This window comes from Haliotis asinina, chromosome 13 (assembly GCF_037392515.1).
Source record: "Haliotis asinina isolate JCU_RB_2024 chromosome 13, JCU_Hal_asi_v2, whole genome shotgun sequence".
Taxonomy (NCBI): domain Eukaryota; kingdom Metazoa; phylum Mollusca; class Gastropoda; order Lepetellida; family Haliotidae; genus Haliotis; species Haliotis asinina.
The window spans coordinates 12,107,583-12,179,671 of NC_090292.1; the positions used below are offsets into that span (position 1 = coordinate 12,107,583).

Consider the following 72,089-nt stretch of genomic DNA (forward strand, 5'->3'; position numbering starts at 1 on the left):
TTCATTATTAGATTTGGGACATACTTTTTTCTATAAAATGACATCAAATTTAACAATTTCTTGACATTTTGATATTTTGTATCCAACCTTCTTATCACACAGATTTCTTCTGTAACAGCTTCCGTAATTGCACGGAGCGGTCGGGGTGAGTGAGTGAGCGGGTGAGTGAATTTTATGCCGCACTCAGCGATATTCCAGCTATATGGCGGCGGTCTGTAAATAATCGAGCTTGGACCAGACAATCCAGTGATCAACAACAGGAGCATCGCGTTTGGGACCCGATGACATGTGTCATCCAGGTCAGCGAGCCTGACCACCCGATCCCGTTAGTTGCTTCTGACGACAAGCATAGTCACCTTTCATAGCAACCATGGGTTGCTGAAAACCTATTCTATCCCGTACTTCCATGGGTCACGGGGTGGTGGGGTAGCCCTGTGATTACTGTGTTCACTCGTCACTCCACCTGGGTTCAATGTTCGAAGTCTATTTCGGGTGTTCCCAGGATTGATATAGCTGGAGTATTGCTAACAGCGACGTAAAACCATACTCACTCACTCTTACCAGTGGTACATGGAAACGTCGTGCATTATGTTTCTGATACAGTTATGTCCTAGTCTTCCTTTCCTCGCTCCTGAGAGGGTATGCCAGTCTGAAAACACTCAGAGTACATTAAAACGTTCCACTGTTGTTAATCGTAGCATGTGTGCATTTTAATATATAGCTAGATGTGTTTAAACTGTTAACAGCTGAAGAGGTGGTGTACATTCAGCTAGGGACCATTCAGGAAGCAAATGTACCCCAGGGCCCTAGTATGGTGATCTATCATCAGTTGTTAGCGATCTATAGCCTGTTTTGATATCGTATTGTTTTTTGTAATTACACTGTTTCAGTTTTCCGTGCTAGTTTTATGTTCATATCCGTGATATTCTAGTATTTTTACTGCCCGTCGCCGACACGTTTTACTCTTCAACATTTGTTTTCATTTCTATTATATGAATTGTTTTCCTCAAGATATGGCTTCGACATACAATAAAAACACGGGTTATACATCGCCAGCAACTGGAGGTAGTTTACCATACTAGGGACCATGTGGACTTGAATTACTTTTGCTACATGCATGGACCCTGGTTGGATTTTTATCATACCTTCAGCCGCTGTCATTGGCAGGAAGACTTAGCTGAAATTTAAAAGAACAAATATACTACGATTAATAGGTATGGTGGAACAAAACTCACTTTGAAAGTTTTTCCCTTGTCCACATTTGAAATTAAATTGTTATAGTGTACTTTGTGGATAGGTTTTGTGATTTACAAGTAGATTTGCTGAATGTACAACTTGTTTTAGTCACAGTATCGCAGAAATATTGCCGATGTGACTTTAAACTTTAAATCACTCACTCACTTACTTTCACTCGTCTCACAATATCGGTAAGATAAACATCAACTTTCATAATACTGCAGTCGCTAGTCATTGTAGGACACAGTTTATCAATGTTAATCTTTCACTATCGTAAGCCCTAACATCTAGCATGCAATATGCAGAAAAAGACGTTTACCAAAATCAGTCGCGCAAAGATATGCGAGCCGTCTAGGTCTTGTTGGTAAAGTTTACATTGACCGCAGTGTAATTTGAAAGCGCACGCATACTTAATGTATCACCTGTCGTTGTGTTTTGTGTTTACGTCGCGCTAATATAATGGGCAACCAGACAAACACAAGAAGAATTCCGCACTATTGTCATTGACAAATAATGATACAATCAACTGGATTCTCGAGGAATCGGTATTACATACCCACTGATCGATTTTACGACTGTGTTCATTCTCGGAGAATGAGTGCGTCCTTGGGTTGCGGCCAGCTTGATTTCTTGAGAAATATATTTGTACAAGCAGTTGCACTAAACCTGAACGACTTCCCGGTAATACCTTGTTCAATGAAGCAATAACAAACACTGTACAAAAACAAATTCAGTGAACACGACAATTCATTTAAAGATGTAAATCACTTTCCTTTACTTTGTTAGGTTTACTTGCAAGATTGAAGGAAATCACTGTTCATACATTGTAACATTGGCCCCAATATTGAATATCGCACATCGTAGGAACTAAACTACATGTTGCAATTATGCCTACGTTTAATCTCGCAAGACTTTTGTAAAGGGTTAACATATGATATGCACAACTAAATCCGTCAGTTTCTCATGTAAATATTATTCAAAAAGACATATTCCTAGACTACAACACGTAAAGCGGCGTAAGGTTATACACTATTAAAAAAAACAGCATAAAAAAGGAAGTCCATGAACAACAATGCTTCGTTCATTTTTAACACCATCACTCAACTGGTGTTTTGTTCAAGACGCATATTATATTTACATATATTTACTTGTAAATGACGTAACTGCCAAGAATCAGGTATTCCTGAACAGAGTCTGTGTATACTCGCTTTACAAACAATCTGTATCTATTTACATGTACATGTATCATGTTTTCTACATCTCGTTTCTTTTTTTAAAAAGTTTTATTATTCTGTCTATTTGACACGTCTAGGTGCTCTTTTATTGAAGCATTATTTCAGTAACGTATGTTATGTAGAAAACTGAACTGTTTTGTGTGCAAAGAGACTTGATCACAAATGGCATTAATTCCAACATCGCCAGTGACACTTTCTATTATTTCACGTCTGAATGAAAAAAGGGGCACACGGAAGATGAGAATGCAAAAAAAGAATACTTTTTACTTTAATTGTATGATTAATGTGTATACTTACACTTAACAGACTGCAATACTCGGGTATCGAAGGAGTGAGAGTCCATAGACACGTAGTCCTGTGTGTAACGCCGGGTAGATCATGGTGTCGGAGTAGACACACACATAGACCTGGGTGTAGAGCTGGGTAGATCATGGTGTCGGAGTAGACACACATATAGACCTGGGTGTAGTGCCAGATAGATCATGGTGTCGGAGTAGACATGGGTATTCCTGGGTGAAAGGCTTGGGAGATCATGGTGTGGGAGTACATAGACATATAGACGTGTGCGGTGTGTCTGACTACACAAAACTAGATAAAACGAAACGTGAATCAAAGGAAAATAACGTAGGATACACATGTTTGCATATACTTGTATGTATGCATATGACTGACACATCTAAGGTCAAGCAGACTGATCTTGATTGAGAAAGTTAGATATCAGTTCATGCTGCTCTTACAAACATGATGAACAAAGACATACCTATATATCTGTCATATGAGATTATGGATAGTGTGTCAACAATGGAAGGAAATGCCATCTGAAATTTACCAAAAAATGTAAGTGAAATGTTAGACTTTCTCATTGATAACGTCTTTGGTGTTTACATTATATACAATCGAGCGTTCTCCTGGTACCTGGATTTCAGTTGATGTGTACATTATACAATCGAGTGTTCTCCTGGTACCTGGATTTCAGTTGATGTGTACATTATACAATCGAGCGTTCTCCTGGTACCTGGATTTTAGTTGATGTGTACATTATACAATCGAGCGTTCTCCCTGTATCTGGATTTCAGTTGATGTGTACATTATACAGTCGAGTGTTCTTCTTGTATCTGGATTTTAGTTGATGTGTACATTATACAATCGAGCGTTCTCCTTGTATCTGGATTTCAGTTAATGTGTACTTTATACAATCGGGCGTTCTTCTTGTATCAGAATTTCAGAAGTTTTTGATCTAGGTTAATGGCCTCAGTAAAGCTTTCTAGAAAGGTTTCCTGCTCTGGGAAAAAATTGTGAATCGTTTAAACTGTTTTTTTTCATCGCGTTATTTTTCAACATTATAGGTTGAATTGTCATTTTTGATGATTTGTTTCACCAAGTCCATGGAGAAAGGTACCAGAATCTGCAAAGTTGTGTTTTACGTTGCATGTGACCTTTAGGATATAAAAATACCTAGACTTGGCATTATGACAGGTGCCACTGGTAGGGCAGGATACGCTCACCTGTTCGCGAACTCCTGGTATCACGACTACTTCCTAATGATTCATAAACACATGTTCTGTCATCGCATTGCATGGTAATAGTCACTGGATTGTCTAGTCCAGACCATATTTGTTTACAAACAACATGGCACAGCTATCTGTTCATGACACAGTCACAGCTGTACAATCAGTTCTGCCTTTCTCAGTGATTGCCCATGGACGTGAAAAGGGTTTTGTCACTTCTGTATTCCCTTTTAGTTTCTTGTACTATGCACACGACAATGATGTATACACAGGATGATAGAACATGATCTTGGAACTGACGTGAAAAATGTAGTCACAAATATCGTCACACAGAACAATCACATGCAGCGTTTTACTAGATTCACACACACTATCCACGTGGGAATAGAATTTGGGTCGTCGGTGTAATGAGCGAATGCTTTTACCACTAAGCGATCCCACCACCCCAAGTGGATGAAGAGGAATATGTGGGATTATATGGGATATGAAGACCCGGGTGTTGGGTCCATATAGGTCAAGTGGTATTTGTGTGACATGTAGGAGATTTGTGGATCATGGAGCATTTTGTACTGAGAATTGTAAGCCTGACAATAAGAAAAAATAAACAGATTTTCTGAATTTTCACATTTCTTTGTTTCTAGAGATGTTGATGCCAAATGCCGCAAATAAACGTACGTCGAACTAACTGAAAAGATAGAGTGTTGTCACTGTCTCTGTCTATCTATTTTGAGAAACAAAAGCCCAGAAAATATTACATCACGACTTACGCAGCAGATCGTGCTACAACAAAGATACATTATGCTAGCTAGTGCAATAGGACTGAAAGGCAGACGAAAGGGCACTTTTGCAAAGGAACATTTGGAGAATATATCAAACGGTTACAAAAAAATGAATGATATATCAACAAAATTCATACAAAATTCACATGAGCGAAATACTACACAAGTGTAAGGTCTTTTAGGACACATAGAACCACCTACCTATACCCAGATCATTGACATTGCACTTCCACTGCAGCAAGTATGGTACTATATCTAAAATCAAATGTACCAAAAGACATAGAACAGAACGTGGGTTAAAAGACTGGTTAGATGTTCTTCCGTGGCCTCCAGAAGGGCGGAAGGTCAGTGGTTGGATCACATGGCTGCCTCACACCAAACGTTGTCACTTTGTATGACGTTTGGTATTTACATATGATACAGGTCTACTTCGTCGTGTAATGGGTCTGAGGAGGTTAAACTGTGGCAGGCACCGCTAAAACGGCATTATCCTCACTAGTGAACAAATCAAAGCTCACACTAAAACGCATACTAAAACCCACATATGCCTACACTACTCTGCTACTCAATGCAGTCATCTTGGATTACGTGGATACGACGCTGAACCCAAAACACGTTTACAAATCATTCTGCAATTGTGATGGTTGACATTACTGTCGTGGGAGTCGACTAACTTGATCGGGTTGACAGACACACTGACTTTGTTCTTGCATGTTTATGTGTTTGCTTGCTTGTTGTGTAACGTCATACTCAGCAATTTTTCAGTTATATGGCAGCGGACAGTAAATAATGAAGTCTGAACCAGACAATCAGATGACTGACATTATGCGATTTGATCTACTAAACATCGATCTGTGCAAATGGGTTCCAATCACATATGACAATCAAGTAAGCGAGCCTGACCGCCCAATCGGGTTAGTTGGCTTTTGCGACAAGCATGGCTTGCTTAAAACCAAACCTAACACAAATATTCACTTGTTTAGGAAGACATGAAGTATCAGGTCTTAACTCGATTATTTACATACTGCAATCACCTGATGATATTGCGGAGTCCGACATTACACAAACAAATGTGTGAATGAGCGAGCGAGTTTAATTATACGCCACAGTCAGCAATACCCCAGCTACATGTCAGCAGTCAGAAATTGAGTCTGCACCAGACGATCCAGTGATCAACAGCTTGAGTATTGATGTGCTTATCTGAACCGATGATATGTGCTAAGCAAATGAGCGAGCCTGGTCACCCGATTGCGTTCGTCGCCTCTTACGACAAGCGTAGTCGCTATGTTTAAAGCATGGGTTGCTGAAGATCTATTCGACCCCGGATCTTCATGAGTCTACACATACAAAACATGCAAATATCCAACAACAGACGTTCACGAACAAAGTGAGCTGATTCTGTACCACAATGGTACCAGTCACAAACACAAGGTATAGCCAAGAATATTGTAATTCGTAAAGGTACAGGAATATCCGGTACAAGTTAACATTTGGATCGGAGAAGACACAATCTGAGTCCATCTTGATTCAGCTGGGACCTAGGATTTCTAAGATTAAACCTTTCTCTGTTCTATATTTTGTTTTTCCTTCAGACGGGGCTGCCATTACCAAAGTGAAAGTGTAATATTCTTTAGCGATTGGCAAACAGTTCGTATGAAACCCATGTTGCCTCCTTCAATCTTCTCTCTTATCTGCTTACGAATCTCTTCACGGAGCAAATCTTCTTTCCAATGCTCAAATTCCATCTGTTTTCTTTGCAATTCTTCCATTTTCCCAAACTCTCTTCTCATGTTTTCCTCTACCCCCTTTAGCTCTGCCCGTCGTTTCTTTTCTTTTTCTTGACGTTTCTTTTCCTTTTCTTCCATTTGTGTCAATTCCACCGCTATTAGACGTTCTTTCAACTCCTCTACTTCTTTCTGTTTTCTTGATGTCAGTTCTTTTTCAAATTGTTTCTCCATTTCAAAATACCGACTCTGTATCGTAGCCTCGAGGTGTTTCTGTCGCTGTCCTTCAAGGTTTTCCTTCTTCTCAGCTTCTTGCAGACCAGCTTCACATCTGCGGTACATCTTATTTGTGTAGCACTGACCGCCATTTTCACCAACCACCAATTGTACCATGTCTATCAGGTCTTTGGTAAATATCTCTTTCTCGTCACTACTCCCTCTGTTGTTGACAGCTATAAAACGAAAACATGCGTCTAATATGAACTTCTTCATTTCCTCCGGGCAACCTTGTACGTAGTTTTCAATAGTGTCATCCCCTGCTTGCAAGTCATCTTTTCCAGTAAATACAACAATGACGAATCGTTTAGCTTCTTCTCCAAAGCACTGCAGGAACAGTTCAAGAGTTTTCCTGTCTTCGTCCTTCAACCTACCTATTTTGACGACGAAAAGGATGGCGTGTATCCCAGGGGATGACATCCCCACACATTTCGCAATCTCTTGCTTGATGTCTTCCTGTGATCTGTTTGCGTCACAAAAGCCTGGGACGTCAACAAGTTGCAAGTCATAACCAAAGCGTTTAACGCAATGCTGCTCACAGCGCTGTGTAACAGATTGTGCACTCGGCTTTGCTGTGAATATCCCGGCTCCACATAATGTATTCCCTGTTTCACTTTTACCTACTCCAGTCTTTCCAACAAGTACCATTCGAATTTCTCTCTCCAGAAAACGAGTACGATTTCCTGTGAAAGAGAATAATCATGGTCTCACATACTCCTTTAAATAGTTGTATCACATTCAGTATACTGACACTTGTTTTGTATCCAACTGTCAATGCTAGCTTTTCAGTGTAATTTCAGCTTACTAATTCTTGTGCGCATGCATAGGATCACAACCTGAAGATTTACTGACACGACTGTAATGCTTTCGTTTCATGATAATCAAATCACAAAACAATCTGATCAATGAGCTGAGATAGGAATATGGACGACTGTGAATAAGCAGGAAAATACAGGAAAAACATCATCGAAAATCTACCACCAAGTGTCCATGGAGGTAACCATGGTCTGTTGTAATAAGACACCAGGTGTTTGCGAAGAAGGTAGCATTCAACAGTACGTCCATAAAATGTAAGCATTCCATTGTACAATAATGAAAGAATGGTGGACAAATATTACAGTTTGACACAGTTCCACATATACACTTAATGTAGTTTTAAAGCAGTTTTCTCATAAAACGTTAATACATTTGTGGATATTGAACAAATACCTTTTTCAGCCATTGCGAAGTGTTTTGCTCCTTGCAGTATTCACCCAGTCTGTAATGAAAAGAACAGTTTCAACATCACTGTGCATATTCCTGTCCAATATGGAAATTGTGGACATCGTTGATCTGTTGAAACCTCAACGGTTGTTTATCAGCTTTGTAAAGTTATAGTTTATAGTTACTAGTATATTTTAACGTACAGTTATTCAACACACATCATGTGTTTAGTCTGTTTGTGTCTTCCTGCTTCCATGAGCTTGTGTTTGAAGAACGAGGCATATTGAATTGATTGTGATTCCATACATTACCTTGTACATTTTGTTTTCAATAATAGACGCCGAAACAGAGACATGCTTAATGTTTTTCAGCTTGACCTGAGCTACTCTACATGTGCCTGAACGAGTAGGCCAATTGGCGCAACGACAGGTCGAGTTAACATAATTACATAGGGGAGCTGAGAATGTTGAACTGCGACCTTGTCTCGGCTGTTCGGAGATGTTCATTATCAAATGACAGTGGTGCATATCCTCACACATATATACCCAAGCAGTTGTGACACAGTCACCCAATGCAATACTATTCACTTAATCAGGTGAAGCTGAACACACAGTAGTAAACGAGGCACGGCGGTGAAAATTATCACATCACACTGTTATTAGGAAACTGATTTGTCCAGAAAGCGTCCGCGCTAGGCCAGTCTGACAAAGTATTTCACAAAACGAAACATGCGGTCTTTATAAATACACACTAAGGATACAAAATGAAAACAATATATGTTTTTGAAACATTCTTTGACAGGTTTATTTCAACACGCCTGTGTTCGCTTAGGAATTCCTCAGCAGGCTTGTCACTGGATCGTTTGTGACTCGATCATTTATAGACCGCCAACATAATACTCTGTGGTGTGTGTGCTGAACGTACATCACCCAGTTAGAGCTCATCCCCCCGAACTTGTGTTTCACTGCACTACTAACAGTCAAGAAGGGTATTAGTCTTTCAACGCTGCAGCCCAGTTAGCCATCCTGTGGTAGTCAAACCAGCCTTACTGGAGATGGAACCTGCCCCATGGGAAGGCACAGAACCCGACCAAGAATATCTTGGTCAAACCATCTCAGTTCCACACTACTTACGTGCGCAAAAGCCGCCAAATGACTTGATAATCACAAATAAACTGCGAGTAGCTTAAGCTGCATTTGGACAATGCCATCCCCGTGTATGCTTGCCCGACGGAGAAAACTATCCGAGACCAACTCTGGCCAGTTCAGCCGACAAGTGGTCCCAGTCAAAAACCATAGCGTGATCAGAATGCTGAAGTGGCAGCAGACCCAAAACTTCTAATGGACGTTCGCGTCAATCTGTTTCCTCTTCTTGATGGAAACTCGTCCTTAGTAGTTATGTGGTAGGTGTTCTATTACAGAGTACTCTATTGGTTTAATTTTTGTTTAATTCCACTCCCAGCCTCCAGTAAAAAGTGATCCCATGAACGTGTAAGACGCATACATGAAGACGTGTAAGGAAGCATACATGAACTGTGTATTTGTACGTGAGAACCGGGAGCGCAGATAGCAAGGGGATTTAGGTAATTAATTCATTGTCCTAACTTGGCTGACATCGGACAGCCTTGGGGTTGTGTTGAATAATCACAAATGGGAACTGTCAAGAACGTTTTTGGTCCAGTGGGCTTAAATGGGGAACCCGTGGTCAAGCTATTGATATTAGCTAGATGCTCGCTGAATTAAGTTACAATAAGTTGAGTTAGGTCTCATGGTAGATGTAGAGATATCACCCAAGTTATGAATGGGTAAATATGCATCGGTTTATATGTGGCTGACATATAGGACAAAACACGCATCCGAGGTTTTGATAGACAATGTAAAACCGGAGGAGGGGGGATGCCCCGACCCCGATGGCTTCACATTGTTTACCAAAACCGAGGAGAAGTTTTTTCTCTAACATATAAGCCATCAATGATGGCTAATTACAATATGGATGATCATTTAATGAAGCTACATAACAATAACTGAAAACGTAAAATCAATTTAATGAGAGTAACTATTAACAGTTTCGTCGGCCAGGTGGCCGTGCGGAAGAGTTGCTGCCTACGAATCTGAGATTTGCGGTTCCAATCTCACTGGGAAAACCAATTGAAGCTTAAGATGAAGATGAAGCTGAAATTACTTTTTTTCAATTGATTTCAAACACTCATGTTTTGTTTGAATGTTGATGGTATAAAAACTGGGAAGCGGTCATACTAACAATAAGTAAAGCCTAGGGAGAGGTCTTTCTAGTGAAAAGTAAAACCTGTCCTTCCAAAACGAAAACCTCAAATGCGTTTTTTTCTGGGAAAACAAAGGATGACCTAACAGTAAGAAGTGAGAAGCACACTTTAGGTTTCGATTTCTTGTCCAAACATGTAATAATAAATAAGTATCAGCAATACTCACCCGCTGATGTGCTCGCCCTACCTCGGTCAGGATCCAGCTGTAATGCAGCATATCGCGCCCGTCCCTGGTTTTATACTCGAACATTTCAGATACGGTAAATCACATGACCAGAGCAGTTCACCAGACACACCATCTAGGTCGGGTAAGAGCCTCGTCCATTGTATGTGCAGGCAAACAGACACACGTGGATGAACACGTGATGTTCTACTGGCGTCGGGTAGAGAAAAAAACAGACATTACGTGTATGGCTTAGTTCAAAGAAGAAATTGGCAGCCATGGTGTTTGATGGTCTCACTTATCGGAATCACGTGTCTCGAGGAGCAGACGAACACGAAGAAGTGAACGAGGTGCGGACGGAGAATCTGGTTGATGTATCGATTGGCCGTCAAATTGCCTTGGACAAGCACAAGTTCTGATCTGCGGGTGTGTACACACACACCATAACACTCTCACCACCGAATCTGTCCAGCTGTCTGGTGCCGTTAGGAGCAAAACGTTCATAACGTCGTTATAAACAAGGCTCTAAAAACACCTCAACTGAGGAGATAATGGGATTCACGGCTAAACCATAGGCGCCTCTGGTTTGCCAGGTTCCATTGCAGCACCGTATTACACCATCTCACAAGGTGTGTGTGTGTGTGCGTGGTGGGGGGTGGGGGGTGGGGTGGGTGGGGAACCTATGGACGTTTGGCACGTATTCTACTTTTAGGAGACTGTACCTGATTGTCGGATCAACATTTTTCACTTGTAGTAAAATGTGTGTTTTATTAATGGACAGTAGGATTTTACATGACATTGCTATAACAGAACAATTTCACTCTTGGAATCGAGGCGGGGGCCGATATAATATATAATATTATTTACGATGATAATGGCACTTCGACCACAACCTCGCCTTCGAGAAAGAAAGCGTTATATTCATGCAAAATCCTTTGGGCAGCAATGTGTAGTAAGCAGTCTTTATTTTATAAATTCAATAAACTTGAACTCCCATTTTCTATCCTGGAAGCTTGGTAGGGGGCGAACCATCCGATTTAGTATATACCACAGACTTCCACAACGCTCGCTTAGCACACTCAAACAACTAATTTAAGCACAAACTACGGGTCCGGTGGAAATCTGTACATAGTGACACCATCACCCGATCCCAAGGAGCAACTAACGGCAACACACCGATTCGGCATGCCTTTGGTGACGTCGAGAAATCAGCAAAATGACGAGCTTGCTACACATTTTCTATACAATTAATCACGTCACGTCCGGGTCTATGGCGACAGTGTTATGTAACTGTGTCTGTGTTTTCGTTTGCGGGCGAGAGAGAAGCAGACGGCTTTTTAGCAACTTTTGAGCGCTTGGTATTATTTAACCACAATTTTTTTTTTAAATGGTGTTCCGTTTATGACTAACCAGAAGTCTTTCATATGCAGTGATAAAAAGAGTACCAAACATTGAGTTTAGTTGTTCTTTAACGGTGACATAGAGATGCGTCTTCTTTATAGAGCTGCACAGAGAATTGTAATTAACGAATATGTAATGACGTGGAACAATCTAGTTAAATCTGACACCACACAAAATGGAAGGAATAAGTTGCGTCAATATAGACATTTCAAATCTGAATATTCTACTGAGGAAAATCTTATGTGCCCTATGCCTCGTGCCCACGGGAGTGCCCTTGCTAAGTTCCGGACTGGAGTTGCCCCACTTAAGATTGAGACCGGACACTATGAAAACATCCCACTGTGTGGAAGACGTTGTTTTAATTGCCTTGATGAGATTGAAGATGAGCTCCACACGCTACTAAACTACTCATTGTATGAGAGTGAAAGAGAGAGACTGCTAAATGTTTGCATGACTGTCTTTCCTACTTTTAACATGTTATATGACTGTGATAAATTTTATCATATACTATCAAGTCCAAGTGTGATGTTTGAAACGGCCAGAACCTGCAATAACATTCTTTTTGAAAGAAGAAGTATTTTATAAAAATAAAGTTTACCTATTCATATTGTATTGTATTGTATATATTTGCATATATCCATTTTAATATTTACTGTAGCTCTTTTTTGTTGTGTCTCCCATAAATCGTTGTACGATTGGTCGTATACAATTTTATTTTGTCAAATTTAGATGTTGCAATGAATTTTATTTGTATACGAGTGAGACGTTAAGAAACATATTTTTCTTTCTTTCTACACCTTTCTGTAGGATTTCAGTTGTTACGACACTCAGCGAACTTAATCAGCTCTTGAAAATAAACCGGGCTCAATCTTAAATACTTCGCTGCCACCATTTTGGCTACACTGATTACGTAACGACCCGAGATATACGTTCAGCGGCTTTCAGCATGACCTTTGGTAGGGTTCACAGGGTTCACAACTTTAGGAATAGATAGCTACGTACTATAGTGGTTAACTTTAAAAACCACAGAGACATGCAGAGATTTAGTCAAGAAATGCGCAAACAAGCTGAAAGGATCACGGATCTATATAAACGAACAGTACCCGCCCGAAATCAACGAACAGAGGCGACAACTTCTTCAAGTTATGAAAGCTAAGGGAGCTGAGGGAAGGCGATGTAACCTGGTGTACAACAGACTGTACGCGTACGTCGACGTACAGCTGTACAAGCCCCCTGTATAGGGACACGAAGAGGGTGGAATTAGAATCCTGGTATGGAATTGCAACTGACTGACACATTCTAAGAAAAACTCGGATAGTTTCTGTAAACTAATAGATAATCATGATAGTGTGGTCTTGGGTGAAACATGGACAAACACAGAAAGTAAAATTGAACTCAGTAATTTTAAAGCATTACCGTTTCATCGTGCCTATGTGAAGAAGAATGCTACACGGAATAGCGGTGGAATGGTTGTATATGTTAAGTCATGCTTATCTGCATGCGTGTCAATTCTTAGAAACGATCTCAACACACTAATCGTGGCATCACAATTAAAAGCTGCTTTGCAAAAGTGTTTTCATCTGTATTGAATAACAGACTTATGTTATGGGTTGACAAATATAACGTCGTTTCAGATGCTCAGTTTGGATTCAGACGTGATTACTCTACTGTGGATGCATTATTTGTACATCGGGGACTTGTCAGCATCTATCTACAAGAAAATACACGCCTTTGTTGTTGTTTTGCTGACCTTGCAAAGGCGTTTCACAGTGTCTACAGAGATGGCTTGTTGTTTAAATTACATAACTTGGGAATACGTGGTAAAATCTGGACTATTATAAAGGCTCTGTATGCCGAGGTTAAAGCATGCGTTAGATATTAAGGTAATCTCTCTGACTATTTCCATGTTACTGTTGGTATAAAACAGGGTGAGGTATTGTCTCCCACATTATTTTCCTTGTTCGTCTAAGATCTCGAAATGAAGCTCCATGAAAACGTCGATAGTGGACTTTGGCTTGAATATGTTAATCTGTTCCTTATATTGTTTGCCGATGACATGATCTTGCTGGCGGAATCACCGTGCGGACTTCAACACTCTCTGAATAGTTTGCATGAATACTGTGGTGACTAGGGCCTACAAGTTAATAGTATGAAGACAAAAGTCATGGTTTTCCGCAAAAGACGAAAATTAAAAGAGGATGAACATTGGCATTTTAATACTTGAGGTTGTAGATGAATTTAACTACTTAGGTAATATGATTACATACACAGGTAATTTTGGATTTACTCATAAAATGTTAGCGGGTAAGGGTTTAAAAGCTATGAATGTTCTGCTACATAACATCAGAGCTGGTCACTTTACAGCTAAAACATGTTGTGGTCTGTTTGATTTCTTTGTTACATCTTCTATGCACTATGGTTGTGAAGTCTGAGGTAAGCAAAATGCAACTGAAATGGAACGTGTACATTTTAAATTTTGTAAAAAAATATCCTGAAAGTTCACCCCAATGTTACATAGTTATCTATGAATTGTTGTTATCACAATGCAATAATGACGTCAAAAACTGGATTGTTTATGTTAAAAATGTGTTATTTAAACATGGGTTTGGATATATTTGGTGTGGCCCAGGATGTGTTGAGAATAGTACATTTTACAGTCGTTTCAAGACTAAAACGTTTAAACGTTTAATCGATTGTTTTATCTAAAATGACATTGCTTCAAGTAGTAAATTATGACTATATAGTGATATTAGATGTAACTTTGGATATGAATTATAGTTAGTTGCTGTACATCCAAATACTGTTAGATATTTAACTATGTTACGAATTTCGTGTCATAAATTAAAAATTGAAACTGGGCGCTTTGAAAATATTGATAGGGAGAAAATATATTGTATCTACTGCAAAGAAAATAATGAAAATCCAATAGAAGATGAATACCATTTCGTTTTAATTTGCCCAAAACATAAAGTATATCGAAAACAGCTGATTAAACTATATTTTTGGAAGAAGCCAAGTATGTTGAAATTTTTGGAATTATTAATTGACCCATCTAAAGATAATATTGCAAGATTGTGTGAATACATAAAAATATGCATGTAAGTACTCAAATGTTTTGTCCAGCCTCCATTTATACATGTAAATCAGTATGCATATTCCAACAAATAACCATATTCTATCATGTATAGTTTGATGCAAAATGATGACGAGGGGTATATGGCCCAAGTCTTTACTGAATAAAGAATCGAATCGAATCGAATCGAATCGAATCGAATCGAATCGAATAGCTTTTCGACGAGTTTCTTCTCCCCTTCTATAGGCTCCCTGATTGTAAGTAATATATTGAACTCCACCTCGCGTCCAAAAGTGAAATTGTTATGTAATAAGCAATGTCATGCAAAATCCTATTGTCCATCAATCAAATACATATTTTACTGCCAGTGGAAAGTAATTTTGATTGTGTAAGTCTATGAAAACGAACTTAAATAGCATTTATCCTCAGACGCTATTTTTGAAAATCATGAAGTCACGGACTGAAGTCCATTTGAATTAATGAGATTAGGGTTTGTTTTCATCAAGTTAGAAAATCAAAACTACTGTCTATTAGTAGTTAAATATGTATTTGAATTATGACCAAAACGATTTTGCATGACACGACTTGTAACATAACGACTTCTTCCACGGAAGCGAGGTGGGGGTCGAAGTGAAAATACACCGCGATAAATTTCTTCACTCGCTAAATTCATTTGGTTTGTAAACGTTCACTCACCAGAATGTAGACACTTGTCAATGTACGTCTTTATATTTGGTATTATAATCCTAATTATTTTATAATCATACTTGACAAAAACAACCCTACAAACTACAGGGGTATCACACTAACATCTTGCCTTGGTAAACTATTTGAAAACTTCTTGATCAAACCAATTGAAAATATACTGCTCAAATCTAATCTGGACTTTCCTGATAAGCTACAACTTGGATTTCGAAAAGGGCATGGTGCTATTACGTCTGTGTTTACTCTCATGGAGAGTATACAATACTTTAGCCACAGAGATGCCCCTGTCTTCACAACCTGACTCGACAATTCAAAATCTTTCGACAGAATTTAGCACGATGGTTTGTTCCATAAGCTTTATGAACTTGGTATTAGAGCAAATACTTGAAAACTGTTACATCACTGTCATACCAATAGCCAATCATTTGTTGCATACCATGACTAGAGATTAGAAATGTACTTGATCAAACAAGGTGTTGGACAAGGGAGGGTTATATCCCCTTGTTTCTTTTTCATATTTATTAATGACCTAATTGCATCATTAAGAGAAGCGAATTGTTGTATCCGTGTCTACGGCATGGATGTTCCATCTGTCTTGCTTGCAGACGATACTACGCTCGTGAGCGCATTCCCTAATGATCTACAGGCATCACTTGATGTTGTCTAGTCATACGCTCCTGAATGACGTCTAACATATAACCCATCAAAAAGTACATTCATCGTTTTTAGCAAAAGAAAGAACTATGATCTAAACTTCCACTGCAGCCTTGGTAACATACCAATCCCAGTACCAGAATCTACCATATATGGGGGTGTACTCTTTAAAGTAACCTCTAAAAAAAGACCAGAAGTGAAAAGTACTGTCAGAATGCAAGACAAAATCTAAACTCACTTAGGTCTATTGGACTGAACGATTCTGGCTTACACCCAATCACTTGATTTGGCTCTGGATGATCCTTAATACTAGTATCTATGGCTGTGAAGTACTGCCAAACATTACAGGCCAACAAGCTGACACCTTTGAACAAACACAGAGGTACTTTGCTCGCCTTGTGCAAGGTCTTGATAAGAGGTCATCATCAATATCTACTACTGCAGACTTCGGATTATGGTCACTAATTGGCTATATCGATAAAAGTAAACTACTATTTCTTGGGAGACTGTGTAACACTGAGTGTAACGACTTTGCAAAACACATCTGTGCTGCTATTACAATCCCAATACGATCTAACAACATCTTTGGTGATCTCCTGTAGGTATCTGAAAAGTATAACCTAAAGACATGTATTGACAAATATATTGCTCAAGGCATATTTCCACCAAAACCTGTACGGAGACGTATTGTCTAGTTATGAAGAGCAATTATGGCGATCACAAACCTTCTATCGCTCAAAAACGTCATTTTACGCAAAACAGTTCACGCAAAACAACGATTGATACACTTGAAGCTGAAAGTTAAGTAATATTTGATATGCAAGATTAACAAGATATATTATCATTTCCCCTTGGAGCAGAAAACGACAGTTTTAACTGTATAGATTCAACACTGAGAAACCATTTTGTTACGTTTTTCTTTGTATGTATATGACCTGAATCATGACCTGAATCATGACCTGAATCATGACCTGAATCATCACCCTGTGAACTGTTATACAGAATGATTCTCTTTATGTCATCAACTTCTTTACATACGTCTGTAAACATCCAATTGTTAATATTCATGCACATGTTGTAATGATATGATGTTTCTTGTTTGTAATCTTCGGTAACTACTGGAGGAAATAAAGACATAAAACTAAAGTCCCTCACCCGTCGGAACTGACAGACTGTGTGGTATCGGGCAACAATTTCCATTACCGGTTAAAACAACTGGTATGCAGATGGAATCTGCAGGTTCGTTAGACTTAGAAGTGATGGGGGCCTCTCTCCGGGGTCAGATGGTCTTAATTTCTGTTATTCAGAGCATGAAATGTCATTCTTGATTTTGATGGTTTTTAAGAAGATCAATAAATAGTTTTCGACCATTTATTTTGGTAATCGTCTTGTGTCTGTTGATCACACATTTGTTACTATTTGTTGCTGTAGCTGTTTTAAACTGGATTGCGGCCTCACGTGATGAATGTTTACCAATTGCTGCCATATTGTATGCAGGCACTTCCCAGTTTGGCAGTCATTAACAGATATCACCAAACCCAAATGATAAATGATCGACCTCATTCAGGACGTCCAAAGTTAACAACAAGACTACAGGAACCAGGAAACAGAAATGCAACAGTCAATCAAATTGCAGCGATATTTGGCTTAAATATGACGAATTTCAAAACAACAACATCCAAACCAATATGAAACTATCTAAATTAATTATTATCTTTGTACTGCCCTTAGACAAATAGTAAATCACATTTTGCTACTTGCAAAAAGATTAATATATACTTCAAGCCTGAAACAGCAGGATATATTCTGTGCTGAATTCCTGAAGTTACTGAAGGACACATGATATACGGAAAGATTTGTTGCAATGAAAAATAACAACCATAGTGTTTTTACTAGGAAATGATATCATCTAGATACGATAGTCTGATATCTTTAATTAAACACATATACAGTCTGACCTACTGAAACTAATACGCCCTCTGCAGTAATGATATTTATATCCAGTTTCCATCTGCTTATATATGTACACCACTCATGCGTATACAATTTGATGATGTAAATGTCAACACATGTCCTTCTTCTGCCTGTAATACAACCTGAAGTGGAATAGAAAAGGTACCAAACAAAGGTAGCTGCGATTCTGTATCAGTATCAAATTAGTTGTGTTAGAGTTACGGTCAGAAAATAAGGAATCGCCTCCATACAGTTCACTTGTATGCTCGACCACACCGGGTCGTGCCATCCTTGGATGATCGTCACACGGCTGTTTGCAAGGAGCTTAAACAACAATTGTCCCGCCAAGATCAATACTGCCAATGTTGACATGAGACATTATCCTCTAAAAGAACATACATACAAGTCAGTTACAGTCCATTACTATCCCCTAAGTAATACGTTCGGCTGTTTGCGAGGAACACTGGGAACATTAGGAAGTTTGTGTATCTTTTAAACCCAAATAAACGGTTCCTATAACAATTGCGATTAATCGATAAATGTTAATTATCATGCACGATGTGAGTGTTTGGTGTATAAACCAAATTTAGCCTTCAAACAAATGACGATAGGTAGATCGAATTATCGTGTGTATTGTAAATGATGATTGCTAGTTATATGCAAGAAAGCCGTACCTTCATACTGCAACTGCTGTATTTCACAAGCCACTGAGGAAGTACAAATCTTAATTCTTTCATGTGCAATAAACTCGATTATGAGGGTGACCCTGAGCAGGAGTATGTCAAATCTTTCATTACAAATACCATCGCTAAAGGGCCTCTTTCCTCCTTACTCGTTGCTTTTTCTGATTTTTTCCGAATATGCAAAGTTCCGTAACGGGAACGTAGAAAGTGTCTATACAGTAAGTGACCAGTCATATAATATTCATGACTAACGCTTATTTGGAATTTCAGTCACATCGATATCCCTTTTGTGTTGCAGTATGTTGACGTCAAATAGTTCTTTACAAATACTATCGACAACTGGACTCTTCAAAAATGGAAAAAATCAATAACAGGAATGAGGAAAGAGTTTATCAACCTTCTGTACAAGTTTGAAAACAAATGATTACGCGTCGAGGCAATAGCTTTTGGGCACAAAGGTTTTTTGTGGCTCATCTTTTGTTCGGAATATGCCAACATGGCTGCTCGGAATAGCCTGTCAAGGACATTTAGACGAGTCCACAAGAGTTAAAAACAAAATATAGAAATTTGATCATAAGAAATATCTATCACCAAATTGATCGAGGACTGGACTTACTCGCCTTTGTGTGTACACTGATCAGTTCTTCGTTAGCATTAACAATTGCTTTATATCATAAAACACAACAGCAATTGGCTTGGTGTGGTGTTAGCTGTTCGGTAATACTCGACACCCATATATCATATATGTTTTAGTTTAAATGTCTAATTTTACAATAGAAAGGCAATGGTCTTTGTCATCAACATGTATGCTATGTGTCCCAGTGACATCCGGCCAGATACATCAGATTTGAGAACCAATTCCGCGCTGGGAATGGACCACGTGTATTAAACTGGTTTTATGAGTGATTCGGTTCACATAAAGTCATTGCATACACCGGGTCATAAATGATAGGGCATGCATGAAACCATTATCGTTTAAAGACCTGCGGAAATAAAAAAAAACAAGAACAGTTGTAATCCAATGATTTCCTAGATACAACAGAATATAACCACCATTATGAAAACGGAAAGTGAATTTGATACCAGGTGGTAGGGCGACACGCATGCGCATACACCTGTTATTAAATTTCGCATTCCTTTTTCACAAGGCATGTTTGTGGTTTTGTAATATCCGTGATTTCCACTTTGTATTGTTTCTTTAGTCCGTTAGTTGATAATATTTTTTTGTAAGTAAGGCTCCATGACTGATGCAAATGCACAGCGATGACAGCACTTCTCCTCATTTCTGACTATTTCCCTTGGTCACAAAGTAACCGAACACAAAGTAACAACCCTAGATTCTTAGAATGTTGAGAGCTATAACATCACATTTATGCGTATACATGGCTAAAAAACATGTTTTCTTCTAGATATCTTGTGTAGTCGTCTGTGAACAGGCTATTTTGTGAAAGTCACCTCCCAATAGTGATGTCATAGGAACGTCAGCGTTGTTATAGATATTTGGTATTTTCACTGAGGTGACGTTTAGCGAATAAAAACGGCTCAAAACACACCAATTCAATCTATCCTACTGTTTACAGTTTCAGTCCTAACGTTTCTTTCGTATTTTTACAACTCATTTCTCATGAACGATTAAATTCGTAAAATGTTTGTGTGTTTGGATATTGCATCAAAGTGTATTCCTTAAACACAATAACCCTGGGCCCCTCAGAGAGTTATAACCCTCGGTCTCTCAGAGAGCTATCGTAATGCTTCGACTGTCGTATGCCTATGTTCCAAGACCTGGATTTTCGAAGTTCTCTTAGCGCTAAGATAGTCGTAACTACCATACATTAACATTAACTTGCGACTATCTCAGCACAAAGAGAAATTCGAAAAGCTAGGCCAAGTACTGGAGGTAAGAGTGTTCGTGATGGTGTTTCAAAGTAACAATGGGTCCTGTAAGTTTCAGATGTCTGTCTGACCCTCTGAAGATTCACAGGACCTACAGAATCAAATTAAACACACATTTCAGATTTAATATTTCTCATAATTAGCATTGAAATTATTAACATTATATAATGACAAACATTATAAACATAGATTTATAAACAGTGAACAAGTGTCACGTGCCATAAATAACAACCTCAGACAAAGGTATTGTGATATATTCAGTCAGACACTGGAGCCAGCAGGTTGAGGACTTCTGTCTGACCGTTTGCAAATCTGCCGGATTTGTCAGAGGATCAGACACTATTCATGAACACTGAGGTACGACAGTCGTACGATATCTTTGTTAAACTGAACCAAGGGATTGCTTCACGAGTCACAGTGGTCAGTGTTTGACAGTTGCAGTGTTGTTTCCGGTCAAGTCAACTTTTGCGGTAAGCGTTAATTGCTGATGATTAACGTAGAAATACCGCGTCCCCCTTCACGATAATGTATCTCTACGTGTGGCTTGAAGTGTATTACATCTGAAAAGGGCAGGGGGATAGTCTAGTGGATGAAACGTTCGCATGTCACGACGAAGACCCGGCTTCGACTATCCACATGGGCACGATGTGTGCAGCCCATTTCTGGTGTCCCCCACCCCAACAAAACAATCGCAAGTCTCGAAAAAATATATCCCATAAAAGTAATCGTTCATGTTTATGTCGTCTATCTAAAAACCGTGACAGAGTTGCGTTTATTTTCCTTTTCAGTATACTTAAATCCGCTGCTGGGCTATGGAAGTCTGTTGCACTTCACCTCAGATGTGCCCCTCGTTTGATTACTTTTAAATCTGGTTTGAAGACCCATCTGTTTTATAATCACTGACAATTGTTCATCCATTTAGAATGGCGAGGTTGAATACAATGTAAGTGTCTATATCATTCTTATCGTCACTCTTGCCTTCGTGTGTCATCCAGAAGGGCGAGGTTGGATACCATGTAAGTGCCCATATCATTCATATTGTCACTCTTGACTCCATGTGTCATTTAAAAGACCGCGGTTGAATACCACACATGAGTTCAACGTCAGAACGATCACGATCGTGTCCCTTACATTGCTTTGACCTTTATGTCAAAGAGACGATGTATCCTACAAAGATATATCTCTGTTTAAAACAAGACATGCATCAGCTGAACATATTACGTTTGATATTTACTGGTGGAACGTCAAATATCATGAATAGCTATCGATAATATGTTACAAGACCTTTAAATGTTTGTGGGTCGAGCCACATCAAAAAAATCCAAAGTTCCTTCTTCTGGACGTAAAGATGGCGGCGCCAGTTCCCAGGACTCCCCCAACAATGACCATGGCGACACTCACACCCACGACAGCACCTGGAAGAAAATAATACACAAGTTTTAAACATCAACAATGCGGATTATATTTTGTCAGTTAATCTTAAATTAGTCGCGACGGGTAGTCTCGTTGTGTTCACTCGTCACTTTGAAGACCCGTGTTCGATTCCCCACACGGGGACAGTAAGTGAAGCCCATTCCGCTGTGATGCTGCTGGAATAATGGTTAAATCGGCGTAAAACTATATTTTGTTACTCGCCCGTTGAAGATACTGCACTGTAATACTTTTACAACAATATTACACTAGTGTAATACCGCTAGACATATGACGTCATGAGGGTTCAGAGTTGTGACGTCACAATGCTAATACCGCTGATGAAGTGGTACTGGACCTCGTTTGACTTGAGGAAAACTGGGAGTCCTCACACTGTAGCCGCAGTTTCTATCAATTTGTGTTGGACGTAATAAACAGAATACTAACCTCGCTTCCGTGAAATTTATAAGATTATACGAAAATCCCTCGAGATTGCAGAGATACAGTTACTCCCTAAGTTTTAAACTCACCCGGAAGCAAAATGGGAGAATATCGGGCCTCGTATAAATGGGGTGTTCTGTTCGTGCTTTTTCAGAGTGACTATTGGTAGCTTAAATGAAAGATCAGACGTACTTTAATTCGAAATGTTTTAGTCCACAATCTGCACTTATAATAAACCCCTATCGTCCACGATTTGACCCTAGTTAAAGGCTGTTTCGTGTGTTTCGGTTTGAACCGTCCGATGACCATTCTTGATAGTGGATATAGTAAAATAGAGGTCGGTGGATGGCAGTAAGTGTCAGGTGGGTCACCATGAAACAGAGGACCAGTCCACGGCCAACAGTTACCATGGTATAGTGGCGTGTCAATGGAGATACGAAAGAAGGAAAATAATTGTGGTCTGAGACCTGATTGGGACCATCTATTTGTGAAGCAGGAAAAGGTGGTAACAGGGGAATGTGGGGCCATTGTCACAACACGGTGCACTAATCAACTTCAGCAAAAATGCATACTAGTGTGTGGTCCATTTGTGTTCAAATCAGAAAGATGAATGATGAAATATCTCGAAATAGGAATGAGTGGGCAAAACATAAATATGACACATGGTCCTGAAACCTGTTGGTGTACCCAACAGGTTCTGAGATCTGTTTTTTGATCAATCATGGTCAAAGTTATTTAAGAAACATGATTTCCGCGAATGATCTGCGAACAAGCCGTTTGTTGACTGTCTGAAATAATTGTACTCCAGGCTGATGGCCTACATGCTCCAGAATAAAGATAGCAGGGACAAACACGCGTTTCCGTCAGTCCATATCTTACCTGTCTTGTATCCTCCCTGGCTGTTCCGACACAGACTGTTAGCCAGGGATGGACCAGGAAGACCTTGCGTTGTTACATGGGGTTTTGATGAGCGGGGCACATGGGTAGTGAAACCTTCAGAGGTAGAGGGGGAGGTCTTTCTCCCTGGTGTTGTTTGTGTGATTCCGGATTCAGGGATGTTCGTCCGTTCAGACGGTTTCACTGGTGTTGTTGAGGAGGAGGTCTTTCTTCCTGGTTTTGTTTGTGTGATTCCGGATTGAGGGATGTTCCTCCGTTCTGACGGTTTCACTGGTGTTGTTGTTGATGCGGTTGATGATGCTGTTGATGATGTCACAGGTGCAGCCGATGACGTACCTGATGCTGCCGATGATGTATCTGGTGATGTTCTTTGTGTTGGTAACATTGTCGCTGATGTTGAAGTTGTTTCACCTGGCTCTGTATTGTCCCGGAAAGAGGTAGGAATAGCAGGAATCGACTACAAAAGGTAAAAAATATGTTGGACTAAAAGATTGAGGTTTTGTTTGTTTACGTTAAGGCAAGTGAAAGATGTTTATTGTGTCAAAGGCCATCGGCCAATATACCAGTTAACATAAATACTCTTGGTGAGATTATATTGAAATTTGTAGATACAGTGTAAATGTTAAAGAAGGATAGCATTCCTTTAACAAGTGGTGGTAGTCATTACGACGTTTTAGAGTATGGTAATGTTACATTGAAGAATTAGCCGTTACAAGTGATGTAAGAAACCCCCTGTGAACCAGGAGAACAGAATTAGGACAAGTCTAAACATTCAAATATTATTATTAGCAAAGAGAGCAAGTTATACAAAGTCACAAGTCAATTTCACAATAGCGATTTCAAATGCAATACAAATAAAACAAAATCTCTAGCAATGGGTCACAAAATATAATATAGCAAACACCAAAGTATTAGTGTGGGGGAGAAACAGTCATGCAGAATGTAACACAGGGAGCGGTCTGACAGTGACTAATGTTGATTCAGACATTGGCAGCGACTTATGATGATACTCCAGTAATGTGTGCCCCCCAGCCCCCTCCCGAAAGTTCTGGCACATACGACCACCGCCAAACCTCGGAAGTAACAAAAAGAAAACCAAGGGCAGATAATTTCCGGACAGCCTTCTACCAAAATCTTAAAAATGCTGACCATCTATTATACGAAATGTGACCCATCATAATTATTATTCAAAACACTGAACGTTGTGACCCAATAATAATTATTACTTACGAGTAATTAACACAATATACAGAAAATACACACTCGTAACAATAATTAAAAATCTGAAATTCCACTTAACCAGTTATGTTTAGTCCAATTCCATGTTTAACAAATAGAGATACGTTCATAGCATTCAAATGTTTCATGGGTATCATTCAAAACAGAAACTCGTCTTTGATGAGAAAAGTTCTGGTATATGTTTAGTTCGTATTTCTTCATAATCAGGATATTCAAAGTTACAGCTATTTTGTCTCATACAGACGAGTTACATATTGGACACATTCTTTGTATTCTTGCAAGTGATAAGTCCCGTCCATAATTAATTAATCAGTTTTGACAAGCCAATTCTGCATTTAATATAAGCGTTTTGGGGGGTTACTATTTGTTAAAACTGATAGCTATTTTTGTTTTCTGGCTGTAAACAGGTCTTAGTTTTAATACCAACTGTGATCGTCTAGTGGTTTTACTGTCCTTCGTCGACAGGGTCTTCATAATATACATATATATTCTTTTTGTCACGTATGTTCTCGTCACGATATGGCTGCAATATTGCCGATGTGACGTTAAATATTAACTCACTCACTCACCCATAACGTGAACAGTTGTCTTTAAAGTTAGCTTGCTATCCTTTGTAGATCATATTTATTGCTAGCTTTCGAAAATCAATTAGAAATAAATATGGACTGCCAGCAGATTGAATAAATCATACCCAACCACATCCAGCTAATGTTTCAGCAATTCTGATTAGAAGACATGTGTCAACTCAACGAGTCAGACCTTTTGTTAGTTGCCTCTTATCTTCACGGGTCACCGGGTCTTAGAAGCTAATGTCTAAGCGTTGGCATTACATTTCATAGGACAAGGATGAGGAACACATTTATGTTACGTTCGGACTAGGATGAGGAACATTTCTATTGCACGGGACAAGAATGAGGAACATTTCTATTACTCGGGACACGAATGAGGAACATACTTCTATCACTCGGGACAAGGATGAGGAACATTTCTATAACACCACACATTTCTCTTACCTGGGGCAAGGACGAGGATAACATTTCTATTACGCGTGACAAGAATGTGGAACACATTTCTATTACACGGGACAGGATGACGAACACCACTGGGCTCTGAGCCTTTACTGTACAACATACCACAGCCTGATTGCCAAAAACTGCGGGGATGAGGAAAGCACTCTCCTTCACCAGTTTTGCAAGTGTGGCCACAGCACTGTCCAGCGACGTTTCTTTGGCGTAGGTATTGACGTCACCTCTGATGGGAACAGTACCCAGCAAGGTGAAGGTCACACTCACGTTGTTCGCGACGTTCAACTAAAGAATTCAAATAAAACAGTTTCAAGTGAAGAGAATCATTGACGATCTCATGGCCGTGCCACACCAGCTCAATATTAGGATGTAAACATATTTTGGGAATACATTTGAAACAAATGAGGAAAAATAAGGTGAAAATACTTAGTCAATGATTTTAAACAGGCCATAGATAGGAATACTTGCCTGAATGTGAATGTAATTAATATGGAGATATGAAACAAGGAACAATTCTTACCTGTAGGTGAATGTCATTAATTCGGAGAGGTGAAATAGGGAACAATACTTACCTATAGATGAACGTCGTTAATATGGAGAGGTGAAATAGCCAACATCACTTTTATGTATTTGAAAGCCATTAACACGGAGAGTTTAAACCATAAGGAAAGTTAAGCTTTATGTGAAAACGTTAAGAAAAGCGTGCCCATGTAAAACCTTGCAAATGGAATAGGGAATATACGAAGAGCACTTACCTTAATGTCAATGTGTTTGACACGGAGTGGTGACACTTAAAGGGAGGACGCTATGGCGTATAATGTGCCATGTTTGAACGTCTCGTTTGGAAGCTATCTGTGATCTGTAGGAGCCTGCAGAGGGGATGTATTCCATGGTATTTATTATCACTGTAAATGTAGCATTTCAGCTATCGTGCCATGTCATTTTACAAACGCCTGTTTTTTGTGTCCAAACGAAAACAATATGACTAATGGTCAGATGGCGACTACATTTTCTGGCTGTATAACAAAGGTCTATAATTAATAGAACCGGGACCAAACAAACCAAAGATCAATAACAGGAAGAACATTCTATACATCTGGGACATCGCGACGTGTGCAGATCGGGGTGCCGATCCCGTTACTCGACCCTGATGAGAAGCATAGGCTGCTGTAGATGATAACCCAGATCGTTCCGGGAACGTCACTTCTTGAACCAGACTATGGTGGCGAAACGGGCCAGTCATGCTTATGTGTGTTTTTGTTATTGTACCTCCCAGTCCATAATATTCCAGTTATGTGATGCTTGTTTGTCAGTAATCCCCCCTCACCCCGCCCCCTCAAATAATAACGAAACAAAACCCCAAACCACAAACAAACGAACAAAACCCCCCAAACATTAAGAAAGCAAAAACCAACACCCCCGTAAAAACACCCACAATAAACAAATACCTTTTCTGATAACCTCTCGAACACAAAATGTCTATTCACTTTTGTTGAGTTTGTTTACATTCAGCAATACTCCAGCTATTTGGCGTCCGTCTGTAGATAATTGAGTATGGACCAGACAATCCAGTGATCGACAACATGATCATCGATCACCACATTTGGCATACGACGACATGCCTCAACCAAGTCAGCAAACCTGACCCAGCCGACGTCAACGACGTCACAATGGAGTGCAAACATTGAGGTGCAATTACACTATCCGTTTGATGGCGACATAGTGATAACTAGTGACGTCACAATGGACTGCAAACACTGCGATGCAATTATATTGTGCATGTGACGTCAAAAAGGTTTGCAAGTCAATTTCGCTGACGCGACGGTCCGAAATCTTTATAGCCATATGCTTCGTTGAAGTCCGCTTTGGATGACAGGCTTTATAGCTCACCAGGTACAGCAAACTGTAGCACCCTCTTCTTTTAATCTGTATAGCAGGAGCTGATGTCCCAGTCGAGGAGGTTGGGCTTGGCCTGGGTGTAGTTGTAGATGTTGAAGGTGTTGCTGAGGTTGTACTGGAAGAGTGAGTGAGTTTACTTTTACACCGCTTTCCAACAGTATAATGGCAGGGAAGACAGAAAATGGGAATCGATCCTGAATATTTGGCGTGACGAGCGAGCCCTTTAATCACTGGGCTACACACCCGTTTCGATACCACAAGAAGGAATTTCTCAGTCTGAGTAAAACAGAAGAGTTCCACAGCAAGTCTGTAAGTAGTGAACGGAGTGGTAATGGTTATGGTAAGGTTCAGTGAATTGGTTGCGAGAACGTGGCACTGGTTGGTTATTATTGACAAAATGACTATACCTAAAACAAACACGCAAGCAAGCATGAAACCAAGCGAGAAGCCCTAGTTCGCACGATTTTTCAAGTCTGAATCTCGACTACTACAAACATCCCACGGGGAAATTACTTCCATGTGTGAACTCCACATCACCGTCCTAGATGGTAGCCTCAGTCAACAGACTACTCCATCGCCCCCAAGGGAACTTTCTTTTTAAGTCACCACTTAAAGGAAGGTTAAAGTACAGGGTGGTGGTCCCCCACTGTCCGCCAGAGACAGTATTTACGGGAAGTGAAGGAAAATAACTCACTGCGGGTACATGGATCTGCATCTGCACCGGAACTGCACCACTGAAGGTCTCCTGGCTTTGTTGAACTCTGGCATATTGACTCTGAAACGTATCAATGTAGTCAGCCCCTGGAGATAGGGTACGAAGAGTCTATTTAACGGACGCGTTTAAGGAGCATTGAAGATATTTTAGTAAATGAAGGATTTGCTGGTTAGTTGATTAGGTGATTGGTTTGTTTCGCGGTTGGCTGGATTGTTGGTTGGCTGGATGGATGATGGTTTGACGAATGAATAAATGGATGGTTCGTTAATCATTTGGTTGGGTGGTCGATGGCTGCTTGGTTGACTTGAATGGATGGATGGTTTCTTGGACGAATGGATGATAGATGGAATGATAGTGAAATGAGTTGAGGGATTGGTGGATGGATGGTTGGCTGCTTATTTTGTTGTTGGAAAGTTTGTTAGGATAATGGGAGAATAGATGGATGGATGGATGGACTGATGGATGGGCGTTTGGTTGGCTGTTTGGTTGGTTTGCCAGTAGGATGCTTGTTACATGTTTGGTCGAATGGATAGATGGTTAAATGACTGGCTGACTGGTTGATTAGGAGGATAGGTGTTTGGTTCAATGGCTGGCTGGATGGTTTGTTGGTTGGTTGAATGAATGGATGGATGGATGGAAACGGTTATATGGATGGATGAATGAAGTGGTGGATGATTCATAAGTTCACTGGCTGGCTGCTTGTTTTGTTGGTTGGTTCATTAGGTCATTCATTCCTTCAATCATTCATAGATGTCACGATATGGCTGAAATATTTTGCCGATGTGACGTTAAATATTAACTCACTCAATCATTCATAGGTTAGTAATCACAAAGTATTTTGCTTTGGCCATGAGATTTGCAGTGCCACGTTGGGATGGAGATGATCCATGCTGCACTGATATCCCTGATTAGAAGTAAGGGATCGTGTGTTCCCCCCGCATAGGGGCGACAGTTATAGATAGTTAGTTGGTTAGATAGACGGTTGGTTTGTTAACTGTTTTTCTGGTTGGTTGTATTGGTGGCTGGATGGCTGGATGGATGGTGAGTTGGCTAGTAGTTTACTCACTGTGTCGAACCGCCATTCATACGTGAAATTTCCGCCTGACTTGTGCGTCATGGCCACAAACCTGTCTGTGGGAATGTCCCTCGTCACAATCTGTCAGCATCAGGAAGTCGGATGTAGATGCAATTGTATTCTGCGCAGTTCGTACATGCGTGTGTCTCCATTTCATTCCTGTACCACCACGACCTCCTCCTCCTCCTCTTCCTCCTCCTCCTCCTACTACTACTACTACTACTGCTGCTGCTGCTGCTGCTGCTGCAGCTACTACTACTGCTACTGATGCTATTACTAGTGATTCTGCAGCTCCTACTACTACTACTACTACTGCTGCTGCTGCTGCTGTTGCTACTACTACCATTACTACTACTACTACTGCTACTGCTGCTGCTGTTGCTACTACTACTATTACTACTACTACTACTACTGCTGCTGCTGCTGCCGCTGTTGCTGCTGCTGTTGCTACTACTACCACTACCACTACCACTACCACTACCACTACCACTACCACTACCACTACCACTACCACTACCACTACTACTACTGCTACTGCTACTGATGCTATTACTCGTGATTCTGCAGCTACTACTGCTACTGCAACTACTACTACTACTACCACTACCACTACCACTACCACTACCACTACCACTACCACTACTATTGCTTCTCCTACTACTGCTTCTCCTACTACTTCTGCTACTGCTACTACTACCACTGCTGCTACTACTACTGTTACTGCTACTACTACTACTGCTACTACTGCTGGTGCAGTTACTACTACTGCTTCTGCTGCTACTACTACTGCTACTACTCCTGCTTGTACTACTGCTACTACTACTGCTACTGCTACTGCTACTGCTACTGCTACTACTACTACTAGTCTCTTGATTGTTTTTGTTGCGGCTGTTTTGCTTCTTCTACTACTACTACTACTACTACTACTACTACTACTGCTGCTGCTACTACTACTGCTGCTACTACTACTACTGCTACTACTCATTCTTGTACTACTGCTACTGCTACTGCTACTACTACTAATCTCTTGATTGTTTTTGTTGCGGCTGTTTTGCTTCTACTAATACTGCTACTACTGCTGCTACAACTACTACTGCTACCACTACTGCTACTATTACTACTACTACTGCTGTTTCTATGGCTTTCTGCCTGTTGTTGCAGTTACTAAATTTGCTTCTTCTGCCATATACATAATACTAGTACGACCACTACTGCTACAGATTCTAGAGCTCTCATTACAAGCACCAGCGCTATTACTGCTGTTGTTACTACTGTTACCACATGGTCTACTGCCTCTGACTAAAGCAACATCTACAACAGAAATAGCTCCTGCTACTACTGCTGCGCCATGATTTCTTATAAAACTGGATAAAACCAAACCACGTATTATGTTATAGTAATGTTCTGTTATAGTAATGTTCTGTTATAGTAATGTTCTGTTATAGTAATGTTCTAATATGAATCCTAATCATCGAGCAACATTTTCTTTCTTGCAAAACTGTTGAAAACCGCAAACACATGCACTCTTCCTGGTGTCCTCGCCAACATGCAAGGACCCCCTCCCGTCCCCCACCGCCCCACAGACACAGACAACACACCCCCTCCCCTACACACACTCACGCACACGCACAGAAACAAACACACACGCACACGCAGAGTTTCGAAAAACAGGGCCAGTCTCTAGTTTAACCAACTTGTCCATCAAGGTTTTTGGTTTATTTGCTGTTGTTTTCACTTTTTTTGTTTTTTCTTTCTTTCTTGCCAAACAAGGACATTCTTACCTGGAAGATTTTGTTGACGTGGAGGTGTTTTTTACGTCGTATGTAATTAGACGCTTCATGTTTATTATATGACTGCGACTGTATCATGTTTCCTGTATTTTAATTCAAAAGATTCTGTTCTGTTCTGCCAAACTAAAACAAGTTCCCGTGTTATTGATACATGTTCGTGAGTGATTGAGTTGATATTTAACGTCACATCGGCAGTATTTCCGCAATATCGTAAACACATTCGTGAAATACACTTTGCACTCAGCAATACTTGAGCTATATGGCACGCGTTATGTAAATACTAGAGTCCGGACCAAACAATCCAGTGATCTACAGCATAAGCATGGATCGCAATTGGAAACCGCTGACATGTGTCAACCACGCCGGTGAACCTGACCACTCGATCAAGTTAGTTTCTTTATTGTCATGCCGAAGATATAACCTGAGGTGCACGGAGTTAATAAACAGTTTGTAGTTGACTGTTCAGCTGCGTTAACTAGATCCCTGTTGGCACAACTCGGCACTAGTAGCAACATGCATGCGCACGGACTTCACCATAAAACTACAACGAGACACATAATCTTTTTTCTCACCATACTTGATGTCATAACCCCAGTATTGCTAACACTCATTGTTATCAGTCACTCACTCACCCTTCCACTCACTCACTCACTCTGTGAGTTACTGTCTCATAGATTATCTCACTAACTCACTAACTCATCACCTCGCGCACAAGCTATCTCACTCACTCACCCTTCCACTCACTCACTCACTCACTCTGTGACTTACTGTCTCATAGATTATCTCCCTAACTCACTAACTCATTCCCTCGCTCACAAACTATCTCACTCACTCACCTTCCACTCACTCACTCACTCTGTGACTTACTGTCTCATAAATTATCTCACTAACTCACCAACTCATTCCCTCGCTCACAAACTATCTCACTCACTCACCCACTCACCCACCCACTCACCGACTCACAGATTCACTAACTCAATCACTCACCCACAAACCCACGGACTCACAGATTCACTGACTCACTGACTCACTCTGTGGATAGCAAGGAGTATTCAGAGGAGTGAATTGTCCGCCAGGAAAAGAGTTGGACGAAATCTCTTCTGCTTCATGATTCACTCACTCACTGACCGAGTGGCTCATTTACTGAGTCACAACTTCACTCTCTCACTCACTCACTCGTTATGGTGTTACAGTTCTCATACGACGACGACCTGAAGGTGATGCGACTCTACTACACACCTGACGTCACCCAGCCGTCCCCTTACGGCCATAACTAACTGATGTATGTCCGAGACTTCAACGGGTAGTCATCTAAATATTTCAAGTACTTTACACAACACGGAAACAAAACAACGTCATCATACACAGGATGGAGTTTTGTTTGGTGCTTAAATCACAATTTTCAAGCTTATGCTCGAGCTTGGGCTAGACAATATCGTTTCAATGTCAACTGTCTACAACGCATGTGGGCATTTCCATCTCTTCAGAGACAGCTACAGAATATGTCTAAGTAAACTTAGTGTCAGTATTATTCGTTGCGCTCCTCGATCTACGGAGTATGAGGTCACGTCACGTAACCATCCAATCAAACGCGAGTCGGCAGAACGGATTTAACCAGTCACACTACCGTGACTGTTTAGGGTTTGACGGGACTTACAAAATTACCCAGTAACTGACTCGGATCCTTCAAAAAACGAAAATCCGCATAAAACACAGATATTGGACCTGCAGTATATACTTAGGGCTTCTGATGACATGATTACCAAATTATTCAACAAGGTGATGTCCCTGACTATAGACAAAAACGGTATTTTCAGCGACTTTTATCCACTGTTGACAGTATGGTAGTGTGCTCTATGTGCATCACCCAGTAGCGATCGTACGAAAACTAACGTTCGGAATCGTTCGAATACAAACAGTTTCGAGGTAAACGTTCAATAAGTATGTACGCATGGCCATTTTCGTGATTTGTTCATCAGTCAAGACTGCGTGCCAGGATTTGTTAGACTCAGTGTAGGAGGGCAACGGATACTTCAAACACTAAGTATACTCAAACTGGCTACAGAGCATGAGTCATATGGCATTCAGAATCGCCAGGTAGCATAAATCAAACAACGCGGCTGTTTTTGAGCTTTCGGATCTTCTCGTTAGCATTTGTAGTGAAGCACCTCCATCACACTGAACTTTCGATCACTCACTCAAAGACTAAGGAACTAAATTAAATCAAATTTTATATTGAACAAAAAACTCGATATGCAAAAAAAACTCAATGTTCTCACACTCAAGATGTGTGATGTTTTCATTTAAACCACAAATGATAATTGTGTTTACTTTGTAAAGGGAGCTTTTTCTAGCATTTTGAAACAAATTTATCATCTGATCTTTCTGGATACAGTCCAAATGAATAAAGAATATGAATTTTAATCAGTTAAACGTCACTTCTGCGACATATGTCTGCCTCGTGACTGATGATGGCGGGGCATTGTGCAAAAGCAAATGTCAAAATGATATTTCCGAGGAGATATGGTTTCATCACAGAAAGCTTCTGTACATATAACAAAAGTAGGGGAGATGAGCTTTCAATTTGAATTGGAACTGTAAATGTTTTCTTTATCATCACCATTTAACCAAACGCATGGGATACACGTGCACAACTCAGTGATTGCATGCACGTGCATGGGGTGTCATTTGTGTATCTCAGCTGTTTTCAAGAAAGTCATTAAATTACCGTACACGATTAATTTTGACAGTTAGTGTGTTTACGTGTTTGAAAATGAAAATACAAATTTCACGTCACATACCAATCATTACTATGTAAACAACCATGGTCATTAAGGAAGTGCAAGTGTCTCAAAACATTCAATATTATCATTGATTGACACCGATATAATTATCTCCCAAGTTTTTCCACTGAAAATAAATGTAAAAGTAAAGTTAACTTTTTTTTAAAAAAAGAAGTTTATATTGAAGTCAGTGTGCCGTAGACTCAAAGACCATTGTGTAGCTTGTGTTATAATTGCGATTACACTTTATTAGTAAAGTAGAAATTCTATTACTCTCGTATGTTGAGTTCCACCAGGGATTCGAACCCACACCCTCAGAGTCAGCCGCCGACTTCCACGAAGTGACTGAGCAGGTTAGGCGGCCGACTTTCTGTGCTGGCGTCTGGCAGTTAGGTGCTTGACGGTGAGGGTGTTGATTCGAACACCGGATGGGACTCAGCTCATAAAAGCACTAGAATGTGTACTATTCTAAGAATGTGTAATCCTAAATGAAACATGTTACATTTGACCACCGTCTAAATGTCATTGCACAATCACAAAGACCACTGCCAAGCAAGTGCTTTGCTTTGTTTGTTGTTAACGAGCAATATTACAACTATACAACGGTGATAAGAAAACAGGCGGGACTGGACCGGACAACCTAGTGATTGATAACATGAGCACCTGCCTTTATTATTTTTCAGCTTGGACCTACACGGTTGACACTGTACAGGGCAATTGTACTCTAGAATCGATGACCAATCAGTACAATGAAATTTATGATCAACCGGAATCAAATCTTTTCCTGAAAAACGCTTTCACCTACATAGGCCAGGTGAGTGGCAATAACCCGTCCACCTTACTATGGACTCTGGAAAGGGACATTGTTGCATGACAAAAACACAAACAGAAAGTGTCTAAAATAACCAGAGTCCTACAGTGCGACGGTGTCACTATGCCAGTAGATAATTTGAGCATGTGCCGCATTGGTACTATGGCGACCTCGCGCTTTGAATAATATTGTTATAGTCTTTCTAAATTCGACATTGCGGCAATTTTCAACGTCATGACACGTCTCGCCGTAGTATTGTCGTCCCATTATTGCTGTATAAGAAAAAACTTAACATGCACGACAAGGCGAAAATGTCCCTTCTAGGATTCCATAGCTAACCCCTTATGAAAGAGTGTGTATGGCTTTAGGCAAAATATTGAAAATATTCAGGCAATATCCTTGTGGAGGGGCAGCGGGATAGCCTAGTGGTTATAACGTTCGCACATCACGTCAAAGACCCGGTTTGCCTTCCCCACATGTGTGAAACCCATTTCTGGTGTCCCCCGCCGTGATATCGCTGGAATGTTGTAAAAGCGGCGTAACACACATTCACTCACTCGTTGTTGAAACCAGCTTCACATATTGCACATTGGGGAATCGAAACCGGAACGTCGGCGATTCGGGCTGACATCATTACGTTGAAAGTGACCATATGCTTGACGAGCGTTGTACGCTCAACGGGTATACCCTGGCGTTATGCTATTGAGTGGAGTTCCCTCCTTTCAATTGGACAGAAACTTCAGTTCCAAAATTCGTCATTATTATTCTGCAGTGTTAGTGAGCCCCATACGTCTTAGTCGTTGTTGCACTTAAATGGTGATGTGGACACGGGACAAGCTCTCCACGGTAGATCACCTTTCCACGTGCAAGTTAAGTTGGCATGCTACCTAGTACCGATATCACTATAAGTCTGTGCTCGGATATACACAAACATTATTAAAATGAAATGAAGTAAAATGTAAAAATGAAATGAAATGAAATGAAATGAAATGAAGTGAAATAAAATAATATAAAACAAAAGTTTAACCCGAGCACTACACGCTACAATGTTTCTCTCAGTATTCCATGCAAAGCCGAAGTGAGTCCTATAGGTGTAATGTGTGAAATCTTACACACACTGAATAACGTATAAGTGTTAGTACTTTTGGGAGGGTGTGTCGGGTCACCCCGTCAGTTCCAAATGGATTCCCGTGCTTCAAATACACAGCACCACCCAGACACTGGCCAACGCATGATATCTATCGACATCTCCATTGTAAACACAAAAGTACACCAAAAGGCCCGCACTGGGGTCTGTGTCTGCACTAAACAGAGTAGGGGTGCAACTGTGAACTGTAATCACGTGACCAGTCATGTGACACAGAGGGACAGGTGTCGCTACTGTATTAGTCATGTTCAGTATATGAAAGTACTCTTTATATTTCCTTGATGCGGTGGGAATGTCCCTGTGCAGTAACTGTGGCCATATGCTTAACAAATTTCACAAATTAACTTTCAGTTGTTTGTAATGACTGGACATAGTGGTGTTAGCTTACCTAATGTGCCATCACCTTGACATTTCAGTTGTTTCCATGGTAGCATCTGGAACTGCTCATTTATGATCTCATTGCGATTTGAATGACGTCACCACTGCTGATGACGTAACAATGATGTGCTATGGTTGTATGTGTCAATACGCAGCAAACAGTCTTACAGTTTCCGGGAATCGAATGCCATTCGATCGTGCTTTTCATTTTAGTTAACAACTTCGGATGATAAACGTATTTTCTCAGGTCTATGAAACAGACTAGCTCAGTGTTTCTGATTATTGAATATGTTGCCTTCACATATCTTGAAGTGTCCTGTTCTTCAGAATGTGTCACGTGGTATCAGGTGCAACGTGCGAGGTCGTGCTGCCTAATCTCGTCCGCCCCCACACCGTAACAGAGCTCTATGTGACTGCGGTAAGACGAAACCTAGTCTCTAGTTCTAATGCCAATGTCACATACCAAAGTAACCACAACAGAAGAATAGTTTGTTTTGCAAAACTTTATTCCTCCCCTTAAGATATAAGTAACCCCAATACCTATACTAAACTAATTCTACAGGTGCAAATACAACTAACTAATCTAATTACCTAACCTAGCTACATATACAGTTCTGTCTACCACTTAAATTGCTAAAGTTCTAATAATACTACTACTACTACTAACTACACTAAAATCCTAATACCCTCACTAATATAGATAATGATTACATATAATCCCAATCAGAAACTAAACAATTGAACTAAATAACAATAAAGGAATTTGCCACTCAGAGAGAACACTTTCTCTTTACAATGTAATCAGAATGTCAGTGCACTTTGGTTCCACTTGGTGACGTCATGGTATTTGTGTGGTATCCCTCACACCCAGGCGATGGTTTCCCTCACGGAGTTTAAGGGGCCTGTGTAATGGTTGATGGCTGTGCCATCCACATCTCACATTACTAGGAGATACATGCTCCTTGTACAACAGGGAAGACTCTTGTCTGTCTCCTTACAGGCGGAGATAATACCCCTCTCCTTACTTTAAGGATAACCGGCCAGTTCCGGGACACTACAATACAATATAAGTAACTACAGTTACTCAGTAAGACATGTGTCAATGTCTTATACTTTATGCATGTACTTTACTCCGATTTACATATTTGAAAGTGGAACAGGTTTTGTGGAACGATAACATTCAAATTTTGAATGGCTTTGTGGCTATATAGTGTTACAATATGCACATATATCTAGAAATACTACATCAGTAAAACAATTTCTTGCTACATCTACTCAATCAATAAATACAAAAGTAATAATGATAATAAAAACTTACGCCAGCCAGCGTGAGATGCAATCCCATACAAAAGTTGAACCCATACAGGTGAACACAGTGGTGATTCTGGCTGACTGTGCAGATTACTACCCTTCCTCACTATTTATATTGACCTCCCATACCCAAGCTACTCAACACCTCTCTATTGTTTACAAATTAACACCCCAGCTCTCTGGCCATACCTGGTCACGCTTCCCTGAACATAACCCTGTTCCCATAGTATTACCGAACATAATCTAACAACAACTCCCAACAATATATAACACACTCTAACAATACCATACTACATCTATTTACAGTACCATAAACTAATTATATAAACGAAATCATCTGTGATCTTGACATCACTCCCCTCTTCAAGTAATTGTACACAAGTACAATTATATATTACACTCAAGATCACATTTAAGTTTGTTTTAATGCATAAATATCATAAAACACAATTGTCTAAATGTACAATAGCACAGTAATACATAAGAAATAACTGCTGACAAATAATCTGGATATGCAGAGAGTACATTATTTACACACTGCCATACACATAGTATGACTAGGGTGAACACCGGCTCAAGAGATCAGCCCCAACATTCTCACTTCCTTTGATTGCACGAATTAGAAATCTGTAGGGTTGCAAAGTCAGGGCCCACCTCATCACTCGTCCATTGGTCATTTTTGCCTTGGTCATCCATATTAAGGGCTGATGGTCAGTCTCCAAAATAAATTCTCTCCCATACAGATATCTTTCTAACTTCTGTATTGCCCACACAATAGCCAAACACTCTTTTTCTATTGTAGAATACGCTCTCTCACGATCTACTAACTTCCGACTCACAAACAATATTGGAAATCGCTCACCTTCCTGTTCTTGTAGCAGTACAGCTCCGATTCCAACGTCAGAAGCGTCTGTTCTTACCAAGAATGGTTTCTTCAAGTCGGGTAGTTTCAAGATAGGAAAACTTGACATATGGGTTCTTAACGTAGTGAAAGCTAATTCCTGGCTTTCTGTCCATATTACCTTGTTTGGCTTTCCTTTCTTTGTGAGATCAGTTAGCGGAACTGCTATGGCTGCATAGTTTGGGATAAATTTCCGGTAGTACCCGGTCAGTCCCAACAACGCTCTCACTTGTTTCTTGGTTTGAGGTCGCTCCACATTTAGGATCTTTTCTACATTCTTACCTTCTGGTCGAATTAGACCACTACCCACCTTGTGCCCTAAAAAGTCCAGATGTTTATATCCCACTTTTACCTTTGAAGGTCGAGCTGTAAGATGGAATTGTCTTAACCTCGTAAATATTGCTCTCAGACTTACCATGTGGTGTGACCAGTTCTCAGTTCCTTCTATGATGTCGTCTATGAAGTTGTCTGTATTTGGTATGTTGTGCAATACTTGTCTCATCAGTCGGGAAAATACTGCAGGTGCATTAACTACTCCAAATGGCATCACCTTCCATTGGTATAATCCATCAGGAGTTATAAATGCTGTCAGTTCTTTGCTACTCTCTTCCATTGGAATCTGCCAATATGCTTTGCTTACATCAATTTTGGTAAGATATTTACAGTTCCGTAACCGTGCAAAGATGGAATCAGCTAATGGAATTGGTTCGGCATCAAATACGGTCACCTGATTCAGTTTGCGAAAATCGGTACAAAATCTGTAAGTCGAGTCAGGCTTCTTCACAAGTACAATGGGGGATGCATATGGTGACTGAGAAGGTTCTATCACCCCCATGTCTAACATTAGCTGTATCTCCTTAGCTACAACATCTCTCATATGATGAGGAAGTGGATAGGGCTTGGATCGTATAGGCTCATTACATGTCAGCTTGATCTTATATTCCATACAATCTACCTTCCCTGGTAAATCACTCAGTACATCTTTGAATTCACTTATGAGCTCCTTCACCTCATTTTGTTGCTCCTCTGTCAAATCTTCAGAAATGTCTACATCCTGATACGTTTCCTTAGAAACTAAAGAAGGTGAAGCTATGTCTAACATACTCACCTCTTCAGCCTTGACATCCACCAGACCAGCACTGACATGCACAAGTTGAGCTATGCTGACGTCACATACAGCTGTGTCCTTGACCTCCTCTCTCTCAATGTACCTTTTCAGTAGATTGGCATGATAGGTTTTAATCTTGTTACCAACCTGTATTCTGTAATTGCCAATGCCAAAGGTATCCAGTATTTCATATGGCCCTTTCCACTGCAGCAACAGTTTGTTTGAATCAGTGGGCAACAGAATTAATACTTTATCACCAACCTTCATTTTTCTTGGCTTGGACTTCACATCAAAGAACTTTTTGTATTTACATGCTTTCTTTTGAAGTTCTTGCTGTGCTACGTGAATAGTCTCCTCAAGACGGTTTTGAAGATCTAGCACATACTCATATGTGGTTCTTACCTCTGGATTTGGTATATCTCTTGTCCAGATTTCCCTCAGAATCTGTACTGGTCCTCTCACAGTGCGTCCATATAAGAGTTCAAATGGGGCAAAACCCAAACTCTCTTGAGGTACCTCTCGGTAAGCAAATAACAAAGCAGGTACATACCTGTCCCAGTCATTTGGTCGTTCTGCACACATCCGTTTCAGCATCGTCTTCAAGGTTCCATTGAACTTCTCCACTAGGCCATTGCACATTGGATGATAAGGGGAAGTAGTAAGCTGATGTATGGACAATAGTCTACTTACCTCCTTCATCACGCCTGACGTGAACTGGGCTCCCATGTCTGTTAATATCTCCTTGGGGATACCAACCCTACTGAATATCTCGAACAGAGCTTCGGCAACATATTCCGTCTCTACTCTGGGTAAAGCTACTGCTTCTGGGTATCGTGTTGCATAATCAACCACCGTCAGTATATACCTATTACCCTTGTCTGTGACAGGATACAATGGACCAATCAAATCAACAGCTACCCTCTCAAATGGCACTTCAATTAATGGCATTTGTCCCAGTGGTATTTTCCTTACCTTTCCCTTCGGCATGGTACGTTGACAAATATCACATGACTGAACATGTCTTCTGACATCACCAATTACTCCTGGCCAATAAAACTGTGAGATTACCCTATCTAGAGTCTTCTTGATTCCAAGATGTCCACCCATCAGTGCTTCATGACATACCTTCATTACCTGTGTGCGCAATCCAACCGGTACTACTGCCTGTACAACTTGTTTACCATTGTCCATTTTATTGGAAGTATGCTTCCTATACAGCATATCATTCTCCACAAAGTAAGAGGAAGTACTATGTCGGGTCTCCCTAATCTTACCTTCTTCCACTAATTTTCTTATTTTGTTCAGACTTGAATCCTGATGTTGTAGGGATACGAACTCACCTCGACTCAGTCTCAACCCAACAGGTTCCAATGTCTTCAAGGGTTCCATGCCTACTTGGCGTACTCTTCTCTGGCTCCTTGTCTCTACAGCACCTACTGTTTTAATGTCCTGCTTATCCCACATCAAGTCTGGATCTCCTGGCTCTCTAACTCCGGGAATATTGCCTAATATTAAGTCACAGATTGGTGTGTCCATACATGCTGCTCTCACCATACCCGTGTAAAAGGGCGTATTTACAGTAATCCATGCTACCGGAAGTGTCAAGATCCTGCTATCTGCTAATTTACAAGATTGTGTTTCTGAAGTCAAACATGCATCTTTTACCATTGACCTCCTCACTATTACACCGTTACATCCCGTGTCTCTAAGCACATCTACTGGAGTGTCGTTTACCTTTCCCTGATAAAATGGCATGCGGTGATCTTTGGTAAGCACACTCCCTGAGGCTACATCTGCTTTAGTAACCTCCTCTGAAGTTGCTGCATCACCATCTAGAACTTCATGTATGCAGGGCTCTACTTTTGTGTTATCTGGATGTATTAGAGACATGTTTGTATTGTCTTCACTCACCTGGATACTTGCCACTTTAAACTTGGGTTTCTTGCACTGTGCTGCCAAATGCCCAGTTTGATTGCAGTTGTAACATGTCCTTTCCTTAATAGGAACAAATTGTTTGGAACAAGTACCATGTTTACCTGATGCGCTACCCTCGACTATTTTCCCTTTGGAAACCTGCTTGTCAGTTTGACCTGGAATAACTGGTCTATTGTATCTTCCATGACTCGTACCTCTAGCTTCTATAAATTGCTCTGCTAGTCTAGCCATTTCCATCGCGTCTTTTGGCTTTCTCTCTCTCAAGAATATACCCAGATCCCTTCCAGTCACATTCAAAATCTGTTCACGCAGCAGCAAATCTCTCACACCTTCGAACGTCTTTTGTGTACCACTTAGTTCAATCCATCTGTTGAAATAGTTCTCAATTCTAACTACAAATTGTGTGAAAATCTCACCTGTTTCAGTTTTAGCAGTCCTAAATTTCTGATGGAATCCATCCTCAGTCATTTCATAGCGTTTAAGTAATGCAGTTTTAACTGCATTGTAATTTTCAGCCTCAAAGGCATTTAACCGGGAGTATACTTCTAAAGCCTTACCTTTCAGCAGAGTACACAGGTAAGCTGCCCAATGGGACGGGTCCCAGCCTTGCGCTGTAGCTACACGTTCAAACCTTTGCAGATATGCATCAATATTGTCATTGTGGTCGTCAAATGGAGGCATTTTAGGCATCTTGGGAATGGCTGCCGATCTATTCTCTCCTACCTGCCCTTCTTGATTTCCTGCCGCACTCTTTTCTAACTTGGCTAGTTCTATTCTTTCATTTGACTGTATTTTACACTTTTCTTTCTCCAATTCTAATCGTTCTCTCTCTCGTTCCCATTCTAACCTTTCTTTCTCCTTTCTTTCCTCCAGTTCTAACTTTTTAATCTCCCGCTCCCTAGCTCTTTCCTCCCGTTCGAGCCTGTCCTTTTCTTTCTCATTCTCCAACTCCATTTGCTCTTTCACAAACACTCTCAAATCATCTTTCTCATACCCTAAACTCTGACCCAGTTTGATAAGTTTGTCAATGTCCATAATTGTCTGTATGAGGGCAAAGCAGGGTACACAAAAAGTCAAACTGTCTGGAATAAATAGGGATCCTACCAAGAATAAAACCGGAGGTGATTTCCCATATATCCCAATGTTCAAAATGTTCACGACGAACCAATGGCCTTAACTGACCAATAACCACAATACACCCTCCACCCTTGAATTCCAAATCATACACTCAAGGACGCAGAAGTGGTGCCGTATGTTCTAACCCTTCTTTATGGACACAAAGATTCTGCAGCGATATACAATCAACAACGCTACATCAAATGCGCTACAGAACACAACTAGGGTTCCCTTTGATAGTGACAAATAATCTAATTATCCCACCGCTGCCACCAAAATGTCACATACCAAAGTAACCACAACAGAAGAATAGTTTGTTTTGCAAAACTTTATTCCTCCCCTTAAGATATAAGTAACCCCAATACCTATACTAAACTAATTCTACAGGTGCAAATACAACTAACTAATCTAATTACCTAACCTAGCTACATATACAGTTCTGTCTACCACTTAAATTGCTAAAGTTCTAATACTACTACTACTACTACTAACTACACTAAAATCCTAATACCCTCACTAATATAGATAATGATTACATATAATCCCAATCAGAAACTAAACAATTGAACTAAATAACAATAAAGGAATTTGCCACTCAGAGAGAACACTTTCTCTTTACAATGTAATCAGAATGTCAGTGCACTTTGGTTCCACTTGGTGACGTCATGGTATTTGTGTGGTATCCCTCACACCCAGGCGATGGTTTCCCTCACGGAGTTTAAGGGGCCTGTGTAATGGTTGATGGCTGTGCCATCCACATCTCACATTACTAGGAGATACATGCTCCTTGTACAACAGGGAAGACTCTTGTCTGTCTCCTTACAGGCGGAGATAATACCCCTCTCCTTACTTTAAGGATAACCGGCCAGTTCCGGGACACTACAATACAATATAAGTAACTACAGTTACTCAGTAAGACATGTGTCAATGTCTTATACTTTATGCATGTACTTTACTCCGATTTACATATTTGAAAGTGGAACAGGTTTTGTGGAACGATAACATTCAAATTTTGAATGGCTTTGTGGCTATATAGTGTTACAATATGCACATATATCTAGAAATACTACATCAGTAAAACAATTTCTTGCTACATCTACTCAATCAATAAATACAAAAGTAATAATGATAATAAAAACTTACGCCAGCCAGCGTGAGATGCAATCCCATACAAAAGTTGAACCCATACAGGTGAACACAGTGGTGATTCTGGCTGACTGTGCAGATTACTACCCTTCCTCACTATTTATATTGACCTCCCATACCCAAGCTACTCAACACCTCTCTATTGTTTACAAATTAACACCCCAGCTCTCTGGCCATACCTGGTCACGCTTCCCTGAACATAACCCTGTTCCCATAGTATTACCGAACATAATCTAACAACAACTCCCAACAATATATAACACACTCTAACAATACCATACTACATCTATTTACAGTACCATAAACTAATTATATAAACGAAATCATCTGTGATCTTGACAGCCAACAGGGCCTGCATGTAGGTCACTGTACTTTGCCGATGCCCAAGTTAGCCACATATTACGATTGTCAACATATGACAGCCATGGTTGTACACGTACGTCGAATACACGCTTGTCACCGCAAACCTGTAGCCAGGAAAATGCTGGTCTCTGTCTCGCATATATCTCGAGCCCGCTCGCGCAACGGGATCCGGGGACCATCTTAGCATCGCTAGTAGCGCCTAGCGTGACTTGCATTCCCAAGGTGAAGTCTCTTGACAGGTTCTGATCTACGTCGTTGTATAATGGATAAAAGTCGAAGTATGTCTGACTGAACTAGAGCCCTGTATAGTTTGTCTATAGTGAAAACGTATTGATGAATTTCACTTCAAGCAAAAAGGTAAATCAATAAAGTGAAATTAACACTGGCAACCTTAATCAATGTTTCACCTTGCCAACTGAACAGTTAAAACTCACCCAATTTGCGCAGATCGATGATCATGTTGTTGATTACTGGATTGTCTGGTCCAGACTCGATTATTTCCAGACCGCCACCATATAGCTGGAATATTGCTGAGTGCGGCGTAAAACTAAACTCACTCACTCTTTATTGGTATATGTTTGTTTGCAGCGGGGATGGGAAGAAAGCGCAGGCTCCAATTACATGTCTGGTACGCCAGTTAGAATGGAGGTCACGGATTTGGAGGTATCATCTCAAAATAAGAATGAAATAAAATATTTATGATGATGTAGGTTTGTGTTTGATTCTTTAAGACATGTAAATGTATCAATTTCCCCCGATGTCTTTTGTTGACACTGTTAAATGTTAAAAATAATATCTTTTTATGTCATGATTGCGATGTTTCGATACAAATTACGATAGTGTTGTTTGTTGTTCCTCATGTGCCACGCTCGAGAATGTTTATTGTAGTTTCAGAATCGAGATAAAACAATCTATAATTTCTACGAGTACAGTCGGGACCAGCACGACATATGGCAGACAGACTTGAGTGCCTGTTTTGATCCGTCACAGAAATCTGACTACATAATCTACTTTAATGGTAGGCAGTTATCCCGATAGACCACCTATTGTGAATACATTAGTTTGTGGTGTACCTGTTGTTTCGTAAGGTTTATGGCTGTGGTTAGCCTATAAACGTTCGCTCGTCACGCCGAACACACGGGTTCGATTACCAACATGCATATGAGTATAATGCGTGAAGCCCATTTCTGGTCTCCCGCCATGGTGCTACTGGACATTCATTCACTAATGTATATTCATTAAGGGCAGTAGTGTGCTATAACTAGATCCGGGTTATAACTGGTGTGCAGTAACCCATGCTTGTCGTAAAAGGGGACTAACAGGATCGGGTGATCAGACTCGCTAATTTGGTTGACACGTGTCACCGTGTGCCAAATTCATAGATCGATGCTCATGATATTGATCACTGGATTGTCTGGTCTAGACCCGATTCTTTACAGACCGCCGCCATACAGCTGTATTGAGTGTGGCATATAACTCACTCACTCACCCACTGCATAACTGATTGTATAGAACATCTCTGCCACAGCGTTTTGTCCACTTCATTCCCCATATTCAAACGAACACTTGGCTGCAGTGTGGTCCAGTGGCTGAAAAGTTCGCCTTGAAGACCGGGGTTCGATTCCCCACATATGTATAGTCTGTGAAGCCCAATTCTTGTGTCCACGTCGCTTTATTGCAGGAATGTTGCTTAAAGCGGCGTGAAAACGTACCCATTTACGTTCAACTCACTCAGTCGCTCCAGCTGGGCACAAGCATAGCCTGTTCCTGTTCCGTTATATTTCCACATGAATATATTGATGTTTCCGTCTCCAGACGACCATATTGCCGAGGTGTCTGCGGACCCGGGCACGTTTTCACAGAACCTTGTGATGGCGATCTACAAACATTGCAATATGTCCCCCATGCAAATCTCTAACGTACGGGTAAGTAGCAAATCGCTGGTAGATATATTATAGTAATGTCCATTTATATGGTGCTTAACTCCTAAGGAGCGTGCTCATAGCGCATACAAGATGCAAGGAAAAGTATAATCTTTAAGAGGATCTGGCAGTGAGTTCCATTTAGCGGCCGCTGCGACACTAGCTGATCTTTAACCAACGGATGTTTTATCGATGTGGCAGTGTCAGTCTCTGAGAACGTGATGGAATCTACATACATACAAAGTCGCACTTTTGTACTTTGGTGATGATTTTATAGGTCACTCTCGCTGCTTCTGAGCTTACACAGTTCTTGAACTTGACTCGTAAAGATCCGATTTACAATGTTCACCATATGACTGGAATATTGTCGAGTAATATTGCTGACTGCGGCGTTAAACAACACAACAAAACTACGTGAAACAACACAATAAAACTAAACGGTTTATATTTACCTTCAGCCAGCCATGGAGGCGGCTGAAAAGACCAAATGGTCAGTGCCCTTTGTTTTTCTGTCATTGACTCCAACTGCGTTGGCCGATGCTCATGATATCAGTCACTGGTTTGTCTTCTCCAGCCTGGAGTGTTTACAGATTGTATCACAACACGCCATTTCATGAAAACTTGTAAAAAAAAAAGTAAATGCGATTTCTGCGTTAGCGGAATAACTGTCAAAACTTTTTTTTTTTCTTCTTGTTGTTTTCCAGGTAATACCGATGCAGTCGTATATTGCCGGTCTATTTACCTACACGTACCTGGAAGAGTCTCCGTTCATGCGGAGGAACATGCGTTTCATGACAGTGGATGAATCCATAGGCTTGTTGCACAGGGACATTAATGCAGATTGTTTTGCCGTACAGATCGGACAGGTTGGTGTTGAACCGCTCTAGGGTCTCTGGCATAGAGCATGGATAAACTGCTAACACCTTCCTGTCGAATGTTCATACTTTGACTTCCCTCTCTAATCATTATTACATGATTGTGTCGAACCTCGTACCATGTCCCAAGGTCATATCTTCCTGTCGTTCACACAAACACTCACACAAATAGACATACGGACAACGCATTCAAACACACTCACACACAGACACATCTACACACCCGCATGGCGACACATGAAGTCACACACAGGCACGCATACACACACTCACAGAGATCTACAGTCACTCAGAGGCACGCATATACACACTCACAGAGATACATAGGCATACACACAGGCACACGTACACACACAGACACACAGAGGAGATTACACTCACAGCCACACACAGATACACACTCACACACTCACTCACTCACACACTTACAAACTGACATTGAAACTGACACATGTTCAGTATAAATGCAGTTATCGCAAAATGAAACTTTGAAGTCTATTTCACATATATCTGTAGTCGAACGCTATACGTATGTGTCATGCTCCACTACAATTATAGATGCACTGCTCCACTCCGATGTGAAGCTGAATATTTCGTCTTGGTCATCTAATGGTTCCTCACCATGTGTCTGTTTCTGTGTAGTGACGATGTTGCGGAGGAACGGAGACGTCACTACACGCAACCGACATACCTCATCGTCATTCCGTTCTCATTTCAGAACAAAACTGTCGGCGCGTTTGACTACATGAGGCTGAACTAGACTCGATGTGTCCTCATCCATCGCTAATTTCATCCATCGCCATTTCAGCTGTTGCCCGAAGGCCGCTACTCAAACTATCAGACCCACCACGGCACTACTACCACTACTACTACTACTACCACTACTACTACTACTACTGCTGCTGCTGCCGTTGCTGCTACTACTACTACTATTGCGGCTGCTTCTAGATTCCGTTAAGAATTGGCCTTTAGTAACTCATGCTTGTCGTAACCATGATACACATGTCATTATATCCCTGTTGTGTAGATATATGCTCATGATGTTGATCACTGGATTGTCTGGATTCGATTGTTTACAGACCGCCGCCATATAGCTACAATATTGTCGAATACGGCGTTACAAAAAACAAAACAAAACTAGACCAAAATAATGCGTGTGGTAATTCTACTGCTGCTACTACCACAGTGACCTTGTAGTAGTAGCAGCAGCAGTAGTAGCAGCAGTAGTAGTAGTGAGTGAGTGGGTGAGTGACTGAGTGAGTGAGTTTGGTTTTACGCCGCTTTTAGCAATATTCCAGCGATATCACGGCGGGGGACACCAGAAAATGGGCCTCACACATTGTACCCATGTGGGGAATCGAACCCGGGTCTTCGGCGTGACGAGCGAACGCTTTAACCACTACTACTAGTAGTAGTAGTAGTAGTAGTAGTAGTAGTAGTAGTAGTAGTTCTACCGCTAGTACTACTCTTCCACTACTAGTAGTATTGACGCTGCCCTTACTAGTTCTGTTAATATGATGTTTGTCTTTTATGAAAACTGCAACACTAATCTCGGTTAATAAATGGCTTCAAAATATTACAATTTGTACTTTAATTATTGGTAATCCGAGATATGTATTTCATTTGATCACTTTCTGCAAGGTGTCTCCGTTCATTGCTTCGAGGCAATGGAGATGCCGACCCATACGATTTTATCGTATCCGATACGAAGAAAAACACGAAATTATCAACAACACCCGTTTTAGAAATGTGCATTAAGTTAAATTATCAAATAGCATATGTGCCATAGACTATACGTGTCAACCACATTTTATTCAAGCTATATGTGGATACTTACGTACTAAATTATAGTGAGTGAGTATAGTTTAACGCCACACTCAGCAATATTCCAGCTATATGGAGACGGTCTGTAAATAATTGAGCCTGGACCAGACAATCCAGTGATCAACAACAATTGGGAACGGATGGCATGTGTTAGCGAGCCTGACCACCCGATCCCATTAGTTGCCTCTTACGACAAGCGTAGTCGCCTTTTATGGAAGCCTGGGTTGTTGAAGGCCTCTTCTACCCCGGGACCATCAGGGGTCACTGAATTAGATGAGTAGTAGCATGATAATAGCAAGTTATTAGAACATCTATATCTATTTTTAATTAAATATTTTATCTTTGGAAAAGTTAATACTTATTTGGCCAAAGCATCCTATTTTGTTTGCAGTAGTCTTTGGCCAAAATGTCGGGCTAAATATGGGATTGGCATCTCTCCGAATACTACCTTGTCTCCGTTGACGTCACGTGTTGGATTTGTTTTAGTGCGTTTTAGGATCGAAGAACTAAATCTGTAGGGACTTGTCTCCTATTCAAGGTCACGCATTTAAGGCTACCCACCAGTCCCAGGTCAAAGGTGCAGGGTCTCGCAACTGACAATTCGGGATTGTTTCTAGAACAGAGGCGAATTCATGCGATTTTGACGAGTTTGACGAGTTTGACTTTCAATGAACAGCATGTCTCCTTGGGTAAAATCTATGGCCACTGAACGTACACATGCCAATCTCTGTCACATGGCTCTGTTACAAAGACCCGGGTTTGATTCCTCACATGAGTCCAATGTGTGAAGCCCATTTCTGGTGTCCCCCACCGTGACAATGCTGACATTTATAATGATGAAAGCGGCGAAAAATAGAACTCACTCACATCGGTATAATGAATGTCTGCTACGTTTTTAATGCACATCAGTCATTATCTTACCTCACACATAAATGCCGCTGTCTGATTGGCTGATCGCTCGTCTATTATTTTCAGTGTACCCCGTGTACAAGTGCATTGCAATACATCCCGCTGCCAAATCATTCGGTACTTCGTGGTAGTTACTTTTTTTTATCTCGAATAGCATTAAATGACGCAAGATTAGCCAAGACTTATGTACAGGATTCAACTGATTGGTTTGCACGCTTGTGTTGATTAGGTTAACGAGTTACAGGTAAAGATGTTTGGATAAAGATTAGTCACTGAGGATAAGGTGGTTCCATGCATTGGGTAAGTAAACACCTCCGTCTCTGTTGATTGAGGGATTGTTCCGCTTGATTGCAATGGCTTCTAGGAGCTTCCGCTTTTTCCCCCTAGAAGCCATTGCAATCAAGCGGAACAATCCCTCAATCAACAGAGACGGAGGTGTTTACTTACCCAATGCATGGAACCACCTTATCCTCAGTGACTAATCTTTATCCAAACATCTTTACCTGTAACTCGTTAACCTAATCAACACAAGCGTGCAAACCAATCAGTTAAATCCTGTGCATAAGTTCAAGCCTGTACATCAATCAATCGAAGTCTGTACATCAATTAATAGAAACCTGTATATCTTGTTATCCATTGTTATCAGTCTACTGTTATGTGTATATATACTAGAACCCTTTAGTTTTACCCTCACTTCACCTGAAGAAGAGACTAGAATCTGTCTCGAAACGTTGTGACCTTGTATAATAAAGAAGTTGAACCATAAAGCACTTTTAGTTTGATTTTCAAAAGAGTTTCATGGTTATGTATTACCCGTCAAAAGAGCGATTTTTGACTGTCTGATCGGAGATTCCATTGCTGTGGCAAGACGATGACGCAAATGAGCAACCCGGATGTAGCTGTCCTGTGTGTGGGTGATATCTCTTGACGCCTGCTTCCCGGGCGACCTCAGGTGGAACTAGTCTACAGGAAACAATCCCAAAGACGAGATGCATTGCTCTCATGAACGTTGAAATGTCTGCACACTGCGACTCCCCAGCTTCAAGGTGGCCTGTGACGGTGTTCCGATTGGCTGAACTCAGTCGGAGCATGATGATTTCCATGAAAGACAAAATTGAACACAACGTTCGCCTGTATATAACGATCGATGCCGCATACCGCATCCATTCCTGGGATGTTAATATTATTAGCTTCCACCTATCAAGTCCTCACATCAATTTACCCCTACACCATCTGACACGCTTCTGACTGAAGAAGCAGCCTCTCAAATATGATCACTCCAAATGTTACAAGAAAACATTCAGTGGTTTTCCAAACTAAGGCTTTTGTTTGCGGTAAATATTTCCGTTATTTTTACTGCTGTTTGTTGCAATACTTATGGTACGTCACTGTATCTTGAAACTGTCATCTTTTTTAGGAAAAAAAGATTCCATAATTTCTGGGAAATCTGTTACCGATTTTTAAATTCTATTATCAGTTTTAGGAAACAAAGATTGTTTCTGTAATTTCTAGGCAAACTGCATATATTATTTCATATAATATTTCAAATAATATGATATTTTGGGGGAGAAGTCATTGGCAAGAGAAAAAGTAAAAGCATGACAAACAAAGTCTCTTTTCAGAAATATTGAAGTCAACGGTTTGATATAGCCATGAGTTACCTGCTTCTAGGTGTCTTTATTGATACATGAGCATACCGTCCCTTGTCCTTCCATAGTCAGTGTCAAAGAAATCGAAGGGCGCTGGGCATCACTGTCTTGGTTGGTGCACATCATAGCATCGAAAATGCGTTAACATATGTTTATGATGCACCAGACTCAATCATTGCATACCGCCATCTTCTAGTGCGAATATTTCTGCGTGAACCGTTAAATTATAAACACTATACCAGTACGTCAACCTTAAGTCACTGAGCTAGATTTACCTTTGGTCACTAATCTACACATTGGCTGGATCATTCCCTAATGATACTATTGGCATCTTTGTTGGTCGTACATCATAATACTGTTCTTCAAGGAACTATTCAGTTAGCCTAATTTTTCTTACATCACCAATTTACATGGACATGGTGCTGCTAAGGTTACGACAAGGTAGAACATTTATTTATCCGTATAGTGACCAAGACTCCACCAGACACGTATCAATACCTTACACAACCAAGGGACCCACAATACAAATTTCTGAACTACAAATACATCTGACCACTAAATTACTCCAGCTAATGACCAGTGCGTTTCCATTTCGAACACGTCAGAGCTACTCCTGCCTCAAAACAAGGAGCTATCCACAACACAGTAAGTTTAACACGTCAGTTATATCTATAACCACTGATCAACATTTCTTCTAATCACCTGTCCATTCGTGAGTGAGTGGGTGTGTGAGTGAGATTAGTTTCACGCTGAACTCAGCACTATTTCAGCCATCTGGCGCGGGTCCATAATTAATCAACACCGGTCAGCACAACTGGGAACCAGTGACATGCATCATCAAACCTGACCTGCCGATCCCATTAGTCGCCTCGTATGCAGGGGCGCATCAAACCTGACCTGCCGATCCCATTAGTCGCCTCGTATGCAGGGGCTACTGAAGATCAATTCTAACCAGGTTCTTTACGGGGAGATGATCAAGAGTTAATGAAGATCAATTCTAACCCGGATCTTAACGGATGGAGACAAGCAGGGATTACTGAAGATCAATTCTAACCAGAACCTTTACGGGTCTGGTCTAATGAGACATTACAAGTTATCAGACAACGAAACAGGCTAATAATCTTAAAAGCGGAAATGGTCTGTGATCACAATGGACTCTGAAAGTTGATTTAATCTAAATTAGAATTTTTTGTTTGCAGACGTTCTGAAATTCGACGACAAAACCTCTTCAAAGTGCACCGGTATTGAAGAACCAGTCGTTACTTGCAATCAGTATGTATGGAACTGGGAATCATATTCATGTGAGGTTAATGCGTGTAAATCATTAGACTACTTTTGCTGTTAATGTGCTGTTTGCAAAATACAATACATCGTTAGAAAATTCACATTGTTTTCTGTTCTGTTGTGGCAATTGTCATAACTTTGTTCCTCTTTAAATACTCAAATTGTAGATGTTGTCAATAACTATCTGAAATATAATAGATAGAAACAGATCATCACGCTGTACTAAGCAATATTTCAGCTCTATGGCGTGGGTTCGTAATTAATCAAAATATACATTTTGTTTTCTGTGTTGATGTGTAAATTGACATAAATGTGTTCATTGGAAACGGTTTCCTCTTTAAATATTCATATTGTAGATGTTGTCAAGAACTTTTTGAAATCTAAAACACTACTTATGTAGTCGTCGACAGCTAGCTGATCATGTGTCCTTCAAGATAGGATCACATGTTAGCAACGGTCCATTTCCATACTTACCGTCCCATTTGGAGAATTAATACTCAATGGGAAGTATTGGTGATATAAGTCTAGTTTTATATTACCTTGTCTTTTTTTAATTAAAGTATTTACGATTTAGTTACTAGTTTTAAATTTGGATCTGTGGCTATCTAGTCATGATATGGCTTCATTATTGAAAATTTCTAACTCTTTCACTCACTCAACAGAAGAAATACCCCAAGTGAGTGAGTGAGTGAGTTAATATTTAATGTCACATCGGCAATATCTCAGGCATATATTGACGAGAACAATTAACATTTAAATGGGAGGTATGCATATTTTAAAGATCTTTCGCCAAAGGACAGTAACATAACTAGAATATCACAGATACACATGTAAATCTAGTAATTAAATTTGAAACATTTCGACTAGAAGGGACAGCACAAAAAATAACAATAGGCTACAGATCGCCAACAAGTGAAAGTAGATGACCACACTAGGGACCATGGGACTTACAGTGCCTTTGCTACCTGCATGGACCCAAGCTGGATTTACATTATGCCTTCAGTCGCTGACGATTGTAAGAAATTTTAATCAAAATCTAAATAACAAAAATAATACGTTTAAAAATCCTGGTAAGTTTAAATTTACTTTGAATGTTTTGAGACTTACGTAGCATCTCAGGAGGACAATAATTTTACAAAACCTCAACCCCCTTTGAGGGAGCAGTCACTAACAATCTCAGTTACTAATCTAAACTACCATCACTAAAATATTCTTTACCCCAAGTGGTTTTTGAAAAACATTAAATGAACATATTATATAATACATATACTTTCAAGTTTCACATTTCAGCTTTATATGTTGAGATTGGAATCACAAAAAACATATTTCAGCAAAAGGCTGATGTTTTAATGATGGTTAATATATATATCGCCTGCTAATTGAAGTTATTTAATGCCTAAAAGCTGAAACATAGAACTTGAAAGTTTTAGTATTAAGTACACTCTTCAAAACAAAACAAAAAGAAAGAAAGAAAGAAAAAACCCGCAAAACCCAAACATCAATAAAACTTTGGTGTTATTCAAGGACGTGTAGATCAGCGGAAAACAAAGGCATATCTATAAGATTTTGTGGAACAATGCATTGCTATCTTGTCCATATTTCATGAGAATAACAGGTATCACATTCATTACGTTTGCCCACCAGGTGGTGTTGAAGTCAGTACTTCGTATGGCCACCTCCGGCTCCTACCACTGCCTAAAACCTCCTGGGCACAGATTGAATCAGTCGGTGAATGTTTTTCTGTGGAATCCTTCTCAATTCCTCTTGTAGCATGTGGAACAGCTGTTAAAGATTATGTGGTAGGTTGGGGCATTCGACGTTCAATCTGATCCCAAAGGTGTTCGACTGGGTTTAGATGCGGGGATCTGGAGGGCCAGGGGAGGGTATTGATGTTGTTACTGGACAGGTAGACCACGGTGGCATGTGCTGTGTAGGGCCTGGCGTTGTCATGTTGGAAGTGTTGTCGCTGATGATCAACAAGGTAAAGGCCGTGCGGACGGAGAATTTGGTCGAAGTATTGATTGGCCGTCATATTGCCCTGGACAAGCACAAGTGCCGATCTATGGGTGTATGAGATCCGACCCCAAACCATAACACTTTCCACCACCGAATCTCTCCACCTGTCTGATGCAGTTAGGAGCAAAACTTTCATGATGTCGTCTGTAAACATGGTCGCCTGAGGAGATAACGGGGTTCATTGTGAAACCATATGCACCTCCAGTTTGCCAGGGCCCATGGCAGCACCGTGTTACACCATCTCACTCGTCGACGTCGATGTGGTCGTGTCAAGGAGGGAGCAACATTTTGACGTATTGCATGTATTCCTGCTTCTCGGAGATGGTTCCTGATTGTCTGATCGGACACTCTTCAGGCTCCAAATTGTCCTTGTGCTGCATCCTGGGTGGTACGATGGCGGTCACGTAGGTTTGTTACCCGGATGTACCGATCTTGGGCAGGTGATGTGACTGTAGGTCCTGATCTTGGAATTTGTTTGGCAAAATCTATCCCACAATCGAGTTATTGTGTTGGGATGAACGTTGAAGATCCTGCCCGCCTCACTCTTTGATCTGCCTGTTTGCAATCGTCCAATTGCCTGATCATGATTGGCAGCGTTGGGACATCCCATTCTCGTATACCGTACTTGCAAAGATCGTCGATGGAATTGTGACGTTTATTTCAGTCTCTTATAGTCACATGCTGTACTCATTTTTTGCACGTCACAAACAATCATTGTGCCTGATATTCATGTACCATGACATTCACGCACATCGTGGCAATTCTGATTGATAAAACCGTTCAAATTCATTGTTGGTTGCGTTCGGTCAAGCATAATCTTCTTAAACATTCCAGAAAAAATGTGCAACCCTACAAAATGTTTGAGTTTACATATGTGTACAACACTGTAAATATCATTTTTAAATTTCATTTTGCGTTTCTTTTTTTTTTTTGAAGAGTGTATTTGAATTTCTTTAAACAGAAGTAGCACTCTGATCTATAAGTATCATCTACTGGTAGATTCTATATTTTTATTAAACTTCACACTGAGTGTGTTGCTACAATACTCTGTACTGACACTGGGTCAGCGCATTGTTTAAATAGGGGTGGACAACATGGCTCAGCACACTTTTGTAATTAAAAAAAGACAAAGTAATATAAAACTAGACTTATATCACCAATACTTCCCATTGAGTATTAATTCTCCAAATGGGACGGTAAGTATGGAAATGGACCGTTGCTAACATGTGATCCTATCTTGAAGGACACATGATCAGCTAGCTGTCGACGACTACATAAGTAGTGTTTTAGATTTCAAAAAGTTCTTGACAACATCTACAATATGAATATTTAAAGAGGAAATCGTGGAACCAGCTCCAATGAACACATTTATATCAATTTACACATCAACACAGAAACCAAAATGTGAATTTTGATTAATTACGGACCCATGTCATATAGCTGAAATGTTACCGAGTACAGTGTAAATCTATCCTCACACACTCGTTCACTAATGGGCAGATGATCAGAGGTAATGTCAATCACTGGTCAACGATATAACAGACTTGTGGATAACACCTTGTTTGGGGGCAGGACTAGCTCACGGGTCAAAGGGACGGGCCAAAGGAACGGTGATGTAGCCTAACTGTATATGCTCCTAGAGGCACAGTAGAATAAGGTATGGGCAACCAAGATATCATTTGTATCCATAAGTGAATGATCCAACCTGAGTGTAGATTAGTGACCAAAGCTACATCTAGTCATTTAAGGATGACATGTGGGAGTAGTGTTTATAATTTATCGGTGCACCCAGAAATATTCAGAGTCCAAGATGATGACATGCAATGATGAGTATGGTGTATCATGAACATCCATCAACGCATTTTGGATCTGAAAATGTGCTCCAACCAAGACAGTGATGCTTTTGCCCGGTTCCCTTGGCTCTCCCTGGCACTGATTAAGACTGTGGAAGAACAAGGGGCGGTCTGCGGTTTCATTTATCGATAAAGACAAAGGCGCAGGAAACTTATGGTTATGTCAAAACATTGATATCAATATCTCTGAAAAGAGACCTAGTTTGACATGTTATTACTTTTCCTCTTGGAAAACAATACTGAAACAAATGATGTCATTATGTTGATATCTCGTCGTGCAGCACATCGATACCGTGTTGTGTGACCAATCAGGTGTTGAGAAGCCCTCTGGCTGAGAGGAACAGCTGACACGTACTCTCTGCATATTCATGACAATCGTTGCAACTTTCTGTGTTCTTGTGTTTGCCGTATACTTCAAGCCACGTTTCTTGTACTGACTGTCTACCCGGTGGTAGCTTCTAGATATAGCTGTTCAAATCTTTTGCTCACTGTGTATCAGACACAGTCGTTCATAACTTTTGGTTGACTATCTACTTGGTGATAGCCTCCAGACATTTGTGAAAATAGTCTTTGCATTGACCGTTATTCTTGAACCTCGTGGTAGTCGTGCATCACCTTACGAGTGGTGATTTCAACAGCTCTCGGACATGGCACCGGGGTATATGAGCGACCGTCTGAAACTGCTCCTGACATTAACGATTTTGCTGATGTTTGTGATTTCAACAGGAAGCACGAAGCAGTCTACACCTAAGAAGATGGACGGTTATGTTATCAAGAATACTGGTATCAAGCTGTGCCAGCTTAAATGTGCTGAACAGGGTCAATGTGTGAATATTGACTATGATGCCGAGACTCTAACCTGCCGTTTATCAATAGATGAATCACCTATCGAGAAAAAGGAAGGACCTTCCAATCTTGCACGAAGCCACTCACACGTAAGTAAACGTTACCAAAGGCTTGTCCTAAATGAGTACTCAATAAGTACATGTTTCAAACATGTAGTTCTTGATGCCTTTTGGAATTATCTGAGCATCTTTCATAATTTTGTATGTTATTTTTTTATTTTGTTTCTTTTTCATTGCCCGTCCGATTCTTCTGATTTTCTTGCCGAACTCTCAGTCTTACCTTTTTTATTCAAACACCGCCAACTCGAATCTGAAACCTGGGATATTGTCATATAAATTTGCTTAAGTTTAAATCAGAATTTTAATAACGTTTACAACAGATGTAAATCAAAAACGTTATTGAGATAATTTTGTCTTTTTTAAACTTATTCCCGACCCAGCAACCCATGTTCAGAATTTGGTGGACATGCGAAACACAGTAGATGATGCCCTGACTTTCACGTGCCGACTGCAACATCCTGAAAACAGCTTTTGAAATTGAGTGTTTGAGCTGGCAAAATATTACTGCACATAAAGCAGTAGTCAGAAACTCATATCTTTTGTCATGCAGAAGTTTGTGACAGGCTTAGTTTCTAAATACATCGAGACATTAAACATAAATTTTACTCGAGGTGATGAAGTGGTGGAAGGGAGTGGTTGATCTGGCCATTATCAGATTTATTGGGTAAATCGATCTGGCTATTTGAACGAAGTCAAATCGTCAATAAAGTCAATAAACTGCTTTAACAAACTTCCTGTTTTCAATTTGCAGTTTGTATACACCTTCAGAATTGTATGTGAACACATCAAGGAAGGGTATATAACTAGTACCCATTCTTAGGCCAAATATGTTGTCCCCAATACAACTGAACTCTGATCAGAGATATTTGCTTACAGTACATCTTGCTTCTTCTTGAATTATTATGTATACTTTTACAAGAGCTTAGCTCTGTTTATGAGTCCTATGGTGCCTATGTCTTGAAAAATCACAACAAAACGCACCATCCGTAAAATACCCGTATTTAACGGTATGATTGTTAATTTTGGCGCGTAGTGTCACAGAATATACAATGCAATGCATGTGAACGTTCGGGATCAGATAGCCTCAATAATGAGTATCAGAGGTTGATCGCTGTCTGTCGATTATTCACTGTATTTGGAATATTACTGACGAACGCGAAATTGCTACGTCTAAAGTGAATCCAACCGTGATATCATCATCGGTCTCCTTGAAGCTGACCAGTCTCAACGTGCCCGACGCATGAATGTTCACCAGAACACCATTTCACGCCTCTGGGAGAGATATCGTCAGCGGATTTTGGTAGCAGATGCCCCTCGCAGTGGGCGACATTGAGCGACCACTGCGGTACATTAGGAACATAAACGAGTGAGTGAGTTAAACTTTAACGTCAAATCGGCAATATTTCAGCCATATCGTGACGAAAACAATTTATGTGAGAAAAATGAAAACACTTTGAAGAATGAAGCCTGTCACGATGGACAGTACAAATACTAGGGTATCACAGATATGGGTATAAAACAAGCATGGAAAAGTAAAACATTGTGGTAATAAAAGCAGACAATACCATATAAAACACGGGCTATAGATCGCCAACGACTGAAGGTAGATCACCATACTAGGGACCATGGCCTATATCAGGGGACAAGACACGTTGGGTGCCGTCAACGGTCGTATGGGCGCTGAACATACACGGCCCATTCACGTGTTGCACATCGACGTAAAGCTGGTTTCCTGGTGGTGTCATCAGAAATGACCTGTCGTCAACAGGTTCGTCGTCGGGACGCTTTTAAGCCTGATTTAACTCGATTTAGGCAGCTTTTCACGTTGCGGGTACTTGTCATGATGCGTACATCGACCCCAGGGTTTTGTTTTTACTATGGATCGGAAGCCCTGTGTCTTGGTTTGCACGTCATGTGCAACACGTGTGGCTGCCGTCATGTTTTCGCAACCTTAAAGCCACCCAAAGTCAAGGCCCGTGCATGTGGCGGGATCCAAAACAGCTCAGATTTGATACCACAAGGAGTGAGTGAGTAAGTGAGTGTTTAAACCTACCTACACATACACTTACGAATTGAAACCCAGAACTGCCCATTGGCTTTTGATGACAAGTGGACGCTATCCTTCGCCAGCAGTGCAGGTCCCATCCTCATAAGTTGGCATCCAGACTGCATCGCAACATCTCCTTCAAGCGCTGGTTCGCTTCCTCCAACTTCCGCTTGTAAGCAGAGACGGTCATGCTGCTTGGTTTTACCGTCGGAAACAACATCAGACCATCGGCAAATATGGAAACCCGGTATTAAGGATCACACCAGCTGGAATTGAAGACAATACCAAGGCTACATTTCCATACAACATCAAACAACTTCCATACAACATCAAACCATCGGCAAACATGGAAACCCGGTATTAAGGATCACACCAGCTGGAATTGAAGACAATTTTTTCCAGGCTAGTTTGTAGGCATTGAAAATATGTCACCTTCACCTGGAAACATACTTTCAATGACCTTGATGCATGTATACAATTCCACTTGTGTTACATCTCACCTACCCAATTTCACCTTTTTTATTTCTGGTTTGTTTTCTTGGCGCTTTTATTTTTAATAGTATTGTTAGGTTTTTGTCATGATTTTGGTAGAGTTTAAGTTTAGTTTTAACCCTCTCTCTATTGACACTTTTCACGTAAATTTTATGTTAGATTGGTTTGGGGGTTAGTGTGTCAGGCGGCGTTAATTTGTGCTTTTAGGTTTGCATTTATCTCAAGTTTTACCTTCTTTCAGTTACAAGCTTAAGTACTATTAGTTCAATAGCGGATTGTCAGTGTTTCTATTCAGTTTTATGCGCCTCGGTATTGGTGCTTTTTAGCTTTAAGGTTATGTCATTCAGGTTATTTCGGTTTGGGTTAGTGGTTTAGTGTAGAGAGAAGGACGTAGACTTCACGTTTTAATTTTATGTTATTTTGAATTGAGGTTACTGTTTTAGATTAGAGAGAAATGGTGTTAGCTTGTTCTTTGAATTTTGCATGCACCATGATAACCGTAGCTCACGAATTCAACACCCATACAATTGCCGTACATAATGGACAGAAAACTCAAATATGTTAACACAAATGTATAATACAAACCATGTAACCTGGAAGGATTACAACTTTGATTTCAAATCATGTAACCTGGAAGGATTACAACTTTGATTTCAAAGTCTGATTGCTGTGAAGGCGCACTTGAGTAGGAAGGAGGACGCGGTTCTTCAGGTACCGTTGGCAGTTGAGCTGCTACACGTGATGAACAACACATACTACACTTTACATTAACATGCATAACAAAAGGTCAGAACACGTCGATGTCCGTCTGGCAAGTCATGCCGTTTCATCTGCCCATCAAGAAGATGCCTCACATAAATAGCTGTAGGCACTACAGCAGTAGAGCGTTTACTTCACCACAATTACCATCAAATCGCCTTTGAGCCTCCTATCGAGACTCGAACGGGTGTGCCTGCGCCAGCTACCGTTTCACAATCATCGGCACACCTCTCGGGATCGTCCTCTCGCCTCCTATGCAACACCAGCATTTCGTTCTGCTTCCGGCACTATCACCAACTTCTAGGCAAAAATCACCAGTGTCTGCACGGGCAAATCAAGACTCGAACGGGTTTGCCTGAGCCAGCTACCGTTTCACCATCATCGCCGCACGTCTCGGGGTCGTCCCTCACCTCCTATGCCACACCAGCGTTCCAGCAAACTCGCCATTGAGCCCCGTCAAGACTCGACATGTTTCAGTTCTGCTACACTATGGCCGCTTGTAGATCGAGCGTCTTCGGTAGAACGAATGATGAATAGTATCAGCAACGTCGCGCGCCGTTACACACGCTAACCACCGCGTCAACCAAGTGCTTGATCATGGTGGAGGTCGGAATTATCCCCCCATGCACAACCTTGGGCCTTCTTTCCAACGTCCGTGGGCAGACATAGAGGGCAACGTCGAAATTTCTGCATCGCCGTGCCCAGGTAACGTAGGCATTTTCCGAGCAGTGGCCAAGCTGGTTTGGGTTCCCCCTATATAGAAAACTACGTCAATTCGATGGATTGTTAAACTTTCACCTGACGGTAGTGCACATTTTAAAAAGTTTATAAACACTTTACTTGAAACGATAGAGCAACGAAATTCTGCATGTCCCTCCGCCATGAAGTGGGCTTTGTGGCAATGCCAACCAATTTGGCATCTGACTTTTAGAAAAGAAGTTATTTAGTGTTTTCAAAAACATGTACAGCAAAAAACGACTGTTTTATTTTTCGAACAAATTGTGCAATATACTTTATAATTTTCAAATAAGATGAAATATGTTTACACCACCGTAGCCGTTGCCAGAAGAACTTTCTAATGACACCAAAAGCTGTATGCTGCAGACCAGAATACTGCAGTTAGAAGCCAACAAGGCGCAATAAGGCAATACGTAAGCGGCATTTAAAGGCCGCCGACGCAAAAAGCGGCGGTATATACGGGCGTGTATATTGTCTCCAGAATGCAGTGTATATGTAGATGTTATACGTCGTTAGAAGCGGAATTGAAAGGGCTTCCATGTGCATTGTAAACATTTATGATCGCACAAACGATATAAAAGTTATCAACGAACTTCCGTTTACAGCGCCGTTGTCACGGAAATAACATGCAGCATTACATACAGGCAGCTATGCACAGCATTGCAGATATGAATGGTATGCATCGCTAGAAGCCCCATGGAAAGACCTTTCAAATGCATTATAGATATTAAAAAGCCAAAGACGGATAACGAAATTAGGACCGAAGTCTTCCGTTGCGACGGAAGTAACATGTGGCATTACATACGGACATGCTTAGCACCTTTGCTCAACGTCGCACATGCACCGCCAGCATTGAAATGCTCTCTCAAATGAATATAAGATATTAAAAGTTGCGTCAGGCCTGTAGACACTATTAACCAACGAAAAATGTGCTGATAGTGTTGGCGACGCACAGGACATGTGGCATGATACGCAAACGTTTGCAGCTTGACATGCCAGTGCACATGGGCATGTTACACATTGTCTTGAAGTGAATTTGAATGGGCGTTTATGTGCACTATGCATGTTAAGGATCCTCCAACAGGACACGCGACATGATAAGCAGACGTTTGCTGCTTGACATGCCCGTGCACATCGTAAAAGTGCATGCATTTGAAATGACGTATATAGCGCAGACCGGATATATAGCTGAAAAAGACATAACATATTGAATATATAAAGGATTGTATAATTGAACCAAATATATTATGAAATAGGCTTTTGTGGAACAACCCCAACGAAACTTTTAAGAGCTATTTGTTTTAACCAACACTCACCACGTGGAGGTTTCCCTTTTAAGAGTGCCATTTTGCTTTTCCTGCACCATTCCCACAACAGTAAGTTCGAACAGCGAACCCTTTCACTAGTGCTGTATAAACCTAATGGGTCGAAGCGGACATTAGGTTATGGAATTACAGGATATAACTACTTCTATCCTACAGTTTTGGCTTGATCTACTCTCTGGACTACTTTCACCCTTCCCTTCCCCCTACCTACCACGATTTATTTGTTTCTTACCTTTTTTATGAGCTTCAATTTGCCTTTGCTTTTCCCTTTTCCCTCCCCACTACCTTCAGGGTGTTGGGGCTGAGGCTGGAGCTGGGTGGAGGAATCTGTTGGAACTGATGCCGATACAGATTCCTCAGCGTTTGACGTACCCGCTGCTTGTTTGATAACACCTTGTACAAAAGCACACTCATCACCAGCCTTTAAGGGTGTTTTGTAAGCACAGTACTTATTCACTGCCTTTTCGCCATGTGCAATATAGTCACTGGCCATCTTACGTTTTGCACTATCATTGGGATGGTGCCTTGCCACTTCAGTCTCCATGGCTTTCCGAACACCCGTGGCCGTAAATGTCCTACGTTCGTTTTCCAGGTTGGTTTTAAGGAAACCCCTTGTCCTCTAATAGCGGGCCTACTCGAGACACATATTTTCCACTTCAGTGCCGTCCACTCTCCTGAAGAAAGGCAATCTTTCCGGTTGAGCATCTTCAGGCATGTCACCACGTACATATTGATGGTAATCCCTGAACTTGTCGTAGTCCTCTTTGCACAAGCTTATGGTGACCAGGAAGCTCATGGACGTCTTGTGGTTCATGAAAGAAATTTGGTACCTCCCGGCAACATACCGTGCCTTATTCATATCAGCCAACTTCATTGAATTATCCCACAAGACAAGTACAGCATCACTAGGCGCTGATCCTCATCAGATGGAAGTTGATCTGCCTTGTCCCGGTCCAGGATGTCCCTCACCTCTTGTCTGGTTGCAGGATCAGTGTAAATTGACCATCTCCATTCCATGTACGATGAGAGGAATGAGCATGCCAAAAGGTGTGAATTGCCCGTGCCAAAGAAATTCAAGCATTCTATTCACAAGGTAGAAGTGGGGTAACGAGGTTTAAAATCACAAAGTAGCGGCATGTCAAAAGGAGGTGACCCAAGCTAAGTGTTTATATCCATAAGAGGCCAAGACTGGTGACGAAATTACATTTGCTGATAAGTGGTATGTCCAGGGTACGGAGATGTGGACACAGGCGGGTGATATACAGCTAATCAGGTAATAATTAAGTTTACAGGAAGCTAGAGAAGCACATGTATATACAATCAATACATGCGGACAGTTCTGAAAGAAGTTATGAAAATAATGATGATAAGGAGTTGCGAACGCAACGGAGCAATTAAGTGGCCTGACAGAGGCTGTCTTTGTGATAAGTTAAAGCTGTCAGAGCAGGGCGCCAGCTAATCTATTTGATGCTCGTCGTTATATAATGGAACATATATTCGAATGCACATTATACCTTGGCAGATCCACATTTTCAAGGTATTACCGACGCCTTTTACACCTTTGATTCGGTTTGGCGGATATTGAAATAACATCTGACAAAAGATGCGCACCATATCATCCACCACGGGCACAAATGCGCTTACATAATGACGTGCATCGCACATTTTAACTGGGCAGAGCTGTATTTTCAAGGGCTTTCCAATGCAATTAAATGCATTATATTTTGGATGATGGATCGTGAAATTATAAGCGCCATAACACTGATGGGACACGCGTGCCAGATCCCCAACTACTTTACCCGCTATGAGCGCAAGTGCTGTTACATTATGACGCGCATTGAATGACTCTCAGACGCGACTCGAATGCACATTACACCTTGGCAGAACCACACTTTCAAGGGCTTTCCACCACAGTACAAGTTTATATATTAAGACCACAGGTATTGCTTTTATGGCTTCATTCCCATCTATTCAACTTTAGCTCTGTCAAGTATATTGATTCCTGTGTAACTCGACTATCTAATGCTGCACACCCGCATGTTACATATTTCCAGAATCCCTCACAAATGGTCTTGAAAATGCTTTATAGTTGTAAATATTAACGACGTCGGTACAGCCACTGGACAGATTCATCTAAATTCCGCCAATCTATATCACCTCTGGTATTTGTTGCATTTCGAACATTAATACCTATATATCTCTACCACTAAATGCGCAACATGTGCGTTTTATACATTGTCTGATGCACGCTTTAAATGGCTTTTGGACGCTCTATAAAATGCATTTTCTGAGGTGACTCGTAAGTGTGGCTGCCATTACATCATGACCGGATGATGGTGGCATGATGATTGCTGTGATATAGAAGAATTGAAGTTCAAGAAAATTACACAAACCATCATGTCGGAGATTCAATCTGGATGGGTTACCACTGGCAGCATTAAATTCACGTTTGCATTTTTCAGTTTCCCACCATGTATAACATGTATAGATATGACAAAGTAAAAGGCTTCCAAAATACAATGGCGCGAGCGATTTCCACCGAGACTTCTGTGGAAGAAAATCAGATAGCCTAAAATCACAGAAACCTTAATTCCTCGGCTATAAATTTGCCAAAAAACAAACGGAAAAATTCTCCGTGATGAGCCAGGGTCCTGATATCCAAGATCACGCAGCATGGGCGTGTAAGGCGGCGAATGCACCTCCCAAGGGAGCCGTGCTGCAATAGGTGATACAATCTGGGTGGGGATTTACAGTATCTTTGCTTCTTGCATGTGCCCTACTTGGATTTACACCATCCCTTCAGCCGTTGGAGAGTGTACAAAATACTAGCCAAAATGAAAAAGCATGAATACTGCGATTAAAAACCTGGCCGACTTAAATCTACAGAGAATATTTTGGGACCTACGTGCCCTCTCAGGAGGACACTATTTTTAAAATACTTCAACCCCCTCTGAGGGAACAGCCACTAACAATCTCAGTTGGGACTTAAACGAGGGACCTTCGCGAAGGACATAAACTTGATATGAAAGGGGAAAGAGCTTTTTATACTATTTATTACCCACATTCTGAAAAGAATGGAATCCATAGAAATCGTTCTAAAAAGTGAAAATATCGTTAAAATAAAGCAAGATTTTGCTTCCTCTATGTAATGATTCCAAGCAGATTAATACATCATATTGGTGATTGGAATGTCAACCGCTTCACTCCATGAAAACGTATGCTGCGTACAGGGACTGTCTTTCCTATAAGTAGTCAAGAAAATAAACAAATTACGATAGAATCAAGCTGGAAACCAAACTTATTTCTTTTCATCTGAGAATTTGGTTTCAAATGCAGCAATGAAATTCATCAAAACACGCGTGAAGTGTAAAGATTTTAAACTGAGCTGCGTGACCTAAATCTTGAATGAACGTCAGTTAGCCATCAGTGTTGGGCTATTGTAGACATCACGCTGAGAAGTGTTCACAATCATGAAGTTAATAGGGAGTATTTAATTAGAAGTGGTACACACAACAGAAGAAGCCAAATGTGAATAACAGGGAACTGTATCGTAATTTATATTTAAACATGCAGCGTAGTACCGGTAACGTCAATCAAATCACTAGAAGGGTAATATGGGTCATATATATGTATTCAAAATTATTTTATTAGATGAGGTATAGAGGACAACATAACCTGATTCTTCTTTCTCCGTTTTCGAGGTTCCATCTGGTGTGTGTAACGCAGGTCAACGATATTTGAAGACTCGGTCTGGAAAAGAGGTTTGCGTAGAAGGTAATATCCAGTATTTTAATGTGATCGCTCATATACTCACCAACTTAAATTTCGAATCTCTTCATCTATTATTCGTGTATGGATTTCTACAGATGTTTTCGTCATCATTAATGCTTTCCGAATATGCTACACCAGTGCACATTATCTGGTGTTTCACGTCCATCTTAGAACTGATACAAATGGTGGCGAAAAAGACTTAGATCTGAGACTGAAAATACGGGAGTAACAATCTTACATTATATCTGTGGACAGCACTAAACTGAAGCGAGTTACAAGTTGAAAACATTCGAAACCAGTGAATCAAATCCCTGTCCAGCCTAAAAAGAAGGAGCTTTTTATCAGTGATCAATGATAAATTGATAGTGCTCTTAATTCACCTTACATCTGAGGCCATGTTAGCTACGAAAACATGCAAAGCTCACTAATGAGAGAGACCAATGCTACAATACATTTTCGTGTGTTCACTTTACATCCGAGACAGACATTAACCATAGACAGCTGCAATTTCCTGCTGTCATCTCAGATCTTTTCTTGTCAAGGGAACTTCAGCTTCGACTTACACAGGTGCTTCTTGATCACTTTGTATCTGAGACCAGCGTTAACCAAAGGGAGTTATGAGTTCCTCTCATATTTCCGAGTTAAACTCATAACTCAGACAAACGCCAGCAGTGTGATATGGCATGAGGCCAAAGATAAATACATATTCTTTATATTCAATATTATAACTTGCGCTCCACAGAAACACCTTAGATCCACAGCAACTACAGCCAGTTTGGATTCAAATGAAAATGATGAATGATTAAGTAACACGAAATTGGGATTTCCACTTCTCACTTGGCTGAGAAACTGCCGGTGGAGCATCACCACCTGTTTCCTGACCAGTAGAGTGCATCTAAATATATCACAATATATATATATATGATTACAATCAGTCTCATTCATGTTATCAGTCTCGTAATCAGAATCGCCCGTGACGTCACCTAACGTCGCCACTATGGAAGGAGCGGAAGCTTCATGCACGCCATTACATAACCAGTAGCTTCGTGCTACATCTCCCACCACTTTGGCCTCTTCATCTACTGTGACTCTGCTGTTTAAACATCTAGTAGTCTACAGGCTGGCATGCGACATCATCTATGGCAATGTCCCATTTAACTCGATAGCATTAAGGGCACAGTGACTCGTAATACAGTGAGATTCTGACTTCTAATGTAATCGTCCAAGATGTATAAACAATGATGGAACCAACTCGGACCATTCCTCGTTCCCACCATGGAATATACAACCTGGACAGTTATAATACATGACCGGCTCTCTATTTCGGTGATCCACAGGCTGATATGCCAAAACGTTTTTGTAAGAGCGTTGACCAAGATACCCTAGCCAAGTGAGATGTCGCTCGATGTGAAAGACAAGCGGATATGTAAGACAAACGTTCTTGTAAGAGTGTTTGACATAGATACAACGTCAACACAGTGGTTGCTAATTTGAACTAGTTTCTCCACCCTCTGAAAAAAAAGCCTTGAGATTTTAGAGGTAAGCTATCAGAGATCACAGGTCAATAATGAGTAAATATATAAAGCATCACATCCAAACATTGCGATTTTTGACCACAACGACACATTATTAAACGTTGTTGTGACTTGTTTTTCCTGTGACTTTATTTTCTGTTGAGAATTGCGACTGTTTATGAGTGACTTTCTTTCCGATCACCTGTCCTGCCATATTGTTTTTCCCTCAAGGGAAGGTTGCGGGAAAAAACACAAGGTATAAGGACTGACTTCAGAAATATATACATGTAACTACTGTTCATTGAATATATGGGGTACAGCATATTGTAAAACATTAAATAACTATTAAATTAGTTGACGTAAAAATACCAACAACATGAGGTTTGACCTATGTCTTTAGTCTTTATTTAGTTACCCTCCAAAGCAAAATTATGTGAGCAATGTTTTGGTAATTATTTCGTGGTTATAAATCATATGTCATATATTTAAAAAAGACTAAGAAGGGTTGTTTGAACTAAAAAATGATACCGGTTTTACCTGTTTTACTTTATTACATCCTGTATCGCAAATAATATGAACCAAAGTGAGGCACTGTGTGTATCAACAGTATCAATCACTGTTATCATTCATATTGGGTATATAGAGTCTTCTTTTGATGTATTTTCCATTTTGTATTGACATACTGTGGCCTAGAGTATACAGCAACGGTATAACTGAAGGAATGTGTGGATATAATTTGCAATAAAATATACTGTTTGAAATGGTGTTTAAGATAATGTCAGTAGATGTATCTTTTTGATTAGTTGACGTGTTGCCCGTGTGTTTCAAAAAAGCTCACAATAACGCTGCATGACTCAGGAACAATATGGCAGTTGGAGTGATTTCCTCCATTATTCACCAGAATAATGGAGAACAATATCTTCTAGAATACCAGGTAACAGCTCAAACAGAAGCAAACGCTATATTAACAGGTCTTAAATATATTCAAAGATAAATACCCGAAACATAAACAGTATATACTCTATTTAGACTCTTTTCGCTTCCCAGTCATGTTGGAATCTCTGGTAACACACTGGTTTGAAGTACCGTAAAACTATTGTCCTCCTGAGAGGAGTCCCAAAACATTTGGAGTCAGATTTAAGCTTCCACTATTTTGTATTTCTGTCATCTTAAAATCACACAGTATTAGCAGGGTGCCCTGTATCTGGGTATCTCTATTTCACACCTAGATTTAGTTGGGGAATGTCTGTCTACACGTTGCACAATATAAATTATAATAATCCGGGTGCCCTGTATCTGGGTATCTCTATTTCACATCTAGACTGAAGTGGGGAATGTCTGTCTACAAGTTGCACAATATACATTATAATAATCAGGGTGCCCTGTATCTGGGTATCTCTATGTCACATCTAGACTGAAGTGGGAAACCCCTGTATATACTTAACGCAACAGGCTCAGAAAACAGCACTTGTCTTTCAAGGTTATATTTAAGTGGTATAAGCTCAATGGAAGTACCTCAATGTCCTTGTTTGAGTGATCACAGCTATTTACACTTAAGTCTTTGAGGTCTACTAATATCCAGATATGACCTCTTTTGAAAGGGGACTTATATACTTTTTAACACATAAATAAGGAATTGAGCGATACAAACAGTCGGTGAATTAGTGCAATTTAGGGTAGTGTCCGATATGCTAATATACAATTGTCCATGTCATGCCACAGGCAACATGATGCTGTCATAAAACTAAAACGAAACTGTTGAGCAAACATCGGACGATTGGAAATGTTTACTCATCGAGTTGTTGATCAGTCCAAGCAGGCGAGCGCCAAACGTTGTCGTGCTCCTAACCTAAAACGTCACAATGACGTCATAGCTGGTAGCTGTGCTTCGTGGCGTCGCCAGTCAAAGCACTTCTCAACTAGCAGTGAGGTGTCGCTCTTGTTAGGACGTACGTTATTGGTGGGTATGTTCTCATTTTATCACTTTAACCTTTAGCCTGCTGAATTAATTTCAGCATAAGGCGCTGATAAGAAGGACGGTGATTTCAAACAGTCGGTGTGTCACTAAATAAGGAACAATTGAAAAAATATTCAGCTCATTAATACTAGATAGAATAATAAACATTATTATAAAAAAATATCCAGATAATTTCAAACGTACAGATATTAATTGCAAGACAAACATAAATAAAGTAAATTTTATTGAATTTAACTGAACTGCTCGATTGACAGGCGGATGCGTTTTATATTAGGAGCCGTATAAATTGTCGAATTATCGCAAACCGATTTCAATATTCTTACTACTGATATTTCATAAGTATCTGACTTTAATTTCGTATGTTTGTATCGGCAAATATCAGCACGACGACAGATTAAAAATTAATTCTGAAAAAAAATAATCGAAAACGTTCGTCGTAAACAAATGATATTTTCGATGTCATGACATGTCTTACTGAAATGGCACGATTACGTTTATTTAAACGTGTCATGTCATGAAAATAGCAGAATAAAATACGTGATTTATAAACATTCATGAGTGCAAATTTCAAGTGTTATGGTTCAATACGTTTTGCACAAACCGCAAAAAGACGGTGTTAGATCGTGTTACACGTACGAAAAACAAACATGGCGCGCTTCGTCCAACTCCTACATAAAATATAGCTTTTTTGGTCAGAAGAAAGATTACAGAACTCTTATGTGTAAGACCTGGCGAAAGAGGGAGAATTTCTCATTCTAGAAGTGTTCCACGTATCATTTTCCTGTTTAGTATGACGAGAGACAGATGAAAATTAAGATCGTGAAATCTAACTTGTTTCCTAGTAAATGCAAAGGTCACCGGATGTGATGTCACAGACAGGGATTGTCTGAGGAAATTCATTCGTTATTGAATATTAACAGAAAAGTTGGAGATATTTCGTCTGACAAACCCAACTTTAGCACAAATAACTGTTTAAAATGATTAATCAGAGCTCATAGATTTTTCTTGGTGTATTTTTGACTATATAATTCGCACATAGCCGAACCAGTTTGACCTTGTATGCTCCCGTGACCCGGAAATAGTAGTCGATCAACACTGCCGATGCAAGTTTTTCAGTATCTTTATTTGAATTTTTGTTCATATTAGGTCTATTACTTTATTGTCCACTGAATATAAAGATAGCAAAGATATAATTGTGATGCATGTTGATCCCAGCTTATTCTTTTTTTCACATGGTCCGACACAAAAACGTTTACAAACATCATTCTCAACAACAGGTGCGCGGATATGGGCGTGGCATTTGCGTTTCAAAAAAACATTCATGCTTTTCTTTATATGACGATGTAGTGTAGTAGGAACTGCAGTATACATGTTTTATAAACTAAAATATATTTTCTGTTATAGTTTCACATGACATCGGAGATGATTTGATAAATATTGCGTTCATATTACATGATTGGAAAAATTATATGTCTCACTTCAGAACAAGTTGAATTATATTCATAATTTTATGCAATAAATTAACGTTCTTGTTGAATAATTATGATAGATTTGTCAATGCTTTATGTTTCATAACTGGTTACAACTTTAAATCTTTTCATATATTTTCAGATGTTAATTGATATTAATAATATGACAATTATTTTTCTCTCCAAAATAGACAAGGGCAAAGACACTTAAAGTCTGTCAATGCATTAGCAACGTTTAAATAACCAAATTTTAATTAATGTCTTTCAGTAATGTTGAAAACTGACAATTTTACACAATTCTTTAATACAACTACATGTATTCCATAAAATATATGGATAGATGTTACAAATTATTTTGTGTATTTTATTTCTTTACAATATCGTGCCAAAATGTACATCAAATACAAATGGGTGATGAGCTATTTTCTTTTTCAACAGTACCACTTTGTTTACTGAATTATTTTGAATCACACATGACTAATGTCATTTATGTTGTTGCAGT

General features: G+C 40.3%; 2 protein-coding genes across 2 annotated transcripts; both read right to left on the reverse strand.

Annotated features, from left to right (window-relative positions):
• Window positions 1-4,320: 4,320 nt before the first annotated feature.
• Window positions 4,321-10,883, reverse strand: LOC137260151 (GTPase IMAP family member 4-like). The gene is made up of 3 exons (XM_067797849.1): window positions 10,409-10,883; window positions 7,968-8,016; window positions 4,321-7,441 (listed from the first exon to the last, which is right to left on the reverse strand). Exons 2-3 carry the CDS (start codon window positions 7,978-7,980, stop codon window positions 6,363-6,365), a joined length of 1,092 nt encoding a protein of 363 aa, XP_067653950.1. The 5' UTR covers window positions 7,981-8,016; window positions 10,409-10,883; the 3' UTR covers window positions 4,321-6,362.
• Window positions 10,884-22,078: 11,195 nt separating this feature from the next.
• On the reverse strand, window positions 22,079-27,022 carry LOC137259341 (uncharacterized). Its single transcript, XM_067797021.1, has 4 exons — window positions 26,921-27,022; window positions 25,888-26,064; window positions 23,498-23,972; window positions 22,079-22,182 (listed from the first exon to the last, which is right to left on the reverse strand). The coding sequence occupies exons 1-4, from the start codon at window positions 27,020-27,022 to the stop codon at window positions 22,079-22,081; spliced, it is 858 nt and encodes a 285-aa protein (XP_067653122.1).
• Window positions 27,023-72,089: the final 45,067 nt, after the last annotated feature.

What these genes read in the sequence shown, in the direction of transcription:
- LOC137259341 (XM_067797021.1), bottom strand. Translation starts at nt 27,022, where the DNA reads ATGACTGGCCCGTTTCGCCACCATAGTCTGGTTCAAGAAGTGACGTTC. An exon ending in TTTTTGGCAATCAGGCTGTG is followed by an intron (nt 23,973 to 25,887) that starts GTATGTTGTACA and finishes TACCTTTTGTAG; the next exon opens with TCGATTCCTGCTATTCCTAC. An exon ending in CCAGGGAGGATACAAGACAG is followed by an intron (nt 22,183 to 23,497) that starts GTAAGATATGGA and finishes ATTTTCTTCCAG; the next exon opens with GTGCTGTCGTGGGTGTGAGT.